General features: G+C 35.7%; 3 protein-coding genes, 1 long non-coding RNA gene and 1 pseudogene across 5 annotated transcripts; 1 reads left to right on the top strand and 4 right to left on the bottom strand.

The window, feature by feature from the left end:
- Positions 1–17821: 17821 nt before the first annotated feature.
- Positions 17822–21652, bottom strand: LOC147508939 (uncharacterized). Its single transcript, XR_015218299.1, has 4 exons — positions 21520–21652; positions 18788–20489; positions 18148–18438; positions 17822–18049 (listed from the first exon to the last, which is right to left on the bottom strand). It is a non-coding gene; the product is annotated as an uncharacterized LOC147508939 (long non-coding RNA).
- A 3817-nt stretch (positions 21653–25469) lies between these two features.
- Positions 25470–26130, top strand: LOC147508938 (putative receptor-like protein kinase At3g47110 pseudogene; annotated as a pseudogene).
- Positions 26131–32397: 6267 nt separating this feature from the next.
- Positions 32398–38836, bottom strand: LOC147508937 (uncharacterized). Of its 2 annotated transcripts, XM_086601283.1 has the most exons (8): positions 36304–38836; positions 35969–36099; positions 35829–35863; positions 35628–35697; positions 35299–35529; positions 35038–35162; positions 32862–33107; positions 32398–32745 (listed from the first exon to the last, which is right to left on the bottom strand). In XM_086601283.1, exon 1 carries the CDS (start codon positions 38015–38017, stop codon positions 36713–36715), a length of 1305 nt encoding a protein of 434 aa, XP_086457409.1. In that variant the 5' UTR covers positions 38018–38836; the 3' UTR covers positions 32398–32745; positions 32862–33107; positions 35038–35162; positions 35299–35529; positions 35628–35697; positions 35829–35863; positions 35969–36099; positions 36304–36712. The 2 variants fall into 2 exon arrangements, with proteins under 2 accessions (XP_086457409.1, XP_086457408.1); XM_086601282.1 differs by having other exon boundaries at positions 35299–35863.
- A 5727-nt stretch (positions 38837–44563) lies between these two features.
- On the bottom strand, positions 44564–45588 carry LOC147508936 (uncharacterized). Its single transcript, XM_086597671.1, has 2 exons — positions 45274–45588; positions 44564–44992 (listed from the first exon to the last, which is right to left on the bottom strand). Exons 1-2 carry the CDS (start codon positions 45586–45588, stop codon positions 44564–44566), a joined length of 744 nt encoding a protein of 247 aa, XP_086453797.1.
- Positions 45589–50800: 5212 nt separating this feature from the next.
- LOC147508935 (Galactose mutarotase-like superfamily protein) lies at positions 50801–63548 on the bottom strand. The gene is made up of 9 exons (XM_086601279.1): positions 63366–63548; positions 61618–61692; positions 58622–58678; positions 58389–58549; positions 58109–58249; positions 54102–54204; positions 53906–54005; positions 53001–53247; positions 50801–51155 (listed from the first exon to the last, which is right to left on the bottom strand). The coding sequence occupies exons 1-8, from the start codon at positions 63456–63458 to the stop codon at positions 53033–53035; spliced, it is 945 nt and encodes a 314-aa protein (XP_086457405.1). The 5' UTR covers positions 63459–63548; the 3' UTR covers positions 50801–51155; positions 53001–53032.
- Positions 63549–72089: the final 8541 nt, after the last annotated feature.

Raw genomic sequence — 72089 nt, 5'->3', positions numbered from 1 at the left:
GCACATGATATTTATGCTTGTATCTCATTGTTGGATGACTGTCATTTTCATTTTATTCGTAGAGACTCTAATTTTGTTGCTCATGCACTAGCTAGTAGGGGAAGGAGAGCTCCCCCATTTTTTAGCTTGAACCCACCTACGGCTAGGTCTCTGATTCACCTGTCCGTAGATGAAAACTCTGTAAGAAGCGCTTCCTAAATTTTTTGGAAGTGGTTTTTCCTTTTATATATATAAAAATAAAAAAAATAAAAAACTCTTTGTGAGTGACTTAAACCTCTATGTAAAGGTTTGTAGTCATCAACCAAAGATTTTCAAGGGTTATTTAGCTTTTGGCCCCACTTTATATATGGATATTAGCGTTTGGCTCTCCTAAGTTGCTAAATTCATTTTTGGCCCCAGTTCTGTTAGTTGAATCAGTCAACTTTAACTCCACCGTTTGTTTTCTTCAAAATGGCAATTTTACCCCTCTCGTGACTCGTGACTTGCACGTGAAACTGTAACGAAATATTCATTTGTTTTATTTCGATTTGAAATTCCATTACAATTTTGAAATTATCTCTTGTACAATTTCGATCAACAACATTACAATTTGTCTGATATCACGAGAAAACAAAACAAGATCTCTCATCTCTCCCTCATCTCTCTCATCTCTCTAATCATCAAATTACATACCCTAATTTCATCATCGAATACCAACAAAATACCAACTCCCCATCATCACGTACCCTAATTTCTGCTCTCCATCATCACGTACCTTAATTTCTGGTTATGATCAGTTGGTTTGATTGTTGTTTCTTAGCTCAAGCTTTAGTTCATTGGAAAGATTATTTAGCTTGCAGAAAGGTATGTTTGTATGTATTTTGTTAGTTGCATGAAAATTGCATGAAAAGCGATGGGTGATGAACAATATAATAAGAAATGTGGGGAATGTGGGGACCAAACCCTAGAAATTACTAAATAATTATTACTTATTGAAATTGAGGATTTTTTAAATTAGGGTTCACGATTGGGGATTTTGTCCAATTGAACATAAAAACTTAACGAAATTACACCATACAAATTGGGGCTTCTGTCAAATTAGGATTCTAAACATCAATTTGCCCCAATTACTTATTCAAAATTGGGGATTTTGTCCAATTGGGATTTTAATATGCAAATTGAACATAAAAACTTAACGAAATTACACCATACAAATTGGGACTTCTGTCAAATTAGGGTTCTAAACACCAATTTGCCCCAATTACATGTTAACAATTAGGGCTTTGGTCAAATTAGGGTTCTAATGTGCAAATTGAACACCAATTAGGCCCAATTACATGTAAAATAAATAGGCCTTTTGTCCAATTTTGTTTATAGTGTGCAAATTTAACCTAAATTGGGACAATTAATTGCAAAAAATTGGGGATTTTGTCCAGTTAAGAATCTAAAGTGCGAATTGAATATTGTGAAGTGTCTTTTCATTGTTAATTCTTATATATACCTATTGTGTGTGTTTGTATGCATGTTCTGTTTGTTTATGTGCATGTTCTATGTGTTTATGTGCATGTTCTATGTGTTTATATGTGTATGTTTAGTGTATGTATTAAATGTATGTAATACCCTAATTGAATTATGGGAATTATTGTAAACATGCATTTTCAGTGATATGGCGTCATCTTTAAGAGGTCAGAGAGAGTTTGTGATACACTATGATGGTTTCTGGATGCAAATAGTGCCTGGTAGAATGAAATATCTAGATTATCATGGTGGGTCTCAGTTTCATCTTAGGTTAGATGGGGATGAATTGAGTTATATGGGGCCCATTGAAAATATTCATAAATCTGTGGGGGATGATGTTCCCATTAATGGTGTTAATTGCATTTGTAAAGGGTTCTTGACTACCATTTACAATGATGTTGGAGTGCTAAAAATGTGGGATACTATTAAGGCAGAAAGGGATCAAAAGTTTCATTTGTTTGTCACCATGGTCACTCCATATATGATGCAACCTACTGAAGTCCCTAAACCTAAGCTCCAGAGTAAGCCCAATGCCAAACCATATAAGAAGCCCAGTATTGTTTCTAAGTCCAAGTTGGTTTCAACACAAAGCCCAAGCACACCTACAAAGGCCAAGTCTATTCTTAACTTTGAGGTAAGAAGGTCACCTAGATTTTCCTCACAACTGTCTCCAATAAACCTAGCTTCTCCTCCTCCATGTGAATCTGAGTCCAAGTTGGTCTCAACACAAAGCCCAAGCACACCTATAAAGACCAAGTCTATTCTTAACTTTGAGGTAAGAAGGTCACCTAGATTTTCCTCACAACTGTCTCCAATAAACATAGCTTCTCCTCCTCCATGTGAATCTGAGTCCAAGTTGGTCTCAACACAAAGCCTAAGCACACCTATAAAGGCCAAGTCTATTCTTAACTTTGAGGTCAGAAGGTCACCTAGATTTTCCTCACAACTGTCTCCAATAAACCAAGCTTCTCCAGTTATACAATTGTCTCCATGTGAAGATGAAGATGCATGTGAGGGGATCCAAGTTGATGAAGGGATACAACAAACTGTAGAAGATGTTGTCAATGACTTTGCTGAGTTGCTTGAAACTGGTGAGGCATTTGTTGATACAGTAGAAGAAGCAAGTGCCCAAGAAGAAAACAATGGGGAAGTACAGAATGATGATATTGAAAATGAAGAGGGTGGGAGATACTTTGAGAAATTTCAAACTGGTGATCCATGTGTGGATATGAGATGTGGGTATGTTAGTAATCAGTCAACTGAATATGATGATGATGATGATTTCACACCTCAAGATGTTGAAGAAGATGAAGTTGTATGTAATTTGGTGAATGAGGCAACTAATCTTGAAGAAGGAGCAGATGATGTGATTGATAGTCTTGGGTTGGGGACAAGTAACTTGTATCAGGGTGAACCAATCCCAAGTCTGGAGGATGAAGATATAAAAGAAGATAACAAACTGAAGCTAGAACCAGGCATGCAATGGAAGTCAATGCCTGAATGTAGGAGTTATCTGAAGAGTTTGGCAATACAAGACATATTCAGTTTTAAGCAAAAACAAAATGACACAAAAAGATACAGAATTTATTGTATTGGTGAAGACCATGCAGATAAAGAAATGGTTAAACCATGCACCTGGAAGGTAGCATGTAGTATCACAAGGGATCACCATACTGTGAAGTTAAGGAAATTTGTGGGGACTCATACTTGTGAGGCTGATGGAAAGAATCATGTGAAACAAGCCAAAGCTCCTTGGGTTGCACAAGTTCTTGAAGATTTCCTTAGAGATCACCCAAACATGAAACCTTTAGATGTTCACAAGGAAGTTTGGAGGAGATTTGGAGTTGAGTTATCTTATTACACTGCTTGGAAGGCTAAGGTCAAGATATTTGAGAAAATAAATGGGAATTATGAGGCTAGTTATCTTGTAGTATCTGAGTTGAAAAAACAGATAGATATAAAGAATGTGGGAAGTCTGGTCAAATGGTACAGACATGGTGAAACAGGGGAATTTGTTGGGTTCTTGCTTGCTTACAAAGCATCATTAGATGGGTTTGTCAATGGTTGTAGACCTATTATTGGGTTAGATGGATCATTTCTGAAAGGGAAATATGGTGGATGTTGTCTAAGTGCAATGGCCTTAGATGCACAAAATGGGCTCTTCCCAATTGCTATCTATATTTGTAGGGGTGAGAATGGAGATACATGGAAGAAGATTTTGAGTCAGCTGAGGCCTTATTTGATCATACACAAGGAGCCACTTACCTTTATCTCTGATAGACAAAAGGGTCTCATAGAAGCTGTGGATGCTGTGTTTCCAGAAGCTAAGCACAGTAATAATAATCGTGTTGCTAATGTATTTTAATTCTTAAGTAATTTTTTTTGCATAATGTATTCACTTTCTTATTTACATGTATTTTAATTCTTTTTGTTCTATTCTTTTTAGGTATTGCTTTAGACACATGTACAAAAACTTTAAGGTGAATTTTAAGGGTGAGTTGCTAAGGGACTTGAGTTTGGAGGGCGTGAAGCATTTAAAGAATGTCATCATGATAGATATATGGAACAGTTACTGGATGTGGATGAGGAAGCTAAAGAGTGGTTAGAGGGGGAAGCAAAACACACTTGGGCTAGGTCACATTTTGATTTCTCAACAAAATGTGATGCTATCACCAATAATTTCAGTGAATCATTTAATTCTTGGATACTGAAAATTAGAGATAAGCCCCTAGTGCAGTTTGTTGATCAATATAGTCTTGCTGTAATGAAGTTGATCCATGAAAGGAGGATTACTTCACAGGAACTAGTTGATGGTGATTTGGTGCCAGCTGCTATGGGAGTCATAAATAAGCTAGAAAACAAGTACAACAAATACAAAGTACAAGGATTTGTTGAGGGATTTGTTGAAGCAGTTGAACACAACTCATTCTGTGTCATTAATGTCAAGACTGAAAAAAAGTTTGTGGTAAATATGACAGGTTTGGAATGTACTTGTGTAGTATGGCAAATGACTGGAATACTATGTGTTCATGCAGTATGTGTTATTAGGAAAAGGAGAACACAGGGTTCTAGCTGGGCACAGTAAGTAAAAATGGTGTACTATGCTTATATTTTAACCTTTATTGACAACAAATTTACATGTTTATTTCATTTTTTGTTTCTATTTAGGTACTGCAGTCCATTCTATAATGTCCAATCCTTTAAAGCCACTTATGCTGGTTTTATATATCCTTTTGATAATGAGGAAGACTGGGACAAGGTGAATGTTGCACTTATTTATGTTTGAAATTCATTTTCCTTCATTGTACTTTGCTAATAGTGATTGTCATGAATGTCATTTAATAGGTTGAAATTGGTGATGAGGTACTACCTCCACCACTTGAGAGAAAATCAGGAAGGCCTAGAAAACAAAGAATTAGGGATGCAGATGAGGAGAGACCATCCAAGAAGAGGGTCTGCAAGTTATGTCATGTACCAGGCCATAACAAGAGGACATGTCCAATGAGAGAACAAGGTGGAACTAAGGGAATGTCAAAAGCAAAAAAAAGACAAAGGAGAGGAGAAGGTGAGTGTGAGTGTGAAGATGAGGCTAATATGCAGCAGCAAACACATGAACAAGTGAACTCTCAAGGAAATGAACAAGTGAACTCTCAAGCAAATGTGCAGCAGCAAACACATGAGCAAGTGAACTCTCAGGGAAATGAACAAGTGAACTCTCAAGCAAATGTGCATTGTCAGGCAAATGTGCAATTGAACTCTCAAGAAAATGTGTACTATCAGAAAACCCATCAGGAAAATGTGCAAGTGAACTCTCAGACAAATGTGCACTCTCAGGAAAATGTGTAAGTAAACTCTCAGACAAATGTGCAAGTGGAACATATACCAAGGGCTGGTAGAGGGGGTAGAGCTGGTAGAAGGGGTAGAGCTGGTAGAAGGGGTAGGGGTACTGGTAGGGGAATGGCTTATTGGTTTGGAGAATACACACCAGCAAGCTCAAGCCAAGCAACACCACCCCCTCCATTAAATGAAACGCAGTAGTAAGTAGTCACATTGAAGGTATTAACCCTTCATTATTCAATATATATTTTGCATGTGTTTTCAGTTGTACTATTAGCTAATAATGCATAATTGTTACTGTTTTACTTTTGACCAACAATTTAATGTCTTAAATGTCATGAATGAAGGTGTTAGTTTCCATAAAAGGTAGTTCCCATACCTTTTCCTATAAAAGCAACACACACACATCACACTTAGAATATCTCTCTCACACATCTCATATCAAATGGGGAAAGGTAAGAGAAAAAATAAGGAAAGGGGGAAGAATAAGGATAAGGGTTATGAATATCCACCTCATCTCATGAGTGCAGTTAGATTTGGATATAACAATTATCCTAGAAATGTAGTTTTGGCTGCCAGAGCATATGTAGATGAGCATGGTCATGATGTCTCATATGAAGAAGTCCATGCTTATATCATGGAGTTGTTGGATAATCAAGAAAAGCAAAGGGTGGCTATTGGACTGCCTGTAGAAGTTCTTCAAGATTGGGAGAGGGAGTGTTTGGAGGAGTTGGAGGAGTTTGGGGAGTTGGAGGGGTATGTGGATGAGTATTTTACCATCTCTAAACCAAAAGCTGGTAAAAATAAGAAAGGTATTGGAGAATGCAGTTTAAAACAAGCAGAATCTGCAGGGGGAAGTCAAGCACAACCAAATCCACAACTAAAGATGGTTGTACAAGCTCTAATGTGTCCAGCAGAGTTTGAAGCAGAGTTTAAGCTATCGACAAGGAAAAAATGGAAGAAGTGATTTTGTCAGTGATTTTGGTTCTAAATCATTTTTTGTACATACATGCTAGGGTACCCTACATGCTATCTGTTTTCAGTGATTTGGTTCTAAATCATTTTTTGTTTTTCTTCTCTCGTTTTACAGGGAAGCAAAGTGGGGTGTTTTTGCAGGGGAAGCAAGTGATCGAAAGTGTTTTTGCAAAGAAAAATCAACAAAAATATTTTGTCTTTTGGTGGGTCTTTATGGAGGCTAGCTTTTGGTTGGTTAATTAGGTTATGTAATGAATGACTAGCTTTTGGATGGTTATGCTCTTTAATGGATGTTAGCTTTTGGTTGGTTAATGACTAGCTTTAATGGATGCTAGCTTTTGATGGTGTACCTGTTATCTATGTATTTGGGCAGTCTATCTATTCGCAGTCTACTTGGTTACTTCAGTCTTTATATTTGTGCACTTGGAATCTGTGTATTTTTGCTCTGGATTTGCGTACTCAGTCTATGTAATGGATGATGTTCAGTTTTATGTAATGGATGATGTTCTGTTTTATGTAACAATCCCTCACACTTACATTATATAGCAAAGCATTACATCTTCCTTACTTGATCTAATAGATAACTTGAACTTCATTACAGCATTACATCTTCCTTACAGGGCAATCCCTCACACTTACATTATTGGCACAACCATTAGGTAAACGACATCCCTTGCATAGGCTGCACACTTCACACAACTCAAGATCTTCTTTGCACATATTACAAACTTTGTTCTCAACCTTTCGATCAAAGTAGATCCACTCCACAACACTACATTGCTCAAATGAGCACTTCAAATACTTGTATTCTAGAATTCCTTGTACTCCACTGTTAACACGACCAAAAAGCACTTTCATAAAGCCACAACAACAAGCACGAGGGCAATGCATCCCAAAATACTTACAAGTAGGAGCATAATGCCCAACTTCAAAACACAATTGACAAACCTGCAAAACAAACAAAAACAAAAATTAAATTAAATAAACCTTTGTTTTTGGCCCCTCTTTGTGAAAAACTTTCAAGCTTTTGGCCCCTCCTCCATTAATGGACAGTGGGATACTACTTGGGGTAATACTCGAAGAAAGTACAAACCTTTGGTGCACCAACAATAACAACTTGACTGCCACCCATTCTACATTTACTTTGGAGTAAGAAATGAACAAAAAAACTCAAGATGGAAACCAGTATTTATAGATTAACAACCATTAGCCGTTGAGAGCAACATTTAAAGCCCAACGGCTCATTATCAGTAACCATTGGATGGAAACCACACGATGTCGACACGTGTAAATTTGATTTGTTTTCAATCAAATCAGTACGTGTGTCACGTGTGAGGGGTATTTGTGCCATTACGAAAATGTGAGTGCGAAAACAAACAGTGGAGTTAAAGTTGACTGATTCAACTAACAGAACTGGGGCCAAAAATGAATTTAGCAACTTAGGAGAGCCAAACGCTAATATCCATATATAAAGTGGGGCCAAAAGCTAAATAACCCGATTTTCAATTACAAAGACCTTAACTCATTTCTTTTATTTATGTTCTATTCGATTATCTAACCCATTTTATAACAGGTTTTCAGACAGAATATCTAAGTAGGAGTGCATAAAAGTGCAAATTCGCACAACTTTATCGAAGGATTGCAAGCTCCTACCCCTAGAACTGTGACTGAGAAGCGCCAAAGAAGAGATGAAGTATACCTAGTTTTTCAGCTGTTGAGGAATAAGCAGACAACTCTGCCCCCCAAACATTATTGGGCATTTCAGCTCTTACTGCTCGCACTCCTAGATCTTCATGGTACCTCTTCCACTATAGTGTGACCTGGGAGTAGTGCAGGGAATGGGTCAGGTTCGGGTTGAATATGTCAATATCCGAACCCAAATATGAATTTTTTACAAATATTTCAACCGAATCCAAACACCAAACCCGATCGGGTAACACTAAAAAAGTGATAAATTATCCGAACCCGAATTATCAGTATCCAATCCAACCCGAATTTAAATACGGTTATAGTATAAGAACCCGACATATTCCCTGCCCTACCTGGGAGCAGCTCCGAAAAGCTAGGCCTGCATATAAATTAGCTTTCAACAACGTCGCCAACAACACTGCAAAAGTAGTAGACTATCGTTGCCCAAAGATTTGATCATAGGTGAAATCCAATCCGTTAAACGCTTCGCGCCCGCTTCGCGCCAGGCTTGGAAGCCGTAATTCAGTCTCCTTTCGCCTCTTGGAAGGGAGAAAGCGAGCAGCAAGTGCTGACGGAGCGGCACGCCAAGCTTAACAGGAGCTAGCGGAGCAAGATAAGCAACACAACCATATCAGAGAAAGCTGTTGTGCGCAACTAGCCCATCCATTTTGAAGCAGACTGCTAGTTGTAGCACGCTGGCTACTCTTCCATTTATCTTACCTTTTTCAGAGGTCCACCCCGGGCTTTGCTCCCCATTACAATATGCATAAAAAATTAAGGGTCGAAGAAAGAAGAGAGAAAAAGGTACGCATTGGAGCTCGGGTCGAGGCTGCCACTTAGCCCTAAAGAACATATCAAAGAAGAGTGAGGAACCTCTTGCTAGTTTTTAGATTTTGACATCAGGAAGTGTTTTCACACCACTGACCGACACCGACTTATCCCAATCTTTATGGAAGAGATCACGATCCCAACTTCTTTTACCCCACTCATAAACTCCTTTCCGCGGTGCAATGAAATTTAATTTATTTAAGTTTTATCTTTAATTGCTCCCTAAACTAGTCATGGGTGCCCAAAGTTGACTGGACGACAATAGTCTGTACACGGCAACACACTTTCGAGTCGTCCATAATCTATATCCTCCTAGGTAGGAGTGTAAAAAAAACCGTTGACCCATCATCCTCTAGGGAACCGATCTTCATCTGCCACCCAAACCTGTACTGACCCGAAAATAAACCCGTCCTGCCCCGCTACCATTTTTACGCGGTCGGGCTATGGGTGTAGATTCTATGCTCAAACCCGACCCATCAAGCCGTCAGACCCGCACCGTGTCAAAAGCCGTTAACCCGCACAATTTCAATACTATAACTCTAATATTTTTGTATTTTGTTTATATTTTCTTTTAACTTTTGTAGGAATTTGGGAGATATTAATACAAACTTATGAATTCAACATCAATTTCAAATATTCAAGTTTGAACATTGGGCAAATATCAAAAGTTCAAATTCAACTTTCGAATTTTGAAGAAGATGAACCATTCATCCTTGTATTAATTTTGAATTATTTTAGTTTATATTTTATTGTTTTGTACCATAGATCCTCGCTCCCATCTTCATTTTATCATGTTATGAAAAATAATCAATTTACAAATGGTAAATCACGATAAAGAAGTTTCAAATTTGCAGATATGGTTTTGGGTTCAAATTCAAGTTTTTTTTTTTTTTTTTTTTTTTTATTGATTGATTCCATTTTTTTCTCTATGTTGTGAATTGGAAATATATTACTTGTAGAATTAGAAAGTTTTTTTTTAGGTGAAATTGGGTTAAAATGATAATTTCCATCCGACCCGGATGATCCGCCTAAAACCTGGCCCGTAAGCTGACCCAACAGGTTGGGTGATGGTACTAAGACATGACACTTCAACCCGTCCTGTCGGGGACCATTAGATTTGTATCCTCTAGACCCGTCCCGACCCGACCCATCACTATTTGACCCGCAATTGACCCGGCCCGTCCCGTATTACACCCCTACTCCAATGTCTCATTTAACTTTATTCTTTCTACCCGTTCTACTATTAATACTTGTACACGGACTTTGGTAGCGACAAGTGTCATGAGGGTTCGCTCTCATGCAACAATCTTCTTACTTTTAGTGCTCAGATCCAATAGTTGCCCGTTCCATAAAGGAATTATTTTCCTCCAAAAGACACAATTTTTTATTTTTTATTTTTTCCGCTAATCACCCATCACATTAAAATTTAAATTTGAGTGAGATCATAATCTAAAGTTGCAATACACTTTGGAAGAGACTCCATGTCTTGATTCCTAATAGCGCACCTAACAAGTTCATGGGCCTCCCCGTTAAATAACCTACTAATCCAATACATATGAATTATACTACGAGACATAACCTTATTAAGAGAAAGCTTTGAAGATGTTACAATGGACTCTAATTGCCACTCTAGGTTCTCAAAAGTAGTAAAAGGTGCCGGATTTGTTAGAGTTTGAATCACTGTTTGATTGTCTCCTTCAATGAGAAAGCAACTTGCAGATAGAGTTCTAGCCAAGTGAATAGCAGTTTTAGTTTCCACAAACTCCGCTTCTTCAGCACTTCAAACTTTGAAGGTTCTGAAGACTACAACAATTGGCTTTCGTTCCATTTTCCAAGCTATCACTCCTGCTACACCTGCTCTTCTCCCCCCCTCCCTGTCAAAAGAGGCATCAAACCGTATATTAATATAATCTTCATTAACAAGTGATTCAACCATATTCAAAGAATTTGAGTTAAGGTTAGAGGTACGAAGGGAATCCTCTTCTTCTTTGTCTGTTTTATATGCTTCCAAGCATTTCTGCCATATAACCACTGCTCCTCTTATGACGCCCTCTTTGTTGAACTTATACAAGTTCCTTGCTTCCCAAATGTGATGCATGACTATACAAACTAGAAGCCCTTTGGCTGCTATATCCTCATTCTTGTTATGACACCAATTGACAACCTCGTCAAGCCATTGTCTTATGCTCCAATCCGAATACGCTTCAACTCTCAACTTGATAGGGTTAGCGAACCACAAACTCTTTGTCCAACCACAAGTCAAGAAGATATGTATTGGTGTCTCAATACAAGATTCACAGAAGGGGCAACTCATATCCCCTTCTATCTTTCTCTTAGAATCACTCTGTAATGCCCTTTATTTTTGTTCCATCCTTTTACCTCTTAAAACTTTTAAAATATCTATTGATTTTTGTTCTGTGGCTTCTGTTGGTCTTGACCTCTGAAGTCAAGTGTGCCCTACACTTGGAAATCAACGAGTTCGTGTACAATTTTTCTTCACTCTTATTTCCTTTATTTCGCCCTTTTCCACTGAATTCATACGCTTCCATTAAGATTCAACCTTCACTGCCCTATATTGTTTATAGTAACAGATCGGAGTATGCTTGACTACTGCCTCCACAACACAATCGGTCATGGTTTTTGTAAATGTACAAATTCAGCCAAAGGCATTTTGGGCATTACACCAAATATGATCTTAGCTTGGTAGAAATTTATTGGGGAAGTATTTAGTTAGTAGAGATTGCACACAATAAAGATAAATAGACACAAGAATTTAGGTGGTTCGGCATAATCGTTGCCTACTCCACAAGGATTGGGTAGTTTATTGGTGGAAGTTGTAGTGGTGGTGATTACAATGATTTGAGTGTGTATGGAATGGGTTTATAAGTTACCACATTCCATGTACATATAAAGGCATTGGAAGCCATTAAAGAGTGAGAAAGAAGATGGAGAGGAAGCCCCCCTTGAGAGTGTAGAGAGGTGTCTTTTATGTAGTTGTGATTGAGAGAGTAGGTGGCAACATGTGTGATGTTTGAAGTGGCATGTCCGACACTTGTAAGAGTAGGTATAGTATGTTGAGTGTACTAGTGGTTGACAATGACAAGTCTTGAGAAAATGTTGGAAGATTAGTCAAATGTAGTACGCCACGTGTCGCCAATGATGGACTGAGCATGTGGTGGTGCCATGTAGTATGAGGATACTTGAAGTCGTATGATCGACTTAGTGTATGGGGTCTCTTACAGTTTCCTTCATGGAGGTTCTTTGCCATGTAACATTTTTTGGCCAGGCTTTCTTCAAACAGTTTTGTTGGTTGTGTTATGCGTGCATACTTCTAATGAACTTAGTGAAACCATGCTCAGCACGAGTCACACATTCTTCAACAAATCTGATATAGGATCGTCTTGCATTAGTTGCATTTAAGTCTCATCTAGTCGATCCATTGGGATTGAGCTCATGGAACGACTCATTCCACCACTGTGATTGGCAGGGAATCGTATGCAGCCATCGACACGTACTGATATAGTCATCATCTTGGTCCTACAATCACAAAAGCTCCTCACATTCATTAGTCTACTTAGACTAACTAACTGACAACAACTTCTATGGTGAGATACCACAGGAAATCGGTCGTTTGGTTCGTAATCTCAATAACAACTCTTTCAAAGGTGAAATCCCAACCATTCTTACTCATTGTTCCAACTTGGAACTGATCAATCTCATTGACAACAAGTTCTTCAGGAACATTCCTACTAAGCTTTCCAATTTAAGAAAGCTTCGGATTTGGCTCGGTCGAAATAATATAAGTGGACACATCCCACCATCCCTTGGGAACCTATCCTCTCTTTTTTCAACTTGCCCTTACAAACAACAATTTAGAGGGAATCATTCCAGACAACCTATGTCAAATTCCACACTTACAAATCCTTTTAGTGTCTGCAAATCATCTCACAGGTGAGGTTCCGTCTTGCATTTACAATAACTCCAACTTAGATGTTTTCGTTGCTAATGACAATAATCTAGAGGGACTCCTTTCTCCAAACATTGGCCTTACTCTTCCAAACACCCGGTGGGTTTCTCTGATTAAGAACAAGTTTAAAGGCATTATCCCATTTTTGTTATCCAATGCTACAAGACTTGAACGTATTCAATTGAGTAGAATTTTTTTTCACTGATTCAGTGCCACCGGATTTGGGAAGGTTGTCTGCTCTTCGGATAATATTTTTCTTCAATAACCAACTAGGAAACAGAGGTGGAGATGATTTGAAATTCATAACATTTCTAACCAATTGTAGCAATTTAGAAGAAATAGATGTTTCGACTAATTTTTTGGGAGGTCCAATTCCATATCAACTCTATATCACATTTGTCCACCAAAGTCAACTTCATAAATTTAGCAAGAAGTAACATACATGGAAGTATTCCTGTAGGAATTGACTATTTAGTTAACCTAGAACTATTGGATATTCAATTCAACAATCTCACCGGCACAATCTTAATCCCAGCTGTTATAGGAAAGCTTAACAGATTGGTCAATCTACTACTGCGAGAGAATGTGTTATCAAGACAAATTCCAACATCACTTGGGAATTATATTTGACTTGCCTTTCAACACTTGATTTGTCAGCTAACAATCTTACTGGCCAGAAGTACTCCGCTAACTCTTGGAGATTGCCAAAAGTTGTTTTTCCTTGATCTTTCAAACAATAAGCTCATCGGTAGAATACCCAAACAAGTTATTGGCCTCTTTCCTTGCTTATGACACTCCTTAACTTGCACTCGAATTCCCTTACTGGTTCACTACCATCACGAGTAAGTAACTTGACCATGTTGGGATATTTGGCCTTTACAAAGCCAATGAACATTTATTATTTATACATGATGATTAAATACACAAATCTTATTATTATGCACATGGGTGAACTAATATCATATGATGAAACAATAAGTTCTATAGATAATAGAATTAGAACAATCAAGCATATTAAGAGTCATGTGTGGGAGATTTTATTGTATTTATTTACCTAGAATGCTCACAGTTAGGGGTGAAGTTGGACCCTTCACTTATACGACTGTAATATACATAACTGCTATATGATAGGATGATGATATCTCTATCATTTGAGTATGACTCTAAGTTTGTATATTGGTGTAGTCACATGACTAACACTAAGAGGATCAAAGTGAGAACACACTATAAATTCGTTGTTAAGGTTAATGTGCAAATCTCACTCTACCAATTAATCCTTAGACTTGAGGAATTGTAAAAATTTATTCTGTCTCAAATTTATTATTTTGAGACGTTAAAAAGTAATGTCTATTCATAGACTAGACTTGACGTTTTGGGTAATGAATGTAGGATATCTTGAATCATGAATTCTAATAAAGGATCCACCACCCTACGGAAATAAGTATTAGAAAATTGTGACATAACTAATTGAGCTCAAACCCAGCCGGTATAAGAAATAGTTTCTTAATGCTCAATTAATGTTGAATGTCACATTGGATCAATTAGACATGGGTGTGATAATGAAAAACATATTTCCAATGGTCTAATTGTGAATACAAGTGAGGTGGAGGGACTTAGATTTAAATAATGGTAGGAAAGGACTTTCTTGATAGTTCCATAGGCCTTATTGTAAATATGAATTTATTAATAGACATTTTTCGTATTAAAGAGATATATATTAAAAGTGTTTTAGTATATCAAGTACAAGTACTTGCGTGACAAGGATTTGTCCTCTTTGAGATAAGACTTGGAATCCTAAGTGGATCCCACTACACACACTTAGGTATTTTCATAGTTTCTCTATATAAGAGAATGACTTTTTGGTAAAAGAGACCATTAGTCTTTCAAGGAAAAGTACAACTAAAAGTAGGAGAAAAGCAAAAACGTTTTATGGTGTGTTGTGTGGTAAATATTACTATAAGGCTGAAGACTAAGTTTTTTGGATTCAGCTTTGGAAAGTTTTTTCTTTATTGTCAATCTCCAATTCCAGCTTTGAAGGTATTTTTCTTTTAATTCATTTTTTTATCAATAATAAATTAGCATGTTAAGGATGTAGGATTAAAGAATTCCCAACAGACCAATCTTATGGAGTTGTCAGTTTCAGCAAACAAATTATCTGGCCATATTCTGAAATCGCTCAGTTATTGTTTGAACTTAAGGCACCTTCACCTAGAAAGTAACTCCTTTGAAGGAGAAATACCCAAGTCGTTGAGTGCTATAAGAGGTCTAGAAGTATTTGATCTTTCTCATAACAACTTGTCTGGTGAGGTTCCAGAATTTCTAGAGCAGTTCCCACTTACGTACTTGAATTTGTCCTTCAACCAGCTTGAGGGACGAGTTCCAAACATTGGGGTCTTCAGTAATGCAAGCTTATTTTTTTTATTGGAAACAAAAACTTGTGTGGAGGAATACTAGAATTGAAGTTGCATTGCCTCAATGCATCCAGAAAGGCATCCATAAAACAAGAAAAACTTCTTTTTTTTATCAAAGTGATTGTCCCTGTCATTGTTGGAAGCCTATTTCTGCTTATGTTATCATCCGTAGTTCTTGTGTGCTGCCGAAAAAGGCGAACATACAACCATCTTCAAAAGCAACATTGTTTCGATCAGCTTTACGAAAGGATCTCTTATGCAGAGCTCCTTAAAGCTACGAATGGGTTCTCCATAAGGATAACAATGATCAGTGGCTATCTAATAGGAATTGGCAATCATATTGTTTATGGGTCTTGTATTGGGCACTCATCAAATTGGATTGGGCAACCCCTAAAAAAAAAGAAATATTACAAGTTTGCCATCAAAACCCAGGCCCAACAACCAATCCAACCAGTCTCGCCATAACGAACCCCTCGGGTCGTTTGAGTGTACACTCAAACGTTCTCACCATATAGTTTGAGCGTACACTCAAACGACCTCACCATATAGTTTGAGTGTACACTCAAGTGGTCTGCGCGTGTCATTTAAGACAAAATTCTTGGTTTTTTGCTAGATGACATGGCAGGGTCGTTTGGGCAGTCTCCAGGACAACATGGCGTGGTCGTTTAGGGACTCTCTTGGGCGACATGGTTGGGTCGTTTGGACTTAAAAAAATTCGGTTTGTTTGTCACGATGTTCATTTTAAAAATCAACTTCCACTTAATCAACCCAAACTCGAACTCAAACTTGAAAACGACTTCATCAAGCTTGGGCAAACTCGAACTCAAGTTTAATCAACCCAATCTTCCACCCAAACTCCAAAAAAACGTCAAGTTTGAAATCATCAAGTTTAATCAACCCAATCTTCCACCACAATCAAGTTTAATCAACCCAATCTTCCACCCAATCAAATTTAATCAATCTAATCAAGTTTAATCAACCCAACCAAGTTTGAGTATATATTCAAACGGGACACGACTCGAATTGGGTGAAGTCGCCAACTTCAATTCCCATTGTTGATTCACAACTCAACACTCGAAGTATGAACACAACAGAAAACTCGAAGTTTTTTTTTTTTTTTTTGGGTTCACTCATGAGAGATGATACCGACTAAAAAGGTTTGAAAAAAATGGTAGCCGGTATGCGTTAAGGTGGGGGTGTGTATTGGGCTCTTGTTGTTGGACTTAGTTGTCAAGCTTGGGCCGGAGGCTACCCAATGCAATTTGATGAGTGCCCAATTAAATCACCTTGTTTATTTTTGTTTTCTTCTCTTTTCACTACTTCTAATCATGCTATGCCTGGTCCTGATGGGTTCACCTCACTTTTTTATCAAGATAATTGGGATTCTTAAAAAATGATTTGTTCAATGCAATAAATGATTTGTTTTCAAATAATAATCTCTTGAAAGATTTTAATAACACTAACATATCTCTCATTCCTAAAATTTCTTGTCGTAGCCAAATAAAAAACTTTAGGCCAATAAGTCTATATAGCATTATATACAGAATAATCTCCAAAATTATTGATAACCGATTAAAATTATTTCTTGAAAAAACCATTTCTCCTTTCTAATATTCTTTTATAAAACAAAGACCAAATACGGATAATATTATTCTTCCACAAGAAAGTCATTTAAAATTAAAAAACAAAAAATAGATACAAGGTTGCATGGCAGTTAAACTTGATATGTGTAAGGCTTTTGATCAATTAGAATGGTCTTTCATTTTTAAAATGCTTCAACAATTTGGGTGTTGTGAAAATTTTATTAATTGGATAAGAATTTGCTTAACTATTGCATTCTTCTCTATTAATCTCAATGGAGTCCCTTTTAGAAAATTCATTTTCAATAGAGGAATTCGACAAGGAGATCTCATTTCACTTTTTCTTTTTATAATTTAATTTGTACTAAATACTTCTCTAGATACATAGCTAATTAACAATATAATAATAAAATTCATGGTACGGTATTAAAATTTCTAAGTATGTTGCACCCATCACACACTTTATGTTTGCACTAGCAAACATGCACGCTCGTTGAGCGTGGTATGCACGTGGTGCTGCATTCAGTAGTTATTCACTTAGACTATTCTTTCAGATCCTTGAACTGTTTGAACATATTAGTTCAAGATTGCAAACATATTCTTTGCTGTAAAATCTAAATTGAACTGTTGCTTAGTGCCTACAACATCCACTTGTTGACCCACACTAAGTACGATCTACAGTAACTGGGTTCATAACTAATCTTGTCTTCATTCTCATTCTAACTAAATTGAAGAAGAAAAATAGTAGAAAATTTAAGCGGCCAAGATGATCTGCTTCAAAATACTTTTCAAATGACATTGCATTATGAAAACCAGGCCAATCTTTGTAGCAAAATTGTATCAACAACACCTCAAAGTATCCAATTAAGTTAATATTAACAGCAAGCTTACTCCTACGTTTTCGCACAACACCCTTCCCCAAAGACATGCAAGTACACAATCCAAGGTATACTATCGGGCACGTGGTATAATCCATACTATATTGATATCAAACAAATAAATCTTGCTAAAAATTTATAAGTGCATATATGTTAAGCAACAAAAAACAACTATTATTTTTATTTTATTTTTGCTAAGTATGTGATTTGTATTAATTACCCAAAAACAGGTGGCGTATAAGAGATGTCAAGGCAAAATAAAAGTAATAAAAGAGATGAAAATATGAAGGAAAAAATGTCTTCAAATTTGGGAATGTTTGAAAGGCCGCCATCAGCATCCACAAGTTGGTGGAGCTCTAGGAGGGCTTCTGCTCTGTAAGCAAAGAGCTGTAAATTCCATTTACACCATTTCAGCCTGAGATAATATTCATCTGACAACAAATTTATTGCTTAGAATAAGATAAATAACAGAGCAAGTGATTTACCTGAGGAAATGAATCTGCTTCTGCTGTAATGGCAGCATCACCTTCCCTCATTGCACTCTTCCAGTCCCTAATTTTCCTGGCTTCCAAGCATCTATTCAAATGCCGCTCCGCTAGTTGCAACTTTTGGAGCTCCACTTGATCATGCTGAAGTCCATGAAAACAAAGGTGTTGTCGTGCATTCTCGATTTGCCCTAACCTCTAACCCAAGTTAGAAGGTAAAATGAAAGTTTCTTCATGTAAAAAGTTTGCCCACAAATAAATTCCAAGATATTTGTGCACGTCGTAGCTAACCTAAAGCACAAAATGTATTAAAAACAAAGAAGATAAATAAATTGTTCATAGTGCAGCAGATTTAAGAACAAAATTCACAGCACCAATGACAATTCTTAAAATCACAATGTAAAAAGAGACATACATACTAATAAGATCCTAATAGACAAAAATACTTTAGAAATAACACTTGTTATCCAGCAATTTGTAACAACACTTAAGAAGGAAGCATCTTTATAGTCATTCCCAAAACATAAAACATGTAATTACACATTTACACTGGTCAAGCATTAGTAAAACAGATTGATACAATGGTAATTTTTTAGTTGAACATTTTGCAATTAAGTAATACAATAATCATCTCACTCACCGTAAATGCAAAGAAGCCAACCGCTGATGCGCCCTGTTATACCCAGGATCCAACCATACTGCTTCGTCGCAATCTCTAACCGCCTCAGCTAACCTACCCAATGATGTCAATGTTGTTGCCCTATTGCTTCTACACGCTACATTGTCCAGCATGATTGCAATAGCTCTGACAAACAAAGTGCCTCCGAAAAATGTCCCTTCTTATATCGTACATATATACTCACACTAAGTCAACATTTTTAACCCTTAAATTAGTTATTCATTAAGTCAAGAAACATCAATTGTTATTCACAATAGTAAATCATGTACACAGTAGAACTCATGAGTCATGACTTACTAACAGCAATCTTCGATAACTTTATTATAAGGAAAAAAACTTAACAAAGTTAATACCAAACAAATTTGACATTAACAAAGTAAAGAACTCTTGAATGTTGTATTAGAATCATGAGCGGGATAATTTAATCAATTTTAAGACTGAAAGAGCATATGAGTACCAAGAGGCAAGTTGCAAGTCAAGAATATTGCTAGAGACATTGGGAGTGGCCATGAACATTTTGGTATGTCAGTACAATGAACATTCAGTCTTCCAGCCAAGAACCACCACAATTTAAAGCATCATTGACAGCGAAATTTGACACGGGTCATATATGAAGAGTCCTCCATGCCATCAAAGTCGCATCACTTTTAGTTTCTTGGAAACACCGCCCTAAAAGTAGGCGATGTAGTCGGTGAATCAACAATAGCCTAGATTCAGTGCACTTTGCCATAAGGTATAGGCAATCCATTAGACAACAATAACCTATGAATATAAGTAATTGAGATAAGAATTCTCAGCAACAAAGATTAGGGGTAGCTTCATTTAAATGTTAACAGCTAGAATATCATTTAAGTTTGCAATGACACAATTAGAGGCTACACAATTTTTTACTTCGATGATAATTTCTCCTCAAGCTCGGGAGATGAGATGCTCTACCCCTTTGAGCTACACTTAGGCAAAACCCTAAGAATAGTAGTGCATCCTTCCTATCTAAAGAATACCATTGTTTGTGACCCCCTTTTTTTTTTCGAATGTTCTTCTCTTCCTTTTTTTCTGGTTAGGAGCTTTCAATGATTTGTTACAGGTAATTTTGACAAATCCCAACACGTACTCAGCAGGCATTAAAAACAAAGAGCAAACTTATAGAGAAAAAAATAGTCTAACTTGAGCGCTGTGCATTTGAACCCATTGTAAGCAGTAGGTTCATCTTCCTACTCAAGCAGTTTTCCTATCCTTCGTTAATACATTCTTCACCAATACCAACCGCATTTTGCTAGATATGAACCATTGGTTTAGCCTATTTTAGTTTTGGGACCTAATTTTTAAAAAGATAGTGAGGTTAGATTAGACATACAAAATGTGGTGGCATATTCCAATTAAACAAAGACACTATTGATGCACAAAGAAAAGGCCACATAGACAATCCAAAAAGCAAAAACTAAAAATGTTTCAAGTAGTAATGCGTAGATGCAATTCACAACCTGAAAGTAAGTGCCCAAAATGTATCCACCGCACCAATACGTATCACCAACTTTGCCAAGTAAGTGTTGTGTGTGAACAATTTATCATGGTTGGATCCAATGTCTTCCTATTTAGTAGTCCATTGAGATATATATGATTTAAAATAAGCACCTGCCCTGTCAACTCATTCCCACAAAAGCTCCTGCACAAAAGAAAAAACAACATTGACTATAATCAGTTGAAAGCTAACAGATGGGGTATGAGATACTCGTTACATGAAGTAACCCACAAATAACTCCATACACCCTTATCAAAGCACAACCTACAAATTGATTCACTGATATATGAACACACCATGAATCACTCTTAACATGTTTGGCAAGTAACAACAAATATAATTTACAGCTTACTGCACTATCAGGAATTAACTTCATATATTGCCAATAACAATACACTAATATCCACTCTCATACCAAACAAAATATGAACAATCCATGAACCAACAAGTTATAAACATTGGGAAACAAAAATCTGAACATCCCAAGACATATTTTAATGAATTGAGCAACAAAACATGAACAAAAACAACAACCAATAACAGTCCAATATATGTAAAAAAAGTCATACTTGCACTTTACAAATCATAATTCAAAGAAATAACGATTACCATCTCAAATTTAACTGTTTTCAAGCTTTTCTACTAATTTTGAATGCATAAGTGGGTGTTTGGTTCTCATTTTTTCAAAAAAGTATTTTTTCTTAAAAAACACTTTTATGAAAAAGTATTTATTCTAAAAACAGTTTTTCAATAAACATGTTTGGTTGTGACTTTTCTTAAAAGCTATTTTATCAAATCAGATTTCACACTATTTTCTCGATATATTTTTGGCATATCATTGGCATAAATCACTAAAGTCTAAAACATCCTGGAGTTCATTTGCCTTTAGCTCCAAAAGTGTTTCCTTCAAAAGAAAAATAGTTTTTTTAACTTAAAAACAAGTTTTACCTAATTATCATAAAACAAGTTTTTGGGACCAAAAAGTGTTTTTTGGATGAAAAACTATTTTTTTTTTAAATAGAAACCAAACACATTTATTTTTTCAAAAAATGTTTTTTCACTAATAAACACTTTTTAGCAATAAATAAATAGGATCCAAACACCCCCTAAAGATTAAAACTTTAGAAAAATGTTGTTTACAGCATAAGAGAAAAGATATTTTGATAAAACAAACCTGGTGATTTTTTCCAAGAAACAATTGAAACACAATAAGGACCGATTGCTGCTGTTCAATTCCTTCAACAACTATGTAAGAGTTATGGAAGAGAGAGAGAGAGATAAGGCGGAGAGAAAGGCCGGCTAGGGCAAAGAGAGGAATAATCGAGAACAGATAATCTATTTAGATGTGAAAGATCAAACATACCCCCACAATAGATAGTGCAATTACCAAAATACCCCTGTGACGTACAGGCTCCAGATTTTTCTATATAGTAAGATATGATTATTTATTGCTGAGTCTCATAATTTCATTGCATGCCTTACTAATTATTGCTATCTATCTGGTCAATCTGTAAATTTTAATAAATCCTCTAATATTTTTAGTCACAACATGCATAAAGGTCTAAGAAAAATTATTGCAAAAGTTTTACACATACCTATCTCTAACAATAATAACACTTATCTGGGTATATTGACTTTGATCCTATCAAACCTAGTCACTTAAGTACTAATAAAATCTTTAAAAATATATCTCAGCGTATATCTAACTGGAAAAACAAATTTCTATCTAAGGCTGACAGAGGTACCTTAGTTAAGAGTGGTACTGCTTCCATCCCTATTTATCACATGCAAACACACTTGTTTAATAAGACCTCTAGCTATCACCAATTGGATCAGATTCAATCTGAGTTTTGGTTGGGTATCAAAGCAAATTAAATGGATCGGAAACAGGAAATTGCATTACCTTAACTCGGAAAAATGTTGTCTTAAGAAAAGCTTTGGTGGTTTCGGGTTCAAAAATCTATATAACCAGAACAAGGCTCTAATTGCTAAAACTTGTTGGAAAATTTTAACTGCAAATTCCTTTTAGGTATCAGTTATCAAAGCAAATATTTTAAACATTCAGAGCTCTAAAAAGCCAAGGCTACTCCTTCATCTAAATGGTGGAAAAACCTTATTAAAATAAAAAAAAATGAGATTATCATTATTAAGCACGGAAGATCTACTAATATTTGGGAAGATAATTGGGTTCCTAATCTCCCTTTTAAAAAACCATTTGGGCCTCGACCTCATAATAGTAATCAAGTAATTGGGCTGAGAGCTCAATTTTTCCAAATATTTTCACCTTAAGTCCACTTCAATTTTAATTTAGCCATAAGTCCTATATAAATTTAAATTTTTATATGTAAAATACTATATGTAAATTTATATTTTCATATGCAAATTTATATTTATATTTTCATATGCAAATTTAAATTTATATAGTTTATGTAAATTTAAATTTGCATATGAAAATATAAATTTACATAGGATTTATGGCGAAATTAAAATTGAAAATGTGTCCTTGAGTTGAAATTATAAGTAAAATATGATGACTTCAGCGAGGTTTGGGAGTACTTATGGCGAATTGAAATGAAAAATCAAGATGGACTTATTGCAAATTTATTATTGGGTTTTGCCCTTGTGCCGTAATCTCTGAATAATAATATCACTTATATTTATGATTTAATCACAAATAATCAATGGAATGTTAATTTGCTTAACAATCTTTTCTCAGATCATGAAATACAAGCCATCCTAAAAAACGGAAAATTCAAATCTATGTATAATTGGTTTCCTCAAACTAATATCAATCTCAATTACGCTAACACCAATAATAAAAGTATATGGAATAAAATCTGGAAGATTTCATCACCTTCAAGAATCAAAACCTGTGCCTGGAAAGTTCTTAATAGTATTCTCCCAACCAATGCTCTCCTTTACAATCGCCATATCCAAAACTATGATACTTGTCCTAGATGTAGGGGTATCTCTTTTTGCCGAATTTTCGATTTTTCCGAAATCCGAACCGAAATTGGTCTGGCTCTGGGTGTAGTTTTCATGGGCCGATTTTCCGATCGGATTTGGATATAATTCTAAAATCCGATCCGATCCGAAAATTCCGATATTATTGCCAATTTATTCCGAAAATATATACTTCTCTCACTATCCACTCGACCGTTCATTCATTTTCTAGTTTTTTACTTTCAAAAACAAAACAAAAACATAACCTAGCCGCTACTTCCCCACTTGAATTGGACCACTCTACTGTCATTACACCGTCTGCCATAACAACAATGATATGAAAAAAAATGTCATTGAGTTATACAATGACTTCCAAACCAATCCAAAAGCCAAATTCCAATAGATAGAATATTATGTAAACCTACTTAGAGTCTAAGACCATAATCCATTATTTATGCAGACACTTCATGTTTCAATTTCCACACACGAAAAAAGATTGAAACATTACAAATACCCAGACCTCAACAGAATGCAATGCTTGCTATTGGTGGCTGCAGGTTCTTTTTCTCGTTTTTTCTTGGATCACTTGTTTGAATGAAAATGAGTTTTCTCAGTAAACAAGTGCGTATTGTTGTTGGTATATTGGTGTTGTGGACATGGTTTTCTCTCCCTACAATGAACATTAGCGTATGATATTCCAAAAATAATTGAAAGTAAAGAGATCTTTGAAAATTTACCAAGTATTCCGAAATTTCCGAGTTATTCCGAAATTTCCAAAAGTTCCGAAATTTGAAATATATTTTGAATCCGAAAAAAAATTGGATCGGATTTGGCTAGCATATTAGGTTCCGAAAAAAAATTGGAAAAATTCCGAAAGAGGTTAATCCGATCCGATCCGATCCGAAGTCACCCCTACCTAGATGCAACAAACACTATGAAACCATTGAACATGCTCTCCTCACTTACCTTGAACTAAAATGGATTTGGTTCTCCAGCCCTCTTTCCTTACGACCTGAAACTTGGACTCATGTCCTAGATTTTAAATCCCTCATTATAAATATCATAACACAGCCTCATACTAAAGATACAACTCTCCAAAACCTCACACATCCACTGAATATCTCCTACTTCATTTGGTTTGATCGCAATAACCTTGTTCATCAATCAAACTATAAAACTTTACCTAGCTATCTCGAGTATTCTATACAATGCCAAACAATCCTTTATACCAAAACAACCTACTGCTCCTATAAGATATTTCATACCTTTACAACACATTCCAGATTTGTACCTTGTTGTCTCGGATGGAGGGTACAGTCTAGAAAATAATGCATCAGGAATTGGTTATGCAATTAACAAGTGGAATGACAACTTATTGTTTGTAGGAAGCAAGCAATGCGTAGCAAGTGGAGCAGAGGAAGTGGAGTTTCTTGCCATAAAGTGGGCATTACAAAAAGCCTCAGGAAGGAATTAAGAAAGTCTTGGTCCGTTCTAATTGTCGAAATCTAGCCATCAAGTGCTTGAATGGCTGCACTGAAGATCTACAGTGGCAGTTGGAGTCCATCCTTTTAGAGTTGTTGCAGCTGAAGAAGTCTTTTGCTCTATGGTCATGTTGTCTTTTGCCCCAAGGATGTTATCCAGCATGCTCATTTGCTGGCGGATTTAGGGAAATCTAATACTGATCTGGGTTGTAATATTTCTATTCCAGTGTCTGTTAGTCTTTTGTTTAATAGAGTCAAAGACAAGTTGTATGAACTCTTTGCAGTATGTTAATGAATATGTTTTGTATTTTGTCTTTTAAAAAAAAAAAGACACGAACAAAACTATTGCCGTGAAGGTCCTAAATCTTCAACGTGAAGGAGCTTCAAAGAGTTTCATAACTGAATCTAATGCCTTGAGAAATCTCCGCCACCGAAATCTTCTCAAAATCATAACAATTGCTCAAGTGTGGACTTTCTTGAGAATGATTTTAGAGCTCTAGCTTTTGAGTTCATGCCTAATGGGAGTCTAGAGGAGTGGCTGCTACATCCAAAATAGATGAGCACCGACTTGGGCCAAAAAAATTGAGTTTCACAAAGAGACTAAATATAGCAATTGATGTTCTCCACTAATCTTCACATCACTGCGAACTGGCAATTCCATTGTGATATAAAGCCAAGCAATATTCTTTTCAATGAGGACATGACTGCTCATGTAGCTGATTTTGGAATAGCAAAGATGTTTTCTAGTACTGATAATGATTCTTTTCAAAGCCAAGTCAGCTCATTTGCAATCAAAGGGTCAATTGGTTATGTTGCTCCAGGTAAATGCATATGTATTGCGCACGTACTACTCCATGGTGAAAATGCATACTTTCTTATTTTTGTGCTTGTTATACGAAGATCACATCTAATTAACTTCTCGTGCAGCCAAGGAACTCAAATAAGCACTTAATCTAGAATGTTATAATCATCAGATATAATATAACTATGGAATAATTGAAAATGCAGAGTACGGAATGGGAAGTGAGGTGTCCCTGCAAGGAGATGTGTACAGTTACGGTGTCTTGCTGCTAGAGATGTTTACAAGGAAGAAGCCAACAGACGATATGTTTCTGGATGGACTTAGTCTGCACAAGTACGTTGATATAGCTTTGCCTAATCAAGTTATGGAAATTGTAGATCCAGCAGTGCTTGTTCAAGAGACAGATGAAGAAGCTGATATAGCTGGCAAGAACAATAGATCAGATAGACTACACGAATGTTTGGTTTCAGCATTAGTTCTCGGAGTCACATGTTCCACTCCATCACCTGTAGAACGCTTGTCAATGAACGAAGTCATCATTCAGTTTGCATCAAATTAGGAAGCATCAGGAAGGCAGTAAGGAGGCTTTGAGTCACATGTAGGCATCAATGAAGCGTAGCAGAGACCTGATGGAGTCTTCTCACGTGTGTTTGTATCTCATCATTCTCATGTGTTTCGATTTGTGGATAGCTAAATAAGTTCCCATTTATCTTATGAGCAGTCATCCGCCCACTATTACTAGTGCTATTACTGAACCCCCCTTCTCTCTCACACAGATCCATCCAGATAAGCAAGCGCATGACACGACTCTCTCGTCACTCGTCAGTGGTGGGTAAACACACACATGCAGGATCAGTATCATGATAGAGTTGCCGCAGAAAATTGAAGACAATCCAACTATATCTGTAACCTCAACCTCACCTTTCTCTTTGGAAGAACCACTTTTAGAACGATTCCCAGACCCATCTCAGCAACATTTCCTATAACAGTAAAAATTCAGCAAAGTTTACTCAACCTACCAATCTATTTTTAAGTAATCAATTTCATCTGGGGAAGCTTTCATTTTCAACCTCTTTCTATACCAAAGCTTTGACGTATTGTGTCTTCCCACGAATAACTTCATCAGCCTCATTGGTCCTTCAATTAACCATCTCAAGTGAAGCATTTCAGACTACCTATAATGCAGAGCCCAACAGTTCTTCAAACACTCTCTCTGTGATCGAACTGGCAAAATCCCTTCCCGCCTTCTAAATATCGCACAACTGCATTCTTAATAAATAATCATGCGCTCGAGGTGGTATGCCCAGATTTACAGACCTTATCCCAGTTTCCCTATCCAATCCTTCTAGTAGAAACTACAAAGTAGTTTTATTGCATTTTTCTCCACTATTATCTTCTCTGGTTCTAAGGAAAACCAATAATACCTTCCAAAACAACCCTTCAACTCCTAAACCTCTATAGGAGGGTCATTTCTAACTACAATTATTATTGCCATATGTTTCAGATACATATATGTGACACACAAGCAGTACCCCCAAGCATAACATATGCTATTGGACTTCCTGTAACACAGATACACAGTTACACAGATAACAAGGTGGTACTGCACGTAGATGCACCGCCCAAATCAATTCTGCAGATGCATCTGACAAGAAGAGCATTAAGAATTTTCATCACCAGATAACAACACTCTTAACAAAGTGAAGAGCTCAATATCCTGTAACCCAAGCAGCTTCATTATGTCAAGGGAGTTGGACCAGATGATTGGTATCAAGGTCCAACAAAACCAATTTTTTCCAACTAAATACTAGAATTATATCTTAGCCGTTGAACAAGAGGAGAAATCCATAGAAGAAATAAAAGGAAGAAAATACGGCGTAATTAGTTTCGGTCTTCTCTCGCACAACTACAATAATAAAATAGTAGGATTACATTGTAGAAAATCGTTTCGCCATTTAGAGCCTCCGGAAATGTCCCTTAGGACTCTATCATATGTCAATAAATGGATTGCTAGATTGAAATAAGCAGGTGCGAGCTTCCTTAGATGGTAAGCTCTGGAATTTGTTATACCATACTGGACTTAAAAACCCACTCATCCTGAACAGTATATTTATTTACAGCACTTGTAACAGCATAACTCTTTTCTGCAAGATTGTTGGAGTGGGAGGGATGCCTTTCTTGGCGCCGCAAGGGACAATAGTCAAAGCATAACGAAAATGAAACTCAATTAACTTCTCTGCCCTTCAAGAATGAAATGGTTATGATGATCGGAAGTGGAAAGTATCATAATTTAGTGAGAAGTCGACAGATAAACATCAATGACTGATCCAATTTATACCATTATCTAAGTAAATGCGTGAACGATGGTCAACAAATTTTACATCTTCTAATAGACTAATACCATCAGGCTGAAACATCAAGGTGATTGTAGCAATCAAGGAATTTGTCTTTCTATGGTCAAAGTTTTGGGAGGAGTGGACAGATACATCGTTCGGAGACTTTATGTTCAGATGGGGTTCCTTGCCCGGCCATGCATGATCACATCTTTTTGTTTTAGTTTTCTCTCACAATTGTTGTTTTTTCTAGCATCACTCTTGCATTTATCTTTCCCTTTGTTGTATCTAAGTGGAATATCTCATCCGATCTCTCTTTGCGTAGGTGCTGGCTAAAGGTCTATGGAGATCTAATGGATTATATATACACATCACATTTACCCATCCAAAAAAAAAACATCAAATTTATCATCAACATATCTCCGATATATGCCACTTCTTGGGTACCCTCTTCTTCAGATCTAAACAAAGCCTATCTCAAGGTATAAGAAGTCTAATCCATGATAAGCATTTGTCCATAAAATTGACAAAAATTAAACCTACACAAATCAGATAAGCAGGCAACCAGGAATGATGAATCAGTAGACTTTTAGTAACCAAAGGAACAATTTGCTTTCGGATAAGCTCATATACACTTTGAAAATAATTAACTCAACATAACAAGGAATAAGATGGATGAGAATACCAGAGATAACTAACAAGGAATAAGAAGGAATGGTGGTACACTGGAGATATATCAAATCATTCTTCCAAGTCGGAAAAGATAGGAATAAGCCTCTCATCTCCTAGAGAGGCAAATATGAAGAATGGGGGCCGTGTCACAAGTAGACAATAAAAATCTAGAATATATTGATAATGGCAAAGTTCTTTCTCACATAGGGGCTGACTCTCCTAATATAAGGAATGTAGACATACTACTAGTGCTACCAACTCAATATGTGACTAAAACCATATTCTAATATGCTACTTCTCCAGCACTCTCCCTCAAGCCGAAATATACAGATTATGTATATTTCAGGCTTGAAACTACAATGAGTAAACCAACAAAATACATAGGCATCATCTCCCCTTACGCCTAATCACAAATACAAAGACAATATAAACTTCAAGCTGCCGCAAGCATCATCCTCAAACAAGCACCCGCAGCAACATCAACAAACATAAAAAAAGGCTTCGAACTCGTAGATGTCAGTAGCTCCAAAAGGCTCCAGGCACATGCCATGGAAAATCGAATAACAACTGCTCCTCGTGTAAAGGTAGCTCAAGAATTGGGTGCAACGAACAAAGGAAGAGCTTGATCACCAAGAACAGAAGCTGAGTTGGATCCAAGAATCAATAATAAACAAATAAACACCAATTATAACATCAAGGGTGATGTATCCAAGAAAATCATGAACAACTTGGGAAGATACAACCAGGCCAACTAGAGAACTCCTTCCAAAAGCTGACTTTTGAGCACAAAACAACTCACATCCACGAGTGACAGCTTCATCCGAAAGCCAACTTCTGAGCACATAACATCTCGCATCCATGAGATCCTTATACCAAATAAACTTCCAATGTCACTTGATTAATAATGCAACAGCAAATACTTAAAACACTCCCCCTCAAATCCAAATGCATATACTAAAATCAACTCCTTTGTAAGCATCGTGTCGTAGATAGATAATGCCAACATTAAAAAAACAACAACGAATACCTTAGCAAGAGGAAGTAAAAGTCAGTGAAACATTTGAGTACTCGGCACCACTATGGCATAAAAAGGAATCATACCCTGAAAAGCTGAACCATCATCAACAGCAGCATAATATAAGCTCCTCAACAAGAGGGCTAAAGCAAAAAAACCGGTGAAACACCAGAGTACTTTGGCACCACGACATAAAAAAGGGAGTCAAACCCTGAACAACATGATGAATAATCGTTGGGCTGCATCTAATCCACACAATCATAGCTCCAAAGAAGTGAAGCATCCAATCAATCGAATATTAACGGAGGGAAAGCATCAAACAAAGTGACTTACCATCTCCAAGCTTCTAGCAACAACCGCAAAGAACAACAAACCAACACACAAATAGCCTCAGGCACACTTGACTGAGGTGCAATAGCCACTAGTATCACTTATTAGGGCAAAACAAACGAAAGCCAATAGTATCGCATGCTATGGCAAAACACAATATACCTCAACATGTGGAACCATACACGCGGAACACTGAAAGCATGGTGAAGGAACGAGGCAAGAGGTGTGACATGGTAGTTGCTAGAAATTCAACGAATAACCAACCAATAACAGACAAAAATCACTTCAAATCAACATCATCAAGGTACTGCACTATAAAACCAATCCAATATCAACTCTGAGAGTGCATCGACTATCACAAAACCCATACTCTAACAATCCAGAACCACCAAAAAGAAACCCAGCATGAACGCCATGATACTTCTTCTGCACCCAGATAGCCATTGGAGAAATTTATCCAAACACTAAGGTTGCAAAAGGACATACTCATTGTCTTTTTCTGCCTTAAAACAATTAACATATTGGATAAACCAGATCGATAGATCAACAAGCAAAGCAATTCATCTCTCTTCTTCATCGTTTGAATCTTCAACATAAACTCTTCCCAAAAACTCAGCAAGCTATTAACCAATATCAATTTAGATATCGACAACACACCATAGAACATTCACCTTTCTGTTGCAAATTGGGATGAGAAGAAGAAGGAGAGGATTGGCGAAAACAATACTGGGAAATTCATAGAGCTGGATAACACAACTGAAGTTGGTTTGCTATGGGCATGTATTTCAATGGCAAAAACAGTGCTCTGAATCTCTTAGTGGCAGAATATAATGAAGTTTGTGTTGGTGCTGTGTGTGAAAATAAACAGCAGCATCGCACAAAACAATTAGGGTTACAAACAGCAACAATGCAACAGCAAGAACAGTGATATCAAAGCAGAGAACAATAGAGAATATGGTATAAAAAAGGAGGGCTATGAGTATTAGTAGGGAAACCCTAAAGGAGGAAAATACCTTCACCATTCGACGAGAACAACCACAAGATACTTAAAAAGAAATACTTCTCAGGTCACCACAGAAAATACTACCAAAAAGAGAAGAGAAGGAAAAGACTACTAAACTGACAAGAAAATATGGTATTCGCCGGAATCCGGCCACCAGTGACCAGAAAACGTGAAGCCTAGGTCTGAACCCTTTGGCTCCGATACCAAGTAGAAATCTAGAATATCTTTACTGCCTTAAAAATCTCGCTCCCAGCTACAGTCCAGCAATAGTGAATTTATAATAAAAAAAGTGTGACTCTTGGTCACTTTTTCGTGACTGTTTTGCCCCTATAGTTTTGTTCTAATTACAAGTTTACCCCAACACAAGTGCGTAGCACTTGCACCATTACTAGTATTGATAATAGCTAAGTTCTTTCTTACATAAGGGCTGACTCTCCTAGTATAAGGAGAGTAGACATACTACTAGTGCTACACTGCTACCTACTCGACGTGAGACTAAAACCCATATGCTAATATGCTACTTCTCCAACATAGACCACGTGCCAACCTCCTCACAGCAGTCAATCCAGGGGCACACAAAACTCTCAAACGCTCGAAGGCAAGTTATCTTTGAATATTGCTTTGGTCTATCACTTGGGCTGTGATCTCTTTGAATTGTTGTTAAAAAAATATATATTCTCGCTGATACGACTAGAGGAATGGATCAGTCATCCCCCCTATTAAGCACTAAACAAGGTTCAGAATTTATATAAACCTATTGGTCTATCCCCCATTCACCAGATGCCCGACTCTCAAGAACAGATATAGGTGATAAAGATCGCATTAAGGATCCTGTTCAGAGAAGCCTAACCTCTCGGGATAGATATGGTTACTAAAGATCACTGCATTGGAATAGTCGCTCTGTGAACAAAGATCTAAGTAGAGAACTGTACACAAATTAGGTCACGTAGAAATCGATTAAGTATGATAAAGACATTGAAGACTGACTAGAGGGAAAACAAAGGAATTCAATTCGATTTTAGCTAACAAATGATAATGGCCAATAAATTTCCCTGGTGAAAAATCTATGGTATACTGCTGAAGAAGCTAAAGGCTGAGTTTTAGGCAAATGTTTTAGCAAAACAATGATTTAACGTCTGATAGAAATTGCCACAAGCTGAAATCAGAAAAAATTCCAACTACAATTAGACACCATTACTAAACTAGTGAAAGAAAAATTATTATACTTGTTCAAAATGAAAATGTAAATTATAGCTATATGGATTGACTGTAGCAGAAGATGCATTTCCAATGCAAGACGAACAGAACACAATAGCAACCCAACTAAGGAAGAATTCGCATTCAATAAACTTCCAAAACAGGTACTCCATTGTAAGATGACAACACTTCCTATCTAATACCCCCAGTGTAGGCAAATTGCACATTTGCCGGAGATGCAAAAAAATTGGAAAGCCAAATGTGTAGGAAACAATAAAAATAAAAACACAAATAAGTACTTATAACTTATCAGCACGGATCAACTTATACGTCGAAATAAAATTAAAATTTTCAGCAATAAACATAATTTCACATGCTACTTTGGTAAGGACTGTCATTTACTGTGATTCAAGATTTAGAAAATAGACAACCATACCAGGAATATGTACCGCAAATAGAAGCTCTCCCTAAGAATTCCACCTTTATACGTTGAAAATCCTCACTAAAGCTTGCCATTAGAGACTTTTCTCCAAAATCCACAATTCACTCCTTTTAGCCAAATATAAGCCAATTTCCACTCACTTACGCACAGAAGATTTACTAACCAACCTCTCTTGAAGTATCCTGGAATAAGGTCGGTACACATCAGAACAGTTCTTTGAGATATATAGTGGTATAGCAATCACCCAACTCCAACAGTCCTAAATTTCACTCTTACAGTGTTCTAACAAGATCCCTACCTTTGTAACTGCAACAAGTAAATTTCCTTTATGGTGCTTCACCAAGTTCAGTACAGAGCCATCTAGCTTTCCACACATACAGCATCGGTAACCAACTAAACTTCCTCTTTTATTGGGGGTGAAGCAACACAAAACTTGTTTGAGTATTTCACAATTATTTTATCTCGAACCATATCTTTAAATATCTTTGACCTTTCTATCAACTGTACTCCATCCACATTACTTACACACATTTAGAGTATTCACCTGCAGCAAAACAAGGTATTGAGTTTCAACTTATCGATGAAAAAGTTTTGGACTCCAATAAGTTGAGGCTAGTCAAACAATATCTACCAAGAGAGGAGCTATAATAATAAAAAATAAACTAAAACAAAATAGATAAAGTCAATCAAACGAACTTTACATCTCCAGTTCAATCATCTACATTTAGACCATTTTGCTATGAATTGGAGTTTTTGAACGCTAAATCCATAAAATAGGGAGGGAAATATCTAGAGTTTAATTATTTGAATGCTCACGCTTTGTCGTCAAAGTCAGAAACTTTGGATTAGGGTGGTGATAGGTGATCTGACCAAATCATAGTCTTCGAGGATATGAATTATTCCATTGCGAAAAAATTAACACCCCTTAGTCCTTTTCTATGGGAGCATTGCACTATGTGAGGTGCTATGGCAAATGATAAGCGGGCTTAGGGGAGAAACCTAGCTAAGAGTCTTCATTCCATTTATCTGCCATCTGATACCCTACGGCGTTTCATGATATTATTATTTTTAATAGCAAAGAAATTTGACTTACAAAAAGAAAAATGAATATTTTGCCACCAAGTTTCTGTATTCTATATAATGACTCGAGACTTCTCTACTCTACATATTGCTTCGGTGCTTGAACAGGAGCCTCAAATCTACAACTAGAAAGAAAATGCAAACCTAAACCGTACACCAAACTATGATTTTCCAAAACTTTAGCACTACTTCCTCCAACATTTTATGCGTACAGCTTCAGAAAAGCAAAGAAAATGAGAATACTTCTACCCAAAATATTTACAGTAATATTTATCCTTGGATGACCACTTAACACTAAATCTGACCCATCAATAACCTAACAATCAAAGAAACAAACACGGTTATCAACAAACAAGCAAACAAAGTAGCAAAACCACAAGCGAAAGATCAATCTTTTAACATTTGATATTATCATAAACGGATGGTTCTCTACCAACAAAAAAATAGCGCCATAGATGCTAATTTGGTTGCTGTATAAGCCCAGTTCTGAAACAGAGTGAAAAACTGTCTGATATTATACCCACCTACAAAACAACTTTATTGTTTCCCAACAACCATAAAGAACTAGAAACAACCTTTCGGGGTATAAAACCAATAACAAACTTCAATCAATTGTAACCCCAACAGAGTTAGTCAAAATGTTTTGGTATCAAAACTAACATTAGACATTAGAATAGGCCACATAAGACGATAAGTCCACAACAGCTTTGCAGCAGGGGGTACTAACATACTTGCTATGGTCGCTTTTGTTAAACCAAGTTGAGTCACCGAAATGGGAGGATTAACTCAAGGTAACTACAGCAAATTGTTCAACTATGTCGAACTAAGATGAGTAGAACAAACGAGTTACTCCTAGTGTACTAAACAGGTAGTGTGACTCAAAAAGAACTAGAGAATCCAGCTAAAACAATTAAAGGACAGAATGTTGCCCTAAGTTTAAATCTCGCAAATGACGTAATGGGTTTTCTGTTAGTCGAGACCTTGCTTTTAGGTTTTCAAATTGTTCTCTCCTTCTTTGACTAATGTACACTCAGTTGATCATCATTGCCCATAGCTTCCCTCCAGGTCTAGCAGGATCTCCACATGAACCCTTGTGTCTTTTGTGTGACATTGCATGTAAGTATTCTCTAGTCTGCTCTGTAATATGTCGCATCTAAGTTGACTTCTATGCAATGGTGCTCTGTAGGGTTTGGCCCAACATATATAGGTCCATTCGCTTACAATAATCTTGGTCACCTATGGGTGGCTCTACCAAAATAAGCGTCATGAGTAGTTGTTTTCTTCTTCTATCTTTCATTGTGGTCTTCAAGACTTCAAGTCTTCAACCCACATAAGGAAACTTATAAAATACAAGATAATTAAACTGTATAACAGTAAACAGTCAGATTAATTACCTCATTTTATCACACAGTACATGAAACCCTGACATATTATCTGGTCAGAGCACAATGCTAGCCACATTAACGGACAAACTTACACCAATGCTTTCTGTTTCCTTCTTTCTTTTCTCCTGACAAAACTTTATTCATAGAAGATAAAAAGAAGTAAATAAAGTGAGAAAGATAACACATCATTAATGATGAATTTGAAAGTTTGTATAATATGGAATCCCATTAAGAAGCAAAGCTGCAATTCGCCAAAACAAGTAACCATACCTCTCATGAGAATCCAGTGCAGCGTAGAATTCTGAGCACATATCCAGCAGTGAAAACAATATACAAGACAAGAAAATCCGCCGATAAAAACAGCTGCAGGAGTCTTTGTGATTGGTGAGAGATTCGAAGGAATATTGTAATGAAACTCAAAATTGATATTGGTATTCAAAATGTAAGTACAAGAGAGAAACTGCAAATGATCCTTGAATGTGAAGCATGCCGCAGAATTACCTTGAAAATAGAAAAAAGGTACAAAATAAAGTGTTTGAATAATTAACAAAAAACAGAAATAATCCAGAACATATGATGTACGGACAGATATTAGATACCCCTCACAGGTGCTATATGAGGCTATTCAACAATGCAAAGATTGATGCTGCTGCATGTATCTAGCGGATGCTGGACAGTGCAGAAGAGAAAATTCACATCTCCGAATGTGTTCAATCACAGGAAAAACAAACTTTTATTTAATCCTGTTCTTTTCTATTACAATGATTATATGAAAAGTAATGAAGATTCCAGACACTTACTAATCTGCCCATTTTGTCATCCAGAATTCCAATAACTACAAAGGTAAGATTTCACAGTTGACAAAACATCATAATAACTCAGAATTCCAATAACTACAAAGGTAAGATTTCACAGTTGACAAAACATCATAATAACTCACCGATATAATTCCTTATAGAGAGATGTCATGTAATGAGAGACTCATCATATGATCGGTGTGTTTAACAAGTAACACGGGTTGTATACAAATTTCCAAAAGAAAAAACAGCAACACCTGTAGTCAGCAGAGCACTGCAAAAATGATAAATAAAGAACGCAAAGCAAGAACACAGAAGTGTAAAATCCTTTCCAACGGAAATTTCTGAAGTACCAGTTAGATAAATTATTTGAAGAACATCATTAAGAAAAATTTCATACTCGGAATGGTTGAGGTATTGTTATATTGAAAATTAATTTGAAGATTTGATACATACACATCAACATTTTGATTCTTACATGATGTGATTGTGCTTTTTACCATGCTACACAACAGTAATTCTGCAAAACTGTCTTCGCCGTAAATTACAGAAACCTCGAGCCCTGGCGGTAATGGTGGGGGACAACCATATGCTAAAGATACAGGAAAGCAACCATAAAAAAGGAATTCTTTATTCAAAAATTCCCTTTTGAATGGTTGCAGTTAGGTGTTCTGCTGTTCTTGATTCATGTGAGTCCCACAAAAGAATACAAACATTTCACGCTCCAATCCTCTTTTCATCTTGGAAGGAATGAGGATTTATGCCAAGATAAGTTACTCGACTCACCATGGAACCATGAAGAATTCATCGGATCAACTGTGAAGTCCACTGAAACAGCAAGGACCCATTCACCAAAGATTGGGAGATACAAAATTTTCTTTGAAGTGTTATTCTTCGCATTCATGCAAACAAATTTTTTCCAGCAGCAATGGCCAATCTTCTCCAAGCTGCTGTGGGTTTAGCTCCATTGCCACTTTGAAATCCAGTAATGATATTGGACAACGGGTCCTCGTATCTTGGATACTATCAATGAACCCACTGCTACTTTGCATCTGTAACTGATATTCTGGCCTGATCCCATTGACAGGCTTTCTTTGAGGCTGTTGCTTGTGCCCAAGGAGCTTTGTTGGTTCTTGACCCGACTTTGACCCCCCTATCTGAATGCAAGATCTGATCAACCGCTTCAGGTAAACGTCCAAGCCATTATTCAATAAATTAGCGCAGTCACTCGACACTCCTTCCAGGCCCTGTGCTCCCACAATCTGCTCCATACGTTTCCTTAATGTCTCGGTATCAAATAACAGACCACTGTCAGAAGAGATTGCAAAACTATGGCTATTTGATGTGGGCAAAGCCTTGCGGGACCCACCAACACTGGCTGAGCAAAATGGTATTCCGAGAGGAGCACAAACAGGACTTCTAGCAGAACTGAGCTTGCAACCCTGCTGTGCCATATCCCCATCTTCAAAGACGCGTACAAGAGGCTCTTTGTTATGCACAGAAACCGGATCATCTGGTGACTTCTTTGTCCGTGGTCTTTTTGTGGGGCGTTGAAGCAAAGCTTCCCGCTCATTATCAGGTTGCTCTGGAAGACCTTGATGATGCTGCACAGACCTCTGGAAATCATTTGACTTCAAGTCTCCATTTTCTGCAATAATCTTCCCACACCCATCTTCTGGAGTGGTTGCAGAATGAGTATTGAAATCTGTTTTCCCATTTGGTCCTAAAGGGCTAGGTCGATCACGTGACCTGCGGTCACGTAACCCAGACCTGCTCTTGCGAGGTGACATAGGCAAAACATCACCGTTTGACCAAATCAGTGAATTTTGAACTGGGGTTGGTGTAGGCAATGACCCACTTTGCTGATGCCCATCTTCTGTCAACGGAGATTTCTTTCCTACAGTCACTGTAGGTTTCTGCAGAGCTTCCTTCTCGTAGATAGGCGGTGGAACCTTGGCATGACAAACATTTTTCAAAATCGAACGTATCAACTGATTGTGCAATTGCAGATTTTCCCTTCCAATAATTCGAAGACATAACTTATCAAATTCACCTTTACTTAGCTTCTGACTGAATAATCTATTCAAAAAATAAAAATACCGCTTCGACCGATCTGGCCCAAGTTTCTTCACTATCTGCGTCTTCAATTCAGTAACATTAATCCGCGATTGCTGTTGTTCTAACGGTTGCATCTCTTTAACACTTATTATTAAAGTCCATAAACAAAATGCAGCCCCCTGAAAACCTCAAATTCAAACAATAGAATTAGGGCTTCCCTCGTTTCCAACTACGATAACTATATCCACCTCCCCCTCCAAATTTCTCTACACAACTCAAACAACACAATGCAGCAGCAAACAAATCCATCTCCAACTCAAAAAACACAAATATCCTAAAAACCAAAACAATGGGACCCACAATCTTCTTCAGTAACCATACTCACTTCAAATTTTTCATTCAAAACCCTAACTCAAAAACACCATTCTGTTATTCTCTCCTTAACTAACAGAATTAACCGTTTTTTAACCAAAAAAACTAACTAGATCACAAAGGGGGTCCAAGTTTCACTTGTACAAAGTGAAATTCCCTAAAAGGGTTTGTAGTTTGATTCCAAAGTTGCAATCTTGTGAAGGAAAAAATAGAATTAAGCTTGAAACAAAGATTGGGGAATTGAAACTAAGATGAAATAAGCTTTCTAACCTTTTTATATTTCTCAAGCTTCTTAACAAGCTTTATATATTCTTCAACTTCACAAACTCAGATTCAGAAACAAAGCTTCCTCTCTAATCTCTCTTCTCGTAATTGAATTGTGTTTCTATTCGCTGTTTCTCTCTCTTCTTCTTTTTTTCCGTTATTAAAAAAATAAAAAATAAAAAATAAAAATTCTCGCGCTCTTCTATTTTTTTTTTTTGCTATAATATTATTTAGATCGCTGCGAGTGCAGAAACTTGCTTTCTCTCTCTATTTTGTTCTATTTTATTTTATTTTTATTATTACAATAAAATCTGATGGGTTGGGTACTTGGGTGTATAGGCAGCTGAGACTTGAGAGAAGTCTCACTATTGGGGAACTAATGTCTTGGCTATATATAGGATTGCTTGTGGTAGTGTACAATTTTTTAAGGTTCTCAATTTCTCAAGGTGTTTACTTGTAGTGTACTTGTTCTATATTGTTATCATTATTATTAAAAGTGCTTACCTAGAGGGTATTGTTATCAGAGTAAACAGTAAGTGCACAGTTGTCACTTTAAATTTACGATCTGACAAACTGTGCATTTACTCGTTATAACGAAAAATAGATGAGACTAATTAATAGGGCAATAGATGCTAGAGATGATACTATACAATGAAAATTTTAGGATTAGAAGTCCATATAAAGATTGTTTGTGTTCCGTATGTGTTTGTATATGTTTAAAACCTAAGTATAGTAATGGTGTATACATGGTATTAATAAGAAGGATCAAACTTCTTCAAAGATTATATATTTTTTGAAAAGTGAGTAAAAAAAATTTGAAAACACTACTTTAATTGTCTCAAATATGTACTATGGAAAAGTGGTACAATGTATTTCAAATTAGCTTCATTAGTTGGTTTTGTATTTCATGTGTTCCCTCGTTGCATGCTATGAACAATATGAAGAAAGAAACTTTCTATCATCTACGGAGAATAGTATGATCGTAGAATCTGTAGAATCTTTATAACGAAACACAAAAAGACTTTCACAAGTAGATTCATAGAAAATGATCTATTATTTTGGTGAATTTGTAAGGATTGTTAATTTAAAATGAAGTTATATTCTTTTGGTGAATTTGGTTAAGAATAGTCCTAGATGCGCGATCCTATTTATATTATGGTGATAATGCAGCACACACTAACGTTGAAACTTTGTAGGCAACTCTCGTAATAATATGAATGGAGTACCGAATCCAAGGTATCACAGAGATAACAATGTGAGAGGAAAATAAAAATCCAAGCATAAAAAGTTCTCTCTACCTAATAACTATATACTAATTTTCATACCAAAAGTAAGGGTGGAATTCGAGCTAAACAAGCCGAGCTTTACCATGCTCAAGCTCGGCTCGCTAATTACACGAGCTTTAAATTGAGCTCGAGCTCGGCTCATATAGTTAAATGAGTGAGCTCGAGCCGAACTTAAACGAGCCAAGCCCAAGCCGAGCTCCGAGCCCTCGGTTATTTTACACTATAAATATGTTATTTGAACTAAACGAGCCGAGCTTCATCAAGCTCATTTGTTACACGAGCTTTTATTTGAGCTCGAGCTCGGCTCATATAGTAAACGAGCGAGCTCGAGCCGAGCTTAAATGAACCAAGCCCAAGCCGAGCTCCGAGCCCTCGGCTCAAACTCCACCCTTAACCAAAAGCATGGAAGAACATGCATATATCCCCAAAAGCATATTTAACCCATAAGGAACACTGAAAATAGAACCAACACTAAAATAGATCCTCCTTTGATTTTCTTTTGTAACAATTAACCTCATTTGGTTTTTTTTTTTTTTTTTTTTTTAACAATGAGAAAAAAAAATACATTAATTAAAAACATCAAATCCGATAATAACTAAAAACACAAAGTAAAAAAGAAATGAATCATACCCAATACGAGACAGAAATGCAAGGCACTGATCAAATAAAATATAAACACCGATTGACTTTGCACTAATTGATGCGATCGCACAATTTTAATTCGTATTGAAGGAGATAATTGACGACGAGTGTAAAAATATGTCGTCTTGGGAAGTTTAATATGAATTATATGTATAATATATTGTAAAAAAAAATGAAAAAAATTAACAAAAAAACACATAATTCGCAAATTGTGACCGATAACTCGATCTCTCTATAAATTGGCTATTGTTAGTTTTTGCATTTCCATCCCAACTATTTTCAATAATAACTCTTTCACCGTTCAATTCAATTTTTGCATTTTCATATGTAAAAACATGAGATATGTTACATTGTAAAACATTTATACTATAGACTTACAACATACTTGATTGTATTGTATTACCATATATATACAACAGGCAATAGCTTTATATATTTCCTCAAGGTAATCTCTCTCTCTCTGTAGATTCCGTTTACAATACTTGTTATACAACGTTTTAGCCAAACCCTACAAGATGATTTAAGAGCTAATATTTTGTAGATAATATGTTCCCACCATGGATATGACCTCTACAAAAAATCAAGTCCTTTGAACATTTCTCAGTTTACCAAATTAGGGGTACAAAATTTATATTTTTGGACCATTGATAAATTTTTTTTTTTTTTAGAACAATTGTTCTCATGGTTACGAGTTTTCAAATTAATTGAATTTTTGTGAAGATCATATTACAAAAAATCAAGACTTAATTCATTTTTTCAAGTGGTATTGTATAAAACGTTGTATGAAAAATGTTGTAAAGTTTATTAATTAAGATTCATTCATGTTCTGGAATATTACAATTTAAATTCGCTTTGACTCAAACTTAGATGAAGAACAATGGTTATCTTGTCTCATTACTGGTTTCGGTCTTTCTAGTCAACACATCACATATATTGTTTCTTGCTCCTTTTTGCACTTTGGTTTTTAAAAGAGGAAGATGATGATATGATTAATAAGCACTACAGTTGTTTTTTTCTTTCCCATTTTAGTCCTAATTCAATTTTTTCTAAAATTTTGGTCCAACAATCTAGATGGGCAACCACATGTGTCGACCTTTTTATTAAGATTCGAGACAAAAGCTAGTCCCAGTCCGTTGGATAATTAGCCTGAGCAGTAAGGTCTTTTTCTTTTTTCTTTTTTCTTTTTTTTTTTTTTTCGATAACACCATCTCCCTGTTATATTAAAGACAAAAGAAAGAGTTTACAAATTCAAGATTACATGCATGGTGGGTGACTACTAGGAATCTGCTTTGAGGCCCAAGACGCAAACCCATGAGCTAAGCCATTCCCAGCACGACAAACCCAACTGAAAACATGACTATCAACTCCTGTAACTAAAGAGGTAAACATACTAAAAGACATAAAAATAGTTCCATCCTAAAAGAGAACTATTACAAGCTTTAAAAGCAGAGATTAGAGTCTGACAATCTCCTTCAAAGATCATTGTGTTAAGCTGAAGCCTTAAAGCCAAAAGAACCGCTACCTCATCTCCAATTGCCTCTGCTTGTTCAGGATCATTTGCAAAAAATATCCTAAAAGCAGCTTTAAGTATCACCCCTTTTGAATCTCTGGCAATAGCACTTGCTGCACCACTATAATAAGATCTGTCAAAAGCAGCATCAAAGTTAACTTTAACCCATGGAATAGAAGGAGAAAACCAGGTATTAAAGTTAAAACATAAAGGTTGTGATGCAAGGGCTATATTCTCAGAAGGAAGGCAAGATAAAAAAAAAAAACATAGTGATTCCTATCTCTTTTCAACTCAGATAAGTTTAGAATGAGTTTGGTATTAATAGGCTTCTGCTCCATTTGTGCCTTGCTTCTTGTCAACCAAAGTTCATAAAGGAAATGAATACAGAAATAACCCCTTCTGCATATGTCTTCATCCTTATCAAAACACCAACTGATAAAAAAATTAACCCTGTCCTTTACTTCCCAATCATCATGAGAGCTAATATCCAGCATTGCATTAGAGGCATTCCACATCAGCTTCACCCAATAACAGGAAAAGAGAGCATGTAATGTTGTCTCAATACTTTCCTGGCAGAAAGAGCAAGTGATATCCCCCTTAAATTTACATTTGTGAAGAACATCACCAGTAGGGAGACCCCCATAGTAAAGTTTCCAGATAAACAGTTGTGTAATAGCATCTACTTTTAGCTTCCACAATGTTTTAACAATCAGGGGATTGAAAGAAGAGGTGAAGGAAAGATTATCTTGCTTGGAAAGGAAGATGTAAGCTAAACTGACAGAAATGTTCCCATTCTTAGCATAAGGCCAGATGATATGGTCTGGAAGGTTTGAAGGTCTGATATGAACTCTGTTAATGGATTGAATAATCTAAAAGGGAAACAAATCTCCCAATCTATTTTGATTCCAAGTGGGAACTGCAGGGGGGGAAAGGGAATTAACCTTAAGGTTAAGAAGATCAGGCCCAGGATCTAGTAGATCCTTTAAGATAAGAGGTTTTCCTATAAAAAGAAGTCAAGGATCATTAAAGATAGAAATGGAAGAGCTAGCTCCAATATTCCATAAAAACCCTCCTTTGATTTCCTTCATAGTTATGATGATGCCTCTAAAGAAATAAGAAGTATCCATAGGTAAGACATCCATCTTAATCATCTTTTGCCAATTTGGATAAGTTTTCTTAAAAAGAAGAGCCCATTTAGAAATCTCATCCTTCAACATTCTCCAGCAGTGTTTACTAATAAGAGTTTGATTCATTTCCCTTGATTTCCTAAAGCCCATACCACCATTTGACTTACTTCTACAAAGAAAATCCCAACTAATGGTGTGACAGGAGTGAGAGTTAACTGAGCCATTCCACCAAAAATTCTTATTCAGCTGATCCAACTTATTAGTAATCTTATATGGGAGAAGATAGGTACTCATTGCATATATAGGCATAACTTGGGCTACAGACTTGATGAGAGTAGTTCTACTAGAGAAAGATAGAACTTTAGCTTTCCAACCATAAATCTTTCTTTGAACCTTCTGTATCAAGTACTCAAAATCTTCACTTTTTTTCCTACTTAATAGAATTGGAACCCCCAAGTAAATCTCTTTATCATCAAACTTTCTCATCTTCTATTTTTTCATAATGCTATTTTGAGTACTTATGCCCACATTCCCACTGAAATAGGCCCTGGATTTATCAAAATTTACTACTTGACCAGAAGCTTCATAGTAAGTGTTAAGGAGAGACATCATATAGTCTGATTGCTGAGTATTTGCCTTACAAAAGATAATTGAGTTATCTACATAGAAAAGATGGAAGGCCCCTGCCACAATGATGAACAAGTAAGGGGACAGAGGGTCCCCCTGTCTTACACCTCTTTCTGGATAAACTTTTTCTAGAGGATAGCCATTGAGAAGCACATTATAAGAAACTGTGCTAAGGCATTGTTGAATCATTTTCCTCCATTTGACAGAGAATCCAAGTTTTCCCAGAATCTGATCAACAAAGCTCTATTCAACTTTATCAAATGCTTTGGCCATATTTAATTTGATAGCCGTCCATCCTTGTTTCTGTTTTTTCATCTTTCTCATATTAAACAAATCTCACTTGCCAGTCCAATATTATACCCAATAGACCTTTCTTTGACAAAAGCACCTTGAAGAGGAGAGATAAATTTATGAAGGAGAGGTTTGAGCATGGTGGACATGATCTTAGAAATGATTTTATAGGAGAAAGTACAAAGACTGATAGGCCTAAATTTAGTGATGTGTTCAAGATTAACTACTTTAAGAATGAGAGTTATGAAAGTTTCATTTAGGCAAGGGGCAAGCTTGGAAAAAGTGAAGAAGGCTTTGACAGCTTCAAAGATCTCAGAATGTACAATATCCCAATATTTCTGGTAAAAAATACCCTGAAATCTATCAGGACCAGGGGCTTTAAGGGCCCCCATACTTTTAATGGTGACCCAAATTTCATCATCAGTGGGGATTCTTATAAGAATAATATTCTCATTGGGTGTAATACATGGTTCAAAGATATTCAGAATATCATTATTGATAGGAGGCTCATCAAAAGAGAAAATATTCTTGAAATAGGAGTTTATATTAAGCCCTACATCCTCAACCTCTGAGTCCCCAGCCCCCATTATCATTCCTGAGTTTTTCAATGCTATTCTTTCTTCTTTTGTAAATAGTGGAAAGCTGAAAGTATCTAGTATTCCTTCCAACATCTTTCACCCAATTTGAAGTGGCTTTTTGTTTCCAAAAACTAGATTCCTTATCCATAAGATCCTCCAATTCACTTTGAAGGGAAAGAAACTTGTTATAATTCTCCTCAGTCTCTAGATCATCAGATAAGATTTTATCCAAATCCCTTCTAACCTTCTTGATCTTTAGTGCCACATCCCCAAAAACCTCCACATTCCATTTTTTAAGCTTTTTACTGGTATTTTTCATTCTATTAAAAACAGACAATGCAGGAGAGCCAGAGCAATCTCCTCTAGAGATATCATTCCAAGCCAACTCAATAGTATCCTTGCATGAAGGTTCCTTAGTTCACATCTCAAAAAAATTAAAAGGTTTTTTCTTTTTTGTAAGGAATGATTAAGATTAATAGAAAGAGAAAGATGATCAGATGAAGGAATAGAGATATTTTGAATGAGGGAAAGGGGAAACAGTTCGAACCAATCTGGGGTGGCAAGAGCTCTATCCAACCTTTCTAAAATATGATTACCAAAGAATTTTTTATTTGACCAAATGAACTTGGAACCTTTAAAGCCTAAATCAATAAAAGAATTCATACTTCTATATTGATTACCATTACCTCCTACTTTTTCCAAAGGTGATGAAATGGAATTGAAATCACCAAAGAGAATCCAAGGCCCAGAAATAAGCAGAGCAATGTCACGCAATTCATCCCAGACTCTTTTCCTCTTATAAGAAAGAGGTTCATCGTATATAAAAGAAAAGAACCAATTAGAAGAAGCATGGTAATTGGAGAGTTTACCTGTAATATGATTAGGTGTAGCTCCCAATATATCCAGCTGAATATTATCCTTCCAAAAAATAGCCAAACCACCACTAATGCCAGCTACAGGTATTATACATTTGCCAGTGTATTTGATTTGCTTACTAACTAACTCCATCTTTTTTTATGTTGCGTTGGTTTCAGATAAACATAATATATCAAGGTCTGAAACCAAAATGAGATTCTTAAGTGCTACCATTGTTGAAGCCGAACCAATTCCCCGACAATTCCATGCAGTTGTCGTCATGGCTCTAAAGGTGACTGAAATGGGTCAGTCATCGCGAACCCTTCTGAATTGTTAGAAGCAGCCACATTGAGTCCCTCAGAGCTAGGAGTGTCAGGACCATAATAACCAGATGAATTGTTAAAACCATCAGACTCATCATCAGAGAGAGAGAGACCATTTGAACTAGAAGAACCTCCAGTACCAGAAAAAATAGCATTTTTATCTGAAGTATTAGAGCCAGAGCCAAAAGAACCAGAACCTTGTGAACCATCAACCCCATAAGCATTATCACCATAACCCCGAGAACCAGAACTAGAAGACCCAGACCCTTAGAGACAGAGTCATGATGAGACTCAGAGCTTTCCAAATCTTTAGAGCCAGAATCTACTGAAACCAAACTTTTTGAACTTCTAAAATCAGATTCTCCTGGACCATAAGAAAAGACATTTGGGTTACTTGAATCTTTGCTAAAGGAACCACTCTTACTTGACTCAGAAGGAGAAAGGGAAGGAGTGGCTCCCATAGAGCCATCACCATCAGAACTTGACATGATCTCTTTTCCTCCTATGTCCCAATCTATAAGATATTGGGTCCTCAACCTATTTCCCTTTATTGTATCCTCTTCCTCAACAAAACCATTAGCTTTCCTCTTGTTTTTGAAACTTTCAAAAATCTTCCTTTCCTCATTTTCACATGCTTCCTTCTTATCATTACCTTTCTCTTCTTTTGAGAGGTCGGGTAAGGTGGGAACATGATCTGTAGTAGAGACAATTTTTAGAGGACTCTTCCCCTGAGAGGGTCCTGAACTATCACTCATTTTTTATCTCTTAGAATTTCTAAACTCAGAGGAGAAAATTTCTATAAAGACCACAAATCTTTTGCGAGAATAATGTTGTACTTCTTCAGAGATGTCAGCACATGCTTGTGTAGTTTCCAAGATGCAACTTTTCGTTTCATATTCTTGAGATAATACAAAGCTACCAACTCCCGAAATTTTATTGGAAACCACATGCTTCCTAGAGTTGCCAAAACTTTTGAGAATATCAGCTAGATTTTTTGACAACTTTCCTTTTGAGGGGGGCCGAAGTATAAAATCATAAACCAAGGGATCAAGATTATGGAGTTTTGCATGCTTACTGATCCGAGGCTTGGCCAGAGAAACCGGACTATTTCTAGCTTTTGGGCTTAGATTGGGCTGAAGAGAAGAAAGAAGCTTTGGGCTTAGAATGGGCCTAGCCAAACTGGAAAACACAAAGTCCATAGAAACAGGTAATGACTCCAAAGAAGGTTAAGAAAACTTAACTTCCATTCTGGACCTAGATGGCCTAGGAACAGACTCTTGGGGGGGCTCAACATCCATATCAAACAAAAAAGGAGAATCTGAGTCCTCAGAAAGCCCATTAACCAAGGGATCTGGGTGAAGCCCAAGATCCATATTAACCAAAACTGGATCTGCATCCCCAGGAGAAGGGTCCGAGCAAACACCTTCCAGGCTTGGTCCAGAAACAAGAGAGGTGCCACTTGTCAACAACTCAGCTTTGATGCACTCCCATTGAGGATCTCTCACAGGACTGTCTTTTGTCAGATCAGGAATAGCCGAATTGCTAGATTGCAGATTATCATTGGTAGATGCCTCAAAAAATGTAACATCCATATTGGGAACAAGCCCGTTAACCAAAGACGGCAAAACACCTTCATCTGTTACCATTATCTTCTTCACCAAGACCTCATCAGAACACCCAAAACCAGCTTCAAAGGAAAGTTCAACAGGAGAAATCTGCTTACCTTTCCTATTGTATGCTTGCATCTTGAGATCCATAGGAATACTCTTTTTCAACTTATCAGCCTTAGGATCCCATTCTAGAACTTTTCTGGACTGAATACTAATCCCAAATTTAAAAGACGTAGCTCTAATCCTATTTGAAAATTGAAGAATAGAAGCAACAGGGGGTTTTTTGATACCCTCTTTAAAAAACAACGGATGATTAATAAAATCTTTGCATTCTTTGTAATCATGCCCAATCAACCCACAACAATAACAAAACACAGGAAGCTTCTCATATTTGAAAAAAATATGTACAGACTTTTTCTCATGAAAATTAACCACAACATTACTCACCATCTTTCTCCTGATACGATACATAACTTGGACACGAGAAAATGAATTACCAGCATCATAACCACTTACAGAATCAATAGCCACAACTAACCCAAATGCAGAGCCAATTTTATGAATATTCTCCCAAGTAGATGACCTTTCGAGAGAGAGACCAAACACCTTAATCCACAATCTAAACTCCTGAAACCTATAATTATTAGTAGGATTATTCGGTATTCATTGTTTGAGAGACATAATAAACCCATGAACTGACCATGGACTATTTTCAAGAACAAATCTCAGTTCATGTTCATCTTCAAACCAAAATTTGAATAAACCCTTAGATAAGAAAGTAATCGAAAATTTTGAATTAGTATTCCATAATTTCACTAATAATTCATTTTTGATATCAACTTCATCAAACTTCCTCGAGGTGAAAAGCTTACCAATCAGAGATTTCCCCCAAAGTTTTCTCTCTTTGTCATTAATGAAATTCAGACTACTCTCATCTGAGAACTCATTTATTCTCCACATAGACTCCATCTGGAGATGAAGACGGTGAAGCTCATCCTCTTCACTCTCATCAGGAATAAAATCAAGATCTTGACCACTCATATTTGAAAACGCATTATTGAAAAAAGAAGATCTGGAAAAGAGAGATATAAAACTAGAGAGGAGATAAAGAGAGCTAGGGAGATAAGAGAGACTATAAAGGGGATAGGAAGAGATTAAAGGAGGAAAAACGAGAAACAAAGATGAGATCAGAACTCAGGAAAAGGGAGGGGAAGGAAGTTGCTACACTCATATTTTCTCTCTCAGCGTAAAGAGTTTGATGAGATGCCACCGTCATCTCTACACTATATGATAGCCGGGTTTTGAGGAACCCACTATCCACTATCTAGTAGGCAAATTGACATCTCCTTATTTGCTCAAACACCTCCCTTTCAAAATTAGAAACCACCCCCTATTAATTTAGAAGAATCCTCCTAATGTAACTTAAATTATATAATTATTCTCCAATTTTCTCTCTGAATTTAAAACAAGCCCTCTTTTATTAATAATTTAGAAAAAAAAAACTCCCTAATGTCACTTAAATAACATAATTATCCCTTATATTAAATTAGATGTGCCTCCCCTATGTAATTACAATTAGAATCCAAAAAAACCATGCTAATTATCGATCTCGAATGACGGGTTTCAAGACTTCAGGAAAAAAAAAACCTCAATGCGTAGCACGGTTTGCATACGTGTAAGTTTTGAGTAGTAAGGTCATCAGTCTAACCTTTCTAAATCAATATTGAATTCAATCAAGTGAACGCCTCCATCACAATAATAAAGAGCGGTGGAGAGAGAAGATCACTTCAGGGTTCCGTTCACCATTAGTGATAAAGAAACCATTGAGATGCACCATGGCATGTATTAATCCACTTTCTCCAAACATGCACACACGCAGTTCCGTAGTCCTCCTATGTCCATAGTCTCCCAAATCCTATCCATTTGGTTTTGGAAACAAGAAATGTACGTCGTCATGTACTAATCCATAGAAAGATGAAACTGCACCTAAACTAGTAGAAATTAACAAGAAGCTAGAAAATTATGTCTTTTCAATCCTTCATTCCTTCGGCATTATATTCAATCAAACTGCACCTCTTTCCGTTGAGAAAAGTACCAAGTAAGTTCTGTGCTTGGGAACTTTGTAACTTAACTTAAATAAACTACATTACAGTACTTCTGTGATGATCTCTGTTCAAATTAAAATACATTATCAAATATTTTATAAACTCCAAAGTGAAGAGAAAAATTATCCAATGTGACAATATAACAAGAAGTGCTTATGAATTGTGATTGCATCAAATTTAAGAGCATCACAAAGATACGCGGTTCCAAATAATGTGTCACATGTGAAGAAAAAGCATGCATTTTAAAACAAATCCAGGAGCTAAATATTAACGATATCCTTGTTTGGTGACAACACACTATCGTCTAAGCTAATGGGCAAGAGCAGAGGAGAGGACGCTGATACCTTGAAATTGGTTTAAAAGCTGCGCTAAGATATTTCAGGATTAACAAAAATTAAATTCCAAATTCTACAAGTACAATTTTGTTTTGCTGAGTTCCTTGAGTACATAATTAGTCATTTAGTCATGTAGTCTGAAGGTCTTCCTAATCCAACAGTGTTTTCGGTGCACTGTGCACCATATAGGGGGAAAGACCGGAAAGTAAGCAGTCATGTCATTTGAAGAGAGAAAAAACGGGTAAAACGGTTGCCTCGTTGGGAAAAACAAACGAGAATTTTCTTTTCAAGTACTTCTTCAGTCCCATCACTCCCATGTCCCCATGTCAACTATGATGGGTCGGTACTCAATAGCATATTAGCATCCCATGATTTGTGTAACGGATTCGAAGTACTTTGATTTCAGATTTATTCTTCTAACACTTGCACTTATCAGACAGAACACAGAAGTGCACACCTTTGCTATTGTGATGTTCCTACTCTTATCAAAATTCATGTGCATGGCAAAACTGCTGGCCCAGTGCTACCTCAAAATGCCTTGATTAACCGTTTAATTATCTCCATCACCCAATCCTGTCATGACTCCACGCACCATGATCAATAATATCATGGTTGATAATTGATATTAGGGCAATCCAACTTTAACTTATTTTGCAGGCCGACTCTCACAAACCCAAGAACTGGCTCAATTTTGCAGGCATATTCTTTAAATCCAAGCAATTACTTGGAATGTTTCACTATCAAGTTATCACGGCATTCTTAATCAACTAAAGTGCAAGATGTGCACTTGTGCAGTATCAATTTCACAGCTTAGACAGTCGAAAAAATTGTGACTAAAGCAGGAAGGAGTTAGGCTCAACAATGCTGGAGAAACAAGGTTACTCTTCCCTCATTGTTGTTCATAGGACTTGTGTGAGGGTCATTATTGTAAAATTTCTCCTCCAGTCTTCGTAAATTCTAAGAGATTTGAAGAAAACGTACACAAACAAGGATTAAAGATGTCAAAATGCATGTGTTATATCTACTTGTATTTTGTGTATTTCCATATTGCCAATCAAATGCCATAAAAGTCATTCACGAAAGGTAAACTACATCCCAAGGATTATCTTCTAGAAGAAGATAGAAGAGCTTTCATTTTGCACTATCCTGTTATAAAAATCTGAGTCTGGAAGAACAATGAAAACAGGACACTGTTTCTATCCTCTTTTTCGACCTTTGACAGCCAATTACTATTCCATGAAAAACACCATTATTAGATAAGAGCTCTGGTAATGAATCTGCCTGCCAGCAAAAAAACCCGGCAAGTATCCACAGTTAATCCCTGATCCCAATACGCAACAAGAAAGTCTGCAAATAAAAACACATCATCATTATAATTGACCCAAACAAGTCTGTGTCTTCAGGAGCCATCTAGTAATACAACAAAAGATGATGGGCAAAACATTCACATCATATTCATTGCTCTACCCAAAAATAAAATAAATTAAAATCAAATGCTACACTTATTTTTACAACTCCGCCACTAAAACAAACTGACTATTTTTACAATTGAGACGTGCCAGGGTTCAGGTTCTTATATCACGAAACTAAGAATGGAAACACAGATATTGCATAATTTAATATATCAATTAAGAGTAACAATTCTAAACAAGAAAATGAGACCCTAAACCTGTATACCATTTACAAGTTTTAGAAGTTCAAATCACAAAATTAAGCAAATTCATCTTCCAGTGAAGCAGACACATTATGATAGGCACTAAGTGAGGATAGACCAAAAAATATCAAAATTCAGTCTCAGTTGTAACAAAAAACAAATAGTACAGATGCTACTGTAAGGGTGAATGGATAGAAACAAACAAGTGATAGAGAAGTACTCTCAAGAACTATAAAGAGATATGAGAAATGTGTACGTACATGCACATGCATATATACCAGTATAGTGGTGTATGGCTATAGAAGTAAAGAAAGAGAATGAAAAATAAAAATAAAAAACAAAGGAAAAAGTTTGTGCAGAATTCGAGAACAAAAATGATGTTGAGAGAAAAACATATGGACATCAACAGAGAGAAAGACTTCCAAAAAGACAAACATATTTCTTGGATACCCTCGACAAAGATGGAGCCCCACAAATAATTGCAACCATTACATATGAATACAAGATAACTTTAGACAATTTTGCTCTGGTACGATGATAAGAAACCAAAGAACATCACGTTTGTCGAATATCCAGAGATTGAGAATGTGATAGCCTGATAGAAATATAGTATCAACTATGAAACAGGAATACATTATGAACAGTGAAAACTGATGCAATGCCACTAGGAGGCATAAAAGAAAAGGCTCCGTCCATGGAGTTGCAGACCCCGTCAAAATTATATTTGACTGCACTTAAATCATTTAAATCATCACTGTCTTAATGGCGACAATCGAAAATTTGTGCCAACAAGATGAAATTAGCAATTTCTTATTTAGTTTATTTTAACAAGCTACCATAAGAGCACATCGGTTTCTAAAAGGTTCAAGCATAAGTGATTGAAATCTATGCTATCAATATCAGATTAATCGGCCAATTAATCGCGTATCACTCGTAAACCGATTAGTTTTTACCGATTTTTTTATTTTTTCTCACCGAACCGATTTAATCACTGAATTGACCGATTAATCAGCCGAAATGACCGATTTCTCGCTAAACCGAGAAAAAAAATTATTGAAAATATCGGTTTCCCATCCAAAAAAAATACGTAAAATTAACGAATTAGATTCTTAAACCGTATTAATAATAATAGAACCCAATCAATACACAAAGCTAAGAGTTTACTTATTTTCCCCTCCTTAACGAAAGTTAAATATACAAATTATTGTATTATCTCTCTAATAAATATTATCGCTTCTCAATCCTCTTATTCCTTCAAATATTTAACGTAATTTTTGTGTTTGACATATCTGTAGTACTCCAAAATTGAGCTAGTTAGATGTGATTATGAGAATTTGATATTTTTTGTTGTATCTCGGATCACTGTTTAGAAATATTTGGTATGATTATACTAATATATATTTTGAAAACATCAAATATATACATCCGATATAACCGATTAACCGATTAATCGCATATCGCTCCTCGACCGATTAGTTTTGAAAACCGATTTTAACTGCTTAGATTGAAATAAGGGGGTTAGGAACTCGGAGGTGTACCTGTACAAAATATGTGACAGGTAGATTGATCTTTAGCTTCCTTGAAGAACCCTTTGAGGATCTAGTTGCCCGCTGCAATAACTCGATGGAACAGCAGAAAGCTCCTGTCTACCTTTCCACTCTTCCCCGGGTTTCAGAGTAATGGGCTTCTCCACAGCTGCAGCTTCCACACAAAGCATATGTTTGTACTCATCATCACCAAAATCAACCATAGCCTTTGCCTTCTTGTCCCAAGGATTCCACACCACTACAAAGGAGAATAAACAAGTTGAAATTCTTCTAAAAGGCGGCACATCAGACAAACTCAAGAAAATGAATATTCAGGTTTGAAAGCAGGTGCTTGCTCATGGTAGACTCTTAAAGTAGCTTCTCGTTTTACATACCACTTCAGTAAATGGCAAGTATTCTTTAACTATAACTCTATAAGTGATATGTATAAAAACCATTACAATGCTCAAGATCAATACTCACAAAGTAGAGACACACAAATGCGACCAAAAAAGGAAAAGGCCAAGAGCTACCAGTAGCACAAGTCAACTGTGCCGCCAGGATGAGCAAAATATTCAATGGTCACAATCCAACATACCACCAATTGAACTTCAATTCATTCAATCAATCAGTATAATCTTTTTTGGATTGTCAAATATACTGTCAAAAAAAATTCTTAATGATTTCTCTTTTCCTAAATATCATAAATACAGAGATCATTTAAGGTCTACATATCAATTGGCCCCAACTACAAGTATGCAAGATGTACATACATGTTAGGCATATCAGTGGTCTATAAGCCAGGTGCTTTGACAGTTTCCAGATTTAACTATCTATCCTACATATGAATAGCACTCAAAAAGTAATTCTAAGTCAGGAATCTCTCGAGAGAAACATGTTGAAATCACCAGACTCACCAGCATCTGGAAGTCCATCTTTACGCAAAACAAAGGTTCTCTTCTTCTCATGGTCCAGAATTGCAATCTTGGTAGGCGTACTGACATATATTTTGTCCACCTTTTTCATATAGGAACACAGAGAATTAGAAACATACTGGTAGATGAAAGAAACACAGGGTACATAACAAAGAACTCCTGGAAAAAGAATATTAACTTCAGATTCAAATGTAATTGCATCTCCTTGTTCAGTGAATCTTTCCCTGTTCAGCAGATTATCCAGATAATCAATCGTCTCTAGTCCTTCTACCCGCACTTCACTGAACACAAGCTACTAAAGTTAACAATGAGATCCAGCATCAGATAAGGACAGACATACATGGTAGGCTGCATAACATCTTATATATAAAAATATCTATATATTTATATTTCTATAATAAAACTTAAGAAAGCCATTTATAGACTGCATTGCCAATTTATCATTTATCCAAAAAAGTCGTCAATTAATTTCACTAAATAAACTAATCTTAAGTTTCACAGCATAGTCAACTAATTAGGATCCTTTTGATTACTGTCTGGAAGTATGCAGCATACCCTCCCAGACAAACCTTGAAATTTATGTCTATGTCATACAATTCTAGGCCTAGCTCAGTTTGACAACCTTTGGTCATTTATATATTACTATCATAGTTGCAGGAAGCAATCTCAGAATCGACTTATATAATACTTTCTTGTTATGCGTGATACAGAAAACGAAATGTCAATACCAAGAGATATTGATGGGAAATAAGTAGGAAATAAAGAGGAAACAAATATAGCATGTAGCCACCCACAAAAAGATTAATAAGTCGACTAAATACTCAGTTCAAGCAACACTTTCAACGTTTTCAATACTATCAATGCAAAGTACATCTTAAGATATTATTTGCTTTAGACGAGAAGCAATTTTTAATTGCTCACAAAAATGCGTTTCTCTAATAATAGAAAAGGGATATTCAAGGAAAGCTGAAGCGGTGTCCTTGGGAAACAGCTACATGACAGGTTTTCAGTAACCATGGTTCGTACAGTCTTCCTTGTGTGTCTTGTGTCCTTTTTCTATGTTTAATGTAGGTCCACTAAACCTGCATTCTGAGCTACATTACTAATTATCTTGCAACAATTGAAAAGAGAAAAGGGCATCATCAGCTGAGATCATCAGATTAGTGCAAATAATCTATGCCTATACTAAACTGATATGATGCTTTGTTTTTTAATACGTCTACTCAAGTTTATAAGCTTTTTCTTTCAATAACATCTTTACACACACACACACAAATTTGATACGTCTACATAAGTTTATAACGCAACCATGGTATTTTGATGATAACTATATCGAATTTTCCATCCGCCACAAATTTGTGCATAATTATTGAGGTTAAGAAGGCGAATTGACCATGCCAACAGAGTAATTAGGCTCAAGGTTCATGATATCTTTACCATTTTTGTCAAAGACGACAGCATTTATGTTGACAAGCAGAGACTCTGCCAAGTCATCAAACTAACCTTTTCTAGAGGAACAAGGTCAGAAGGTAGACTGGCCCAACCCAATAAATCATAAGACATAATACAAATAAGTTAACTCCAATCAGGTTCCCCACATAGGGTACCAGACAAACGTTTATGGTATTTACGTACTGAAAAATAGCGAAGAATATTAGAGTTGCTTATCGAATTTTAATTGAGTGGTTGAGGATGATAAAATAAACAAAACAAAAGGGAAACTGATATTCCAGTTTGGTCATGTTGGTGCTTCCAATATGATGGATTTGTATTGCCAATAGATGCATAATCATCCATCCATGAAAAACATCAGAAATATCTTAAGTGAGATTTGTATTGTAAACAAGAAATTAGGTTTTCTCCTAGACAGCTAGACTCCTATTCGAATGGAGGATCATCAATAGATTGGTAAGAGGGGGAAATAACGCTCTAGCAAGCCTCTGGCCAGAGCACTACAGCTAAAACATCTAGTTGGCAGTTTAGCTGCTCTTCGTAAAATGGAAACAAAACCAATAAAAGCAATTATAACAATAATAATAACAACGAACACGATGATAATAAGAGAGTATGATAGCCATTACGTGATTATTTTGCTAATGACAATTCTCAATAGGAGTCTCCACAAGGTATAGGCGTCCCAAACAAATCATTTTCCTCACAAGGTACAGGCATGTAGCAAAGAAATGTTTTTTTCCAAAACACTTACTTTTATTGTCAAATGGAAATTGGGGCAGCCAACGACTAAAATTAACATCTTGATAATGCTTTCTCCCTTGTGGCGAGTACGACAAACTGTTCCACATGGACAACAAGGGTATGCAGACATCACTTAACGTTCTAGCATGTGAGGTCACATAGTGTTTGATTCACAGACAATTTTCACGCGGAGAGGTCCAAGGAAAGATGAGAGATGATGTGCATTCACGGGGAGAACTATTTTGCTCACAAGTCTATCATTCATAAATGTCAATGGCTTGACATGGACAGAAAATGACAAAAACCCACATATCAAGTCTTTGCCATCTGTAAATGAGAGCCTTGTGAGCCAAAAAATTCTTGATTATGGGTGTTTGTCCCTGTAAAATAGGTTGTATTCTTTTTGAAATAATTCCATCCCTTACCCCTGTTTGAACTTTCCCACAAACTCAGGCTTCGATGTAGTTTAGTAGTTCTAAACTTCCCCACTACCCCACTTTCCTTAGAATTCTAAGCTGAACTTGGTGGTTACCACTGGGAAGTTTCGCGTAAATTACACACACCAACTGTTTTTAGATGAAAATTGGCTAATACCTCATAGTGCTATGTCCGAGCTACCACCTCAGAAAAAAAAAGAAAATCAACAACACAACAAATTGTAGAATCTTAAAAAGCAACTAAGAAAACAGTCAGAAAGTAATATACACAAAAACAGTATCCAGTGACTCCCCGGTTCATCATTTTTCCGTTGCTGTTATCTAATAAAACCAAAAACACAGAAAAGAATTCTCAAAAGCGCTACAACACCAAAAATAACCCATGTTTCTTTAACCAATGTCTCTTCAAAATGCAAAGAAATCACATGCATATCACAAGTATAATTTTTTGACGGGTTTCGAAAACATATGTAAATGTGTAGTCATTCTAAGATTTAATCTTTATCATTAAAGATCATACAACCTCACGACCAAATCTAGGATGATATGCTTCTATAAACGTATTTCACCATGTTTTATTATGTATTTTATAGAGCAATTCTTACCAAAAGTGTGTAGAACACTTTCTGCACAAACTGTATTCATAATGAGATAATAAACAGCTCAATTTCTTCTAAAAATACATCATACAACCTTACATGCTTATGTTAACAAATTTCATAATTAAACACTTGACATTAGATGCTAAAATGAGGTGTGTATTGAAGTGTATAATCATGAAAAGAATTCATTATTCCACCCACTTAATCAAGATGAAATTTTTTCCATGATGTGCAAGAAAACAAAACATCTTCCAACTTTCACAGATGCCTTGAAAACCAATGCAATCTAAATGACCGCCATAATTTTTCAATATCCTATCAAAGCAGTTCTTACGACTATGTAAATTTACTTACAATATATCTATAGTTTCAAAGTGAAAGTTACGGATTCTAAATCAAAGCTCATAAAACAATAAACTCATAAAAAGATATCTCCCTGTAATAATTCATGCACAGCAATATAAACACTGATTGGAACTCAGATAAGCAACAAAAAGTTGATTGGAAAGATAGAAAATAGAAACCAAAAATATACCGAAACCATAAGCAATGAGCTCCTATCATGTGTGGTATATCAAAGCTCATAAAATGGTTAAATTCGTAAAAGGATGTCTCCATTTAACGATTTATTCTCAGCAATATGAATTCTTATTGGAATTCAGAGAAGCAACAAAAAGCCAATTGAAAAAAATAGAAAATAGAAAGCAAATATATACCAAAACCATAAGAGCAGGAGTTCCTACCAAGGACTCTAACAGCATTTTCACATGAGTACATGATATATATGACACAATGAACCATATGATCATACATAAGTACTATTACTTTAGAAATCTCAATCTTATTGGTTAAGACTTTTTCTAATACGAGGGGAAAATTACGGACAGAAAGTGTAACGTAAAAAGCAGAAGGAAAAAACAGTAGAAAGCATGTAAGACACCAAATGATACCTTATATCAGACACAGAGAAATAGGTATGATACGCAAACGTGAATGTAAAAGGTTTTCCATCAGTGTTGGTATTCCTGATGCGAGATGTCAACATCAAATCTCCTCCAGGTCCTAGGGTCACTCTCAGACGAAATTCATAACTGCAAGCAACCACAACTAATCATATTCATTAACTGACGTAAATATATATATACAGCCACAGTTTGATGCAAGGAACAACCACAATATGACCTTGACCAAAAAGGAATGTTCTGAAAGTTTATGTAAGCAGTTGCCTACCTGTGAGGCCAGCTCTTCATATCTTCTTCAGAGGGCTTAAGAATCAAATCGACAAAAGCCTTATTGGAGCTGGTTGTGGAAAACGGAGGTGGATCAGTGTCAATGCTCCAAAACCTGTTCCTTGCAAATCCATGTTGCTCAAGAGATCCAAGATTCGAAAACTACATAAACAGATCACATTTGTTGGACCACAAACAAGTAAAATAAGAGATGATGTAACTAAGAGCACATACCTGAGGAAAGCAAATCGGAATTCCACCACGAATAGCCTTTGGAGGCTTGAAATTAGCCTAGATATCGCATTCAATAAATTTTTCAAAAGTAAAGACAAGTTAGAAAACAGCAAGAGCAATTACATGTATCATGACAACCACTAAAATTACAGTCATATCAAATTTGATAAACCATATGAAGGGTGTTATTCTCCCAAGATGAATAAAGATACTGAAACTTTAATTGTCATATGCAGCTATGTTAACAAAGAGAAACATAAAATTGACTGGTCTCCAAAAACTCAGAGTAGGTGCCCACACTATTGCAAAATACTTTGGTGCAAAGGCAAATATGAAATTCAACAAATCCATTTAAACAGACAGCTTGACCAAACAAATGGAACAATTACGACGTCAGTGTTAGAGATGTAATGGGTGAACTCCACAAAATTCTAGAGCTAAAAAGGAGACATGCATTTCTTTCACCACTTCAAATATAAAATCAAATGACAAACTACATGTTATACAAGAACCTCTACTGGGTTGTCGCTTCTGGCCTTCACGGGAGAGCACCCAGGCAGCCCTATCACACACAAGACATAACTAAGCTTACTTGATTCTGATCAGACAAGCACTTGCAATAATACACTCCAACGATGCCCTCTCCAACTTACTCTTAGGAGTCTTAGTTTGAGAGAATGCAAAGGGAAAATCACGTGAAACCTAGAGCTATAAGTTATAGCTCTACGTTTTCCTATAAGAGCCATGCATTTGTTCACCACTTAAAATATAACATTCAATAAATAACACATTTTATTATTTTACTCATGAACCTCATACTTAGCTGTTGCTTCTGCATTACAGGAAGGAGCAAATAGGTAGCCCTTTTAACCCACAAGATATAACTTGGCACAATTGTTTTCTCATCAGACACACACTTCCAATAGTACATTCTTACCATGCCATATGCAACTCACACTTTGCCCATCCACATAAAGGTGGACAATGAACAAGGTCACTATGAAATATGTATCTTCAAGAAACATGAAACAGCCTTTTTGCAGACATGAGCTTGTGTAAACAATAAATGCTAAATGAGAAATGGCTGAAATGTATACTATTAGAACTTCCAAGAATCCTCCTTTGTTGACTGGAGAAACCTGAATGCAATTACACAAGAATGCACCAAAACAAACAGTGGCACCTGTTCTACTGAGTAGAGTAGATAGCAGTTTGAAGAAAGAACCCTTTATATCAATAACAAATACTCAGAAGATGACATTATTTGCATGCTTTACAATCTGTGTTGCATAAACACCACTACAGGTGTCAAAGTCTGACAAGGTATGGCGTGATGGATTCAGCAGAACCTCAAAATTAGAGTTCAAATAATTTAGACAATAAATGATATCATATAGAGTTTCATGGATAGGCTATAGAGTATAGAGTACAATAATACAGCATAAGCTTCAATAACAGCATATATAAATCACACATATTTTCACAACTGGAAGAAGAAAGCACATTTTAACTAATCAATATTTTACACTTCAGTCAAGGGTTAAGTTTAGAACCAGTGTCGCACAAGAATGTCTGAGTCGGACACGAGTGCGCCACCATTTTGGAACATGCAACATAATTACAAATACAAACCTTAGATTGGCATTTTAATGTATTAAAACTAAGAACAGTTAAGTCAGTATAGTAAGCCTACAAGGGAATAAATAAGGAACAAATATGCATTCTTCAATAAAATGTGATAAAAAATCCAGCCACAAACATTATTGTGTCCTTCCAGTTTACACATACTCTGAGGGGAACAGAACAAAAACAAAGTATACCAGCAAATTTCGAGTATTTAACGAACTTTGTGATTTGGAAGCTTGTTGTTTATTTTGTTGGTGAGCTCTCACTCACCCTTTCCATCTGGAAGAGTGGGGAAGCACATGATAAGTGGCAGAAAGGTGAGTACCTAATAAGGATGTCTAAGGTCACATAGATGTTAGCCTTGTTAGGTCACTCGTCTCTTCATATACCTTAAATGCACTTCAATAAATAAAAGTTTTACATTTTAAGATGAATATAGATCTTTGTAAGACCACCAGGGAGCATTGTACAGAAGGTCACTCTCCGCAACCTTATGAGATGGAATTAGATATACCATCCTAGTTAGTTCTCTTTTTCTTTGACTAGATAAAATACATTTCTACCTTTACCAATAGAATAAACGGTGTTGAGAAACAGATTTAAATGGGGCTCCAAGATCCTCACCGAAGATGAAAATTGAAAATTAACAATTTTTTTTTTTTTTTTTTTGCTCGGTAATTAACAAAAAATATTCCCAAAAGATGGTTTGGTTTCAAATACAAAGGATAATTCACGGAGTAAATCAATTAGACACTCATTTCCACTCTTAATGCATGAATGCATGATTTGATATAGACGAGGCAGAAAGAAAAAATAAGAACAAAAATTGTAAGTTTGTGAACTCCCTCTTCCTTCATACCATTCCTGCGACTAACCTAAAACCATTCTCTCCTGCAACCTAAACGACAACAAAAACGAGCAATTCCACATAACATAGTCTATAAGCTTGACCCTACCAATGTCCCAAAGCACGCAAGCCCCACTTAAAAGTCTCACACAGTAGAGTTTCCTCAATTATGGATGCCAAACCCACAATAGCCATCAGTGACACATTTGGGGTACGGATTTGTTGATGTAGAAGTTCATAATGATGTTTGCTAAAGACTTTGCAAGTTTAAGGCTTACTTTGAGTAAATGATACTATAAAGACTTGGGAATGTGTGACTAATCCAACATATCACACTCACCTTTAGCAATCAAATTAGAGTAACACAAAGAAACGCTACCTTTTCTTAATCAGGAGAATATCAAAGAAACAGAGTTAATCGATAAAGGTTCTCATACAGGGTGAAAATCTAACATGTTGCCCTTTTACCTTTGTAATAAAATCCTCTATGCAGACTAAAAGGACAAGAAGATATATGTATTACCTTACTACTGACAAATAGCAACTCCTCCCCATGGTCATTCTTCCAAGATGTCACATGAGCACCATACAAGTATACCTGCAAAAAGAAGTAATATTTTCATAGGCCGGTCACAAAATTATCCTTTCCATCCACCATGTGCTTAAATGAACAGTAGAAGTTGTTTATGAGTTTGTCAACATTATAGGAGAAGCAATATGTTCATGTCACATTCAAATGTGAGGAATTGAATAAGTTCCTCAAGTTACTGTGTCTCCTACTACTGTAATTTTTAAACAAATTAGAGTTTTTTATAAGCACGACACTGCCAAAAGCATGAAAAACTAAGAACGGAACTGAAAAAACCAGTCCTAAAAGTCCACAATTCTTAACCTACCAACCAGATAGACCAAATATAAAAAAATTATACATTTGTATGCATACAAAAAAAGGGGGGAGATGTAGGCAGCTTCACATGTACTTCTCATCAATAGAGTTAAACATTTCGAAATGCAAAGCCAAAGCAGGAAACTTTTGGGCAAAAATCACTTGAGTAGGCAAGTATTTATCCCAGCCAAGACACAACGATACGTCGATAAGAAACTAACCAAGAAACTAAGATCGTTAAAGATGCAAAGAGTGTACACAGCTACATGAAACAATTACTACGATGAGTCGTTCCTACCCACTCAAACAAAGCACGCAATAAAACTACCTTGTCAAGTAACTAACTAATTTGTAGTTGTGTGCGGGTGTTGATTTGCAGTAGCAAAAGAGACTATGCATAAATAGCAGAGTGAGAAACTGTTCTTTATTTTTCTTGTTCATTTTCAAATTCAAAGGGTCATACATAATTGCATATTGACCCACTACAAAATCAATTTCAAAGATTCTCCAAATGGGACACACTGAAAACATTCTATTATCAAAATTGTCAGAGTCTGGCCAAAACTGTAATGATAGATTTATGTGAAAACGAATTGATTAAAACGGAATAAAATATACTAGTATGCAAAAGAAAACTGCTACTGTGTTTGTGTGTATGTGTGTGTGTGTCTGCTAGCTTGTTATAACAGCAGATGTGAAACTACACAAGGATTTATTCTTGTTCTTTGTAACAAAAATATATAAATCCTTTGTCAAGTGTTCAAGCAACATGTTAACAAAATCGTTTACTGCTATGGATGGAAACAAACAAACTAAACTGGGAGTGTATACATTACAAGGATCAGAATTTGCAAAGCAGAAAACAGATCCGAAGATCAACAAACCATGCCTTGGAACACTTCAGGTGGACAATAAACTGATATACATGTGAAAGACATATAATCTGTATGTAAAATGCATAATCAACAACCTTCAAATCAGATAAACATGAAAGTTATTAAACATCTAAACTTAATCACCAACAAAAATCAAATTCCTCGTCACTTCACATTAAGTTTCCACAACATGCATACATTCACACAAATATTTTCAAATGCCTGAAACAACACTAATGAAGCGTAACAGAATCCATGATCAACCCCAAATATTAGATCAAACCCAGCGAATCTAGTAGAAATTTCCTCTACGAATAAAATCTCTCACTGCAGATTATCTAAATAACATCAATCCACAACGAAATTCAACTAAAGATCATCAAAATTCTCAATCAGATCCGAAGATCGAGTTGAATTGAACAAAATCCATTGATTCGAAACAAAATTACTTCAAATTGATGAAAAGAAGACAACAAACAATGAAATTGGGAAAAGAAAAGTGAAGCAAACCTCAGCAGAACTGCCTCGAACTTCACGTAGAACGACCTTATCAAGTCCATTAACACCTTTAGTGATCTCCATAGGAACTCTATCGCTCGACATCTTCTTCTTCTTCTGTTTTCTCTCTGTGTTTCACTACTCAAAAAAGTTCCATCACCTGAAAAGTGAATGATTTTTTTTTTCTTTTCTAAGTTTCTGTGTTCCTATTTATAGGGATAGATGAATGAAGAGAGAGAGAGATATGAAGTTACACGTTTGCCCTTGGCGTGTTGTGCTCACGTGGGAAGCGATACACTGTGTATTCTTTATCACAAAGTTCGCGATTGATAAAAAAAAAATAAGGTGACGTGGAAATTGACAAGAAGGAGGAGGATTGAGTTACGCACCAGTCTGGTTGCCCGTTTGGGTTGACCTCGTAACCAGCCCATCGTAGGTGCCCGAGTTGCCTGGTGCGTACCGTTGGCCATTTGGGTTGTTGATTCCAAAGACCAAAATATTGAATTCCGTGAATATCTCGATATACCCAAAAACTCAAATATATCAAATCTATTGGAAATACATTTTTTTTTGTTGACCAGTCAAAATTTTGTTTTGTATGTCGATATATCATAAATATCATCGATTATATCGGAAATATTGTTAGTATATCGGTCAAAGTCAACAATATTGGTCAAAGTCAACAATTTATATCTGATATATCGTTATATTGGAAATTATGAAATATATCGAAAAAAAACAAATTCAATATTCGATTGAGATATATCGGATATTTTCATCTCGGTATACCCAAAACACGATATATATCGGCGATATCTCATATATTTCAGTGATATTTTGGGCCTTGGTTGATTCTTTCTTTTGTCTTTTTATTTTTTGGTAACACTTGACTGTATTGTTCGTTTGTGTAAAATTTTGTCTTGAGATTTATTTGTGGTTTTGTACTACATGAATTTTATATTTTTAAGGAAATCCAACAATCATACTGAAAAAATAAAATAAATAAACTATCCAAACACGGCGTTTGTACTAAACCCTCCAAAGTTTGAATCATCATAATTAATTCTCTACTCCCAATATTTCATATACAACCAACTCTAGTCTTCGAACCAGTCTTTTTCTTTATCATCACTTTTGAATAAAAAAATGCACACTAAAAAAAAAGGGGGAAAAAAATATATGGTGCTATGGAATGGCACGAATAAAAAGTTAACCATATTTTACTTTGTTTTTCCTTTTAGAATGTGAACCTCACCACATTGTGCTTTAATATACTTTATTCGTTCCCTTAAAAAACAATCTTGTCTAGTATTCTTTAACCTCTTCATATCTTAATTACCTTCTAAAATTAAGGATCTCTATACTAATATGATAGCCGAGATTTCAGGCACCCCCTCCCCACTAGCAACTTAGCAAGTAGTTCCCCTCCCCTATTTACACAATTTAGAAGTGCCTACCTCACTTAAATTATAACAAGTCCCCCCTTTATTTATAATTTAGAATAACCTCTCTTAAGTCATTGAAATTAAATAATTATCTCTATTTTTTTTTTAATTTATAAGACCCCCCCCCCCTCTATTTACTGAAGTTTTATAATTAGCTCCTTTAACCATTTTATACACTTCTTAAATTACAGTTAGAATCCAAAGGAAGCAACCTAACGATCTCGAGGGACGGATTTTTCAAGACCTAAAAAAACGATGCGTACCACAGTTAACTATATATAGGAATGCAGCAAAATGATGCAATATAATGCAAATAGATCTAATAACTAGCCACATTGCCCGCCCTATGGCCGGGCTTGTTAATTTTAGGCATGCTAATTTGACTTGTGATATTTAATATCGAATAAATAAAGAGCAAGCATTTTCTTGTTAGACAACAATTTGTTATGCAAAGCTAACATGCAGCTCTTAAACTTGAACATATATATATATATATATATATATATATATATATATATATATATATATATATATATATATATATATATATATATATATATATATATATATATATATATATATATATATATATATATATATAATCATTCTCTAGGAAATTATAAATACTAACTTATATGTACAATTCAATATATATCGCCACGTTTCCGAGTTACTATCTCCAAAGTTCAAACAATCTAACCATAAGCGAGCACAAATCCGATTCCCTCAATGAAGTCACGGTAAATATTGTTTTCTATTTTACTCTACTAATAGAGAATGTTTATGTCCATCTAGCTCCAGGATTGAGAAGTCCTCGTACATGTATGATTCGTCCTCCACAAATCATTCCTTCCCACCACTTAGTCAAGCTCCAGTAGTATAATTCATCTAAACTTTTTGCCTTATCAAATAAGATTTCAGTCATATCCCCTTCGAAATCATTACTTCCAACAACCGTCAGGATGCTCCTATCGTAAACTTTCATAATCGTCGTCAGATAATGAAATTGTATTGTCCAAACCAAACTCCTATCCATGCTCACATCTCGAAAGTCGTTGGTAATTAGATTGACATGATTCCTGAGACACCTAAAATAAAAAAGAATATTTTTCGTTATTAGATTAATGCTCAAAATACTTAGGATCCTAAACTGAAACTGAGTGGGTAGCTTATGTTCAGTGATAAAGTATTGGGCTTAGTCTTATAGAATGATATGTTTCTCAACTTGGCACCGTCAAAATCATTGGTTAAGCGCTGAAACTTGTTCTTAGGTAGGTTCTAATACTAAAATCAATATCCTCAAATAAGCTTTTCTTTTCATCAAACAACACATACTAAACATTACCTTGAATTCAGCCAACTAGTACCTACTTAGGATTCTACAGGGCAGTTAAGGATCATATTGTCAATATAGAGCTACTGAAACAAACTATGACACAAACCACACACGCCATAAACACTTGGAAGTATTAATCTATCATAATATCCTTTCTTTTCAAGTCAAATAAATGTAAGATATAGCGAGCTCCACTCCAGTAATACAACCCAAACAATGGCAAAAAAGAATAACTCTGAATAACGGTTTTCCCTTGTAGCAAGGAGTGATGCTGGTCTAGCCCTCAAGACACAGACGTATAATACCAACACACTTTCTCTTCTCATTACAAAATGTGATTATGTGATTATGTGATCATGATTAATAACTAATCATGTAATCATACTACAAATGGGACTTTTTATTATATACAGAAAAGGTGTTTAATATAAGTTTCAAGCAAAAACCGTTTTATGTAGTTAAATTAACTTGAAGGATACTCTCAAACCTGCCTAACATCATCCTGGGACATCTGGTGAAGTTGTTCGTATTTACGATCAAGGATAAAAACCACTTCATAATTCATTAAGCATTTGACCTTGAGAAATTATGAAAGAAATATCAAATTGGTAAAATAAAACTCAACTCAAATCAATTCAACATACATATAGAGTTTCTAAATGTCAACTAACCTCAATGTTAGTGCAACTCAAATTCAAGGAACCTCCAAGGCTTGCTTCGCTTGGTCTTAGTTCTTCGAGTGAAAGCCAGAAGCACCTGTCCTCCATAGTCCCTAATAATTCCCCCAACATGCTCATGCTCAGCAGAAAACTCAAATAAAGAAAAAACAAATCATGCATGTCATAAGGGAACTATCAATTCAATCTATATTTGAAACGAATCACTATTAAAAAAGAATATATATATATATGGGAAAATGTATGTGTCACAGTATTGATTTATATCAATAGTGTACAATATAATGTAACTAACAAAATAATAAGTAGGAGTGTAAATGAACTGTACATATCACGTAAACAAAATTGTGATAGTAGTAGTGTAGTAAAATCTACAAAGACGGAGACTGGGACATAGATGTACAAATTAAATAAAAAACAACCAATGAGGTATACATGAATTCAATGAAAGATCGAGTTGTGAGGGCAATGAATAGATGGATTGAGGGAATCTCCACTGATGAAGTTGCAAAGAAGAAGATTTGATCAGCACATTAAACAGAGCAACAACTATCTCATTGAGAATGGAGGCAAAGTGAATTCTACACATCTCTGGCACTCAACTCACACTTTATGAACTCCTATGAATTCCACAATATTTAGTGTTGTGAGAATGTTGCTTTAAAAGTTACCAATTAATTATCCAATATTGGAATCTCTTTCCTCTCGTCACCGTTTAACTGATCCAATACTAAGCCAATCTTGAAATATAAAGACATTCTTAATCAGTACCAAACACCAATATAATTTTCAAGGGGGGGAAAAAAGCAAAGCAATTCAACAGGATTGTTTATGCAAGATAGTATAATTACTAAGAAATTACACAGGATAATAGATTTAAAACTCAATTCTGAAATAATATGAATAGTTAAGATTTTACTTGATTCCCCAATGTTCATCTATAAAACTACGTTTTTTATTACAAAATACCAAAATGAGCACTAAAAACAACTACATAAAAGGCCATTGACATATTCTTTGCAATGCAAACAATGTTGCAGATAAAATCTCAACCTAAAAAGCATTCTTGTACAACTTTAAGCATAAACAAATAATAATAAAGGTGCAAAATGTAGAGTGCGTATCGAGCAAAAATTCACCTTGCCAAAGATAGTTGTTCAGACTGAAGAAACCATGTAAATCTTTTTCTACGCATTCAAGTATTAAAGTATTCAACAACTTGTGTCAATCGTGAGAAATACAGACCCAAAGAATATAGCACATCGAATACAAATCATACTATTTTGCAGAGACATAGAAACTAAAATAACAAATGAATAGATCTAGAAATCAGACCAATTCCAACATAAACATAAATATTTAAATGAAAATAAACCTAACAGTTCCAAAACAAACCAAATAATGACTTCTAATATAAACAACCCTAACAGCTCCAAACCACTTAAGTGCAGCATCACCAAATTTATTATCATGAAGAAAACAATCGTGGCATCTTCTTAAAAGACGAAATTGTCAATAGATGCCAACTTGCAAATGAGAGGCACAAAGTGAGTAAAATCCCTCGTCTCCCACCCAAAATCCATGACTAAAAGTGCAAAAATCATAAGGGATAACTACCGACAAACCCATGCATTTGTATCAGAGGCATACCTATTGAATTTTGTTAAAACTTTCCCTTTTATCATCTTCAAGAAAAACACCACTAAGAACAGCCTCCTTTACCTGGCCTATGAACACATACAGATTAGTTATAAGTAAAAAACTTGAATAACTTATATCATGAATTAATGTGTTCAATTTATTTTGAATAACTCTCTCTCTCTCAGCGGTACAACTTCTATAAATTCTAACTCCTACACCCTTAAATCCATTCCCAGTTAAAAGTGACAATATAATCAACCCCAAGACCTCAGTGGGCTATATCTTATATAAAAGTTAAGATAGGAATAGGTTTAAGAAATAAATCTCTGTGAAGAAAATAGACATGTTTGAGTAAATTGAGCTCCAATGGTCTGTATAGAGAAGAGAGCGAAGAAAGCGAATTTGAGCACTTTGCTGAAGGATCCTCTATCATCATTTGAGATCTCTTCTTCATAAGCTTCCTCTGTTTCACCGACAAAGGAGGGTGATTTGTCTTCCGTAGATTCGGATTGTTGCCAGTATATACTTCTCTCGTCGCATCTTCCGTTTTAGTTCTGCCCCTCTATAAATTCTTATACCTTCATCTAATTCTAGATCATATGTCCAGTTTCGCCTCAATGGCCTGCTAGATTCTTCATGAAACTTAAGTGCATGATCATAATGAGCCCTTGTTTCTTCATTAGACAGTACCTATTCAAAAGAGAGAGAGAATATAATTGTTGCTGAAAAGTTTTTTTTTTTATGAAGATTCAAATTTGAAGGCAATATATTTTCTTTGGAGTTTGAGAAAGGGTTTTAGATTTAGTTTGTTTTCTTTTTTTAGAGAGAGTGGGGTGTTTGACGGGGTTGCGACTTTGTTTTGTATTTTGGGGTTTTTAATTACTAAATTACCCACTCGCAAACAATTCGAATTTGGTCAAATTGGCGTGTATTTGGTTTTTTTAATTTCTAGACGTGTGAAAATACCAAAATGGTTTTTTATAAATTACAAAACATATTAATAATAAGGTTAATTTAGTAATCAAACAATTAATTATTTTAAAAATAGAGACTTTTTAAAAAATATTGCTGATGTGGCTCCCTATGACCATATTGGGAGAAACGGATATTAATATAGGTAGGATATATCATTCAAGTGCTCGACCAAAACCCCTATTATGAGGATTTAAGAGATTTCTTTGAAGTCATAAGTTAGACTGATTACCAGTGTGAAACAATTATTTGAAACAAAAGATACTAAAAAAGAAGTTTAAAACAACTTTAAAAATTAATTAACAACGGTGGTGAACGGCTTTTCGAGTTATATCCCATTATTTATCGGAATTTTCATAAATCGAATATCGGACCATGAAAATTACACCCGTCCGACCAATTTTGGGTAGAAATTTCATAAAAAAAGACACCCCCCTCTATGCTTATGGGCCAAATTGGTTACCCAATCCAATAAATAAAAATAGGTGAACAAACCTGAATAAGCTGCCCGCAAGTGTGAAACCAACCCGAATAAGCGGGCCTAAAAAATGGGGTTCCACAAAAAAAAAAAATCCAAAATGGAGCGCATCAATGATGAAGATCAATAACAATATCACTCTAAGGAATAATAATATCAAGCCTGTCATTTCCCCTAATTACGCTCGACAGGTTAGTCAGTCACTCAGGTTACTCGATTAATTAATTAATCATTTGTTACTGTTATTATTTTGAGATAGTGCTGCTTAGTCATTTTATTTTAACTAGCCATTTGGCCCGGCCTATGGCCGGACTTGCTACATAGATAGCTAATGACTCAAAAGCCTAAAGTCCACTTGAATAAATAATATATGTATATTGATAGCTAATTATTTATTGCATACTTTGTTTGAAGGGTTTATGTTTTTCTATTTTTTTTAAGGGGATTGCAAGTTCTCAAACTTTGATCTAGTAAGTGTAATGCGTACATCTTTTCTGGCTGATGCATCAGCAGTAGCGAAAGACAAATCGATGTCAATTTCAAATCTAGATGAGAGTTCTACCTTAGCTTTCTCAGCTGCTTGAAGAAGTATTTGGACAACTAACTTGCCGATTGTAGCATCAATCAGCACTCCACAAATAAAAATCAATATAATTACACTTCACAGTCAGAGTAGCAATTAAGACTCATTCGAAAAGGTCAAGCCAACATTGCACTTGGTGAGGTCTCGACTGGCAGTATCAAAGGAGACATCAATATATACCAAGCACAAAAACAGTAAAAGTGTAAAACCGTTGCCTTCATTCCAAGGCCTAGACTAAGTTACGACAAATTATGGTAGAAACATGTTTTTTGACGTACCACAACTAATTTAAGTCAATTAATCATAATATCTCAGATAGTTCAATCGATGAGAACTTAACTAAGTACTTGACAATACTATACTAAAAACAAACAATGTATATTTTATCATTAAAGCAAACAATTTAGAACCTAACAATGCAAAGATCTAAGTTTTATAACAATACTACTACTTGATTGAGTATTCAAGAAGAATACATGCCTTAAAAATCATATGCTTATCTTTTTAATGATCCCACAAAAAATACGCTTATCAACTGTCACAGAGATGAGATGGGAAGATGAAGTGTTGTTTGGGTTTTGGAAAGAGGTGCGGTGGGTTTTAGATAGTGTTTTGTTTGCTGTGAATTATCAAATAAATAAATAAATAATAATAATAATAATAATCTCTGTTAGATGTTGTTTACTTTTTTTTTTTGCCGATTCATTGTTTCATTTTTTTTATCCTGATTCTCGTGGATAGTTAAAATTTTATTTCTCCTATTTTCTCGTGACTAATTTTGGGCACTTAAAATTTGCTGACGTGGACAGCCTCAGAGGTCAGGAAAAGGAACTGCTAAAGACTAACTATTTGGCCCAGCCTATGGCCGGACTTGCAATTTTTTAAAATTGACTTTAGGCTAACTATATTTTTCAGTTTATTATTATTATTATTATTATTTTATGATTAAGTAGAAATGGATATTATATTAAACATTAAAAATCATGGATAATATTCCATATATTTATATATATAAAAAAAAAAATATTCCAGATGATATATTGTTGAAAGAGATTATTAAAAACCAATTGTGCGTGGCTAAGAAGTGGAATGAGTAAATGAGTTGTAGGTGGAATTCATGTATCCGCAATCAGAACCTAGGGACAAATAGTATAAAGAAATTGATCAATTTTTTTGTGTATCATAATAAATTACACGATTCCTTCATAAACTAAAATACATGTCAAGTGCATAATTACATTGACTGAGGTTACTCCAAATGGTACACTATTATGCTAATTTTATCTGAACATGAATGACATTTGGTAGGATGGGTTGGAAATTCGACCTGATACTGCCTCGCCAGTGACCTTGAGGGGGAGGGGATGTTATTGCCCTGCTGCTCAAGTCCATACAGAAAGATTTTGGAAGAATAACCACCATTATAATTGTAAGGTGATAAACATATAATCATTCAATTTCAATTTCAAAAGTCATGAAGTTCTCAAGCTATTTAATCGAATGAAGCATTTGGGTGTTTCTCCCCGAGAAAGGTTTACAATGTTTGTCATTTATGCATTAGCAAAAGGTAAGCATGTGAAAGAAGCCTTTGATTTAATGAAGAC

The sequence above is a fragment of the Coptis chinensis genome, chromosome 3, assembly GCF_015680905.1.
Source record: "Coptis chinensis isolate HL-2020 chromosome 3, ASM1568090v1, whole genome shotgun sequence".
Classification (NCBI taxonomy): Eukaryota; Viridiplantae; Streptophyta; class Magnoliopsida; order Ranunculales; family Ranunculaceae; genus Coptis; species Coptis chinensis.
This window is presented reverse-complemented; position numbering and strand designations above follow the sequence as displayed.

Bases quoted from the DNA above. Each gene is read 5' to 3' on its own strand.
- LOC147508937 (XM_086601282.1), bottom strand. From the start codon at position 38,017: ATGCAACCGTTAGAACAACAGCAATCGCGGATTAATGTTACTGAATTG.
- LOC147508936 (XM_086597671.1), bottom strand. From the start codon at position 45,588: ATGGAGTTAGTTAGTAAGCAAATCAAATACACTGGCAAATGTATAATA. The intron at 44,993-45,273 runs GTAGGAGGTAAT...ATGTGAACTAAG, and splicing joins TTTCATCACCTTTGGAAAAA to GAACCTTCATGCAAGGATAC.
- LOC147508935 (XM_086601279.1), bottom strand. From the start codon at position 63,458: ATGTCGAGCGATAGAGTTCCTATGGAGATCACTAAAGGTGTTAATGGA. The intron at 58,550-58,621 runs GTATGTGCTCTT...CTGTTTATGTAG, and splicing joins TTCCGATTTGCTTTCCTCAG to TTTTCGAATCTTGGATCTCT. The intron at 54,205-58,108 runs GTATCATTTGGT...GCTTGTGTTCAG, and splicing joins TTCTCTGTGTCTGATATAAG to TGAAGTGCGGGTAGAAGGAC.